Genomic DNA, 72089 nt, shown 5'->3' on the forward strand with positions numbered 1-72089 from the left:
AGGCACTTAGGGAATTTAGGTACTTACAGAGTTAAGCAGCAGCTGAGCAGGGGTTTTCCAGATCAAAGTTGTGCTTAAATGTTGGCCTTACCTGCTTATGACCTATCGTTTATCTAGCCCTTTGACTACTTGTTTGCATAAAAATTAACAAGATGTACAGAGAACTGACACTTTTACAGAGGAAAAGCATTCTGAGTAGAGTTAATTCAAACACATGAAAACCTTCCACAAGTGTTCTTAAAGCATCTTTTCATCCACATTCAACAGCTAGTGAAGGAAATGAATCCTCCAAATTGAACTTCATCAACAGAACAGTTAATAGCATGTCATTAAAAACAACAGCCATTCTTGTCAGGAAGCTTTTCCAGCTTTTAAAAACACAGAAACTCAGAACATAAGGCAACAACCATTTTAATGCAGAGTATACAAGGACTCCAAAAAACTAATTAAGATACATTAAAGTAAGCTTGCATTACCCAATGGTTTTACTCAAGTAAACAGAGCTGATTAAAATACTTATAGTATGATATGGTCATTTTAACTTTTTTCCCTTTTACATTTCCTTATCAATCTCAAGCTCTTGATTTAATAAATTGATCAGCAAGCCTGCCAAGTTAGAAGGAAGATCAAAAATCCTTTAAAACCGATCTTCAAAAATCTATGGAAAGAACCACAGTATGTGGCAGTACATTATAAATAAGACTTGGTATCTGCAAATGAGATGTAGTAGGAGAAGAAATGAGAAATAGCACTTTCTCAGGGTGCTAGGCACTCAAATAATTTTGTTCCCTAAAGATAAATTCCATTGTATACATGCAATTGCTCCTTTAGAGGTGTAACCTACAAAGGGTGTGTGTGGGGAGGTAGGGTGGGGGGCAGGGAATGCAGAGAGCAGAACAAGGACAAAGGAAGCATTTCCCTTTACTAAGCATCCTGCAGAGAGAACTGACTGAACTTCATAATTCAATTTTCAATACAAAGTGGCAGGCTGAGGATACGAAAATTCTAATTAAATGGAGAAAACTGATGCTGCAAGAACCAACAAATATTTAAAACCTTGTGCAAATGGGCATAGTTGAGCGCCATCTATGGGTAAAGGTATTATCACAACCTGAGAAAGCAGGGAGAAGAAACTGATTTATAAAAAATTGAAGTAACCACAAGAAAAGTAACAAGTTACTAAGGGAGTGATATATTTGAAGTGGCAGCCAGCTTGTGGCTAGGAAAAGTTTACAGAAAACAGTACAGTTTATTACACTACTGAACAAATAAATAGCAGCTGAAAAACCCCAAGCTAAAATTGTTGCCAGTATAAAGAGAAGTATTTTTATAAGCATTATTGTAGTGCATCCTAAATTGTGACAGATTACTGATGATTAGTAAATTAAAGAAAGAAAACAAATCTATACATCTCAAGCAGTACTGTCTACATCCAAAGACCACAGACAAGTGACCTATCAGTATAAGTTTTTACATAAAGACTAGTGAGGAAACATGGGAGAAAGTACTGTATTTCCATACATAGGCATCAGAAGGACAGTTCCAAGAATTTCATAGAATCAGAACTGGAAAGGACCTCGAGAAGTCATCTAGTTCAGTCCCCTGCACTGAAGGCAGGACTAAGTATTATCTAGACAGTCCCAGACAGGTGTTTGTCCAACCTGCTCTTAAAAATCCCCAGTGATGGAGATTCCACAACCTCCCTAGGCAATTTAGTCCAGTGCTTAACTACCCTGACAGTTAGGAAGTTTTTCGTAATGTCCAACCTAAACCGCCCGTGCTACAATTTAAGCCCATTGCTTCTTGTCCTATCCTCAGAGGTTAAGAAGAACAATTTTTCTCCCTCCTCCTTGTTACAACCTTTTATGTACTGGAAAACTGTTATCCTGTCCCCTCTCAGTCTTCTCTTCTCCAGGACTAAACAAACCCAATGTTTTCAATCTTCCCTCATAGGTCATGTTTTCTAGACCTTTAATAAGTTTTGTTGCTCTTCTCTGGATTCTCTCCAATTTGTCCGCATCTATCCTGAAATGTGGTGCCCAGAATTTTCCAGTTGAGGCCTAATCAGCGCGAAGTAGAGCAGAAGAATTACTTCTCTTGTCTTGCTTACAATACTCTTGCTAATACATTCCAGAATGATATATGCTTTTTTTTGCAATAGTGTTACACTGTTGACTCATTTAGCTTGTGATCCACTATGACCCCCAGATCCCTTTCCACCATACTCCTTCCTAGGCAGTCATTTCCCATTTTGTGTGTGTGCGCGCAACTGATATTTCCTTCCTAAGTGGAGTACTTTGCATATTGAATTTCATCCTATTTACTTCAGACCATTTCTCTGGTTTGTCCAGATCATTTTGAATTTTAATCCTCTCCTCCAAAGCACCTGCAACCCCTCCCAGCTTCGTATCATCCGCAAACTTTATAAGTGTACTCTCTATGCCATTATCTAAATAACTGATGAAGTTATTGAACAGAACCGGACCCAGAACCGATACCTGTGGGACCCCACTTGTTATGCCCTTCCAGCATGATTGTGAACCACTGATGATTATTCTCTGGGAACAATTTTCCAACCAGTTATGCACCTACCTTACAGTAGCTCCATCTAGGTTGTATTTCCCTAGTTTGTTTATGAGAAGGTCATGCGAGACAGTAACAAAAACCTTACTAAAGTCAAGACATAGCACATCTACTACTTCCCCCCCATCCACAAGGCTTGTTACTCTGTCAAAAAAAGCTATCAGGTTTGTTTGATATGATTTATTCTTGACAAATCCATGCTGTTACTTATCACCTCTAATTTATTAATCTGGGGTTCAGTTGCCAAAAAGGTCTGTTAAAATGAAGAGATTTACAAAAATAAATTATGGCCAGTGAAAGATTTAATACAGAAAAATCAGCCTTATTCTAACCACAGTTCTCCTGTGGGCTCGGAATCTGTACATCTGATGGATGCTTTACCTGAGCTTAGGCAGCAATGGAGTGCTGATCACAGAAGCACTGCCCACACTGACAGAACACAACATGCGAAGTGAAAAGGGAAGCACAGTATGGAAACCATCTTCGGAAAATGAGTCGGTTGCTGGGATCCTACCCAACACTTTGGGATTGGAAGGGGAGTAAGAAACATCTCCATTTGTTCCCACAAATAAAAGAAGAAAGGAGGGAGTGAAGATATAATGTACCTGAGTCACAAAAAGCCACAAAATAGAGTAATTTCCTGACACTGGAGGATAACATTTGCAATGTAATACTGCATCACTGTGACTGAACATCATGGAACAATGAAGCATCACCACAAAAGCAGAAGCTTTTGCTTCTCCATGCAGTCATGGAGAAATTGTTCTCCAGTTCTTCTTGGTACAACAGTCATACAAACTTTCATCTGTTTTTGAGACTGGTTCCAAAAGGCATTTCCCATTTTAAACTATAGTCATCAACATATACCAGCAGAGTATTTTGAAATCCCACTTTATCATTAGTAGATATTTTGGATCTCTACACAGTATCTAAAAAAAAAAAAAAAAAAAAAAAAAAAAAAATTGGTTCATCCTGTAGACGAAGCCAACTTGCCCACCAGAATTTAGAAATAACCTGCCAGATTAATAAATTAGTTTGCTATCTTGAGAAACTACAAATCAAGTTTACTAACATATTGGTGACATGGTAATAAAACAAAATACATTAAAAAAAGGAGAGAGATATGTGCTATCTCCACATACATTACTCTTCCTCAAATATCTGTGCAAAAGGAAACTGCAAACACTTTGTAAAATGGCAGTCAGTGAGCCTTTTCAGCCTTCTTTTCCTCCTTCATATTTAACTGTAAATGCAGATGGTACAGAAAAAATTAAATGCAGTCTACAACTTGCTCAGATGGCTCATTTAGCAAAGGACTATAAACCATGAAGTGAAACTGAGTGAATCCTGGAACTTTATTGCAGGCAGCACCTGGGAAAGGAAAATAGAAACAAAAGTGACTTGCCTATTCCCTATAGGATTAGTATGTCTGTCATATTTCATCTTCTAAAGATTCAATTATTAATTCTGCTACAATGGTGTAATTTCCTTTTAAAATCTGTTTAACCCAACATTGAGATTTCTCAAAAGCATTTTACTTTTCAGGTGGAAACAGTGTTCTCATTACAAGTGTAGTGCACTTAATAAACTTAGTAATGTAAATTAGAAAAAAACATATTTTAATACTGATGAGCGTAATGTGTTCCTACAACTCTAATCTCTCAAACACAGAACTGTGGGAAGTAAGAGCAAAGATATACAACAACCAGTCTACCCAATAAGCCATATTGATCAGCAAATTTTACTTTCTACTGATCTAAGGGTTCACTAATGAGATGCCCATCATAATGGCTGATCTTGGATTCCTTCGAAGCTGTGTACACATTCTGACTGCCTTATGCCATGTCCCAAAGAAGTTTGGGCTTTTTTTTTTTTATACACAACCTTTTACAACAAATTGAGGCTGTAAATGGTTTCGAGTATTTACTAACTCCTCCAGGAAAGTTCTGTGCAAATCTTAGATATTAGGCTGAAGAGGGCCAACCTGATTCACCAATGGTATTTGGTAGGATACCATTTAATCATATACCTCTGGACCTAATAAAATGCCTGGTATTTGATAGTGAGAGTGAACAGTCCCCTTGCTCCCTCCAGCCCCCAACACTGGTTAAAGTTAAAAAAAGTTGCAGTCTGCTCCTTTAAAATCCACCTCTATGTTTCACTCGTTTGTGTCAAAGTTCTTTGTGTTGAACAAAATAAAACAGTAAGATATACCATAACTTCCAGTTGTGTTGGCACAGATAACAGCACCAAAGAAGTATGGAACATACTTCTGGATCCTGGAAATAACTTTCTGGCAAGCTGTAGTTGGATCTGTTCCTGTCCTCATATATTCCACTGCTTGATAGCTGATTTAGGAAACAAATCAGAAGTGTTATTCATTGTGACTCAATATAATCAGAATAGACATTCTAAAATACGATAGATCAGAACTCAATCAATTGCATGTCCGCTTAATATGAACACAGCAAAATAATTTACTTTGGAACAAAAATACAAAATTGGAGACTAAGCTACTGATCAACTCCTTCCTGCTTGAAGTCTCCAAGAACTGCTGAATTGTTGCTTTTCCTCATTAATGATTTTTTTTTTTTAAAGTTGTCTCAGATTTACTGGGGAGCCATCAAAGGCATTTTCTTTTTTAAAGGTGCTTTATTTTAAATGCAAACCAAACTTAAATACCTTCATATAAATAGTAACAATACATAACACATAATAATATCATTAGACTAACGATACTGCTGACCAGTTCTACATTTCCACAATGCAAAATCTCAGTCAACAATTTTGTGTAACAGTACAACATGGGCCTAAAAGAGTATTCTGTTTTGTTTTCAAGAAACATGAACATATCAAGCCACTATGTCTTGCTACAATAAGAAAAACTCAACTATGGAGTGAATGAGCTTCAAATCTGGCACTTTGGAGGAGAGTACTATCACATTTTGGGAAGTTCCTTATTTCTGGACTCCATATCTTCTGTCACAGAGATACAAGTTACCAAAAAAACCTATCTATTCACCTGAGCTATATCCATAGTTTGTTTCGTCATAAGTCAATCATTTTGAGACAGAGTCCTGTGGCAGCTTATAGACTAACAGAAGTATTGTAGCATAAGCTTTCGTGTGCGAATACCCACTTCGCATGCGTCTGATGAAGTGGGTATTCACCCACGAAAGCTTATGCTACAATACTTCTGTTAGTCTATAAGCTGCCACAGGACTCTTTGTCGCTTTTTACAGATCCAGACTAACACGACTACCCGTCTGATATTTTGAGACATTAACTTATACCATACATCAACATTTCAGAAGTGAAAAAACAAGGGGCAAAATAATTACTGTTTTCTGAACTTTTGACAATTCAGAGCTATTCCACTGTAGACTATATGCCCTTGTCAATCTGCACAAGAACAAGCACACTGACATAAACAGAAAGGACATAGACAGAGTCTTCTAGTCCAATCATTTATCAAAACTGGTATGTATAAGCACTGCTTTTTCAAGCTTTTGCAACCAGTTCTTCAGGCTGCCTAAAAGATGACTTAGCATCTTAACGATTAACTTGTGAGCTGAAATCAATGTAGCACTATAGCTAGCTTCTCAACATTCAAAATAACTCAATGAACTATGCCAATGTCCACTCTTATTTCAAGACTGATTTGGAGTAGCTCAAGATCCACTGAGGTCTACACCACTTACAAGGGAATACGAGGTGGCAGGCACTAATTTGTGTTGTCAGAGTTTTAGAGTAGGCAGTTCAGTTGCCTGAATAGTTTGGATCACTGCTGTGAATTCTATTGTAAATATGAATGTCTCTGTAACCTTCAGAATGGAGTACTGTAATGTATTCTATTTGAGGCTATCCATCAAGACCATTTGCAAAATTCAGACACCCAGATTTTTGGAAATGAAAAGGCGCAGGCAAATTAAGATGCTGACAATATACAATTCCAATGGTGAAGAAAACAGCCACTTCTGATACCACTTTCTCTTCTTCCTAACACTTAAGAAGTGTTTTGTTCCCACTACTGAAACTTGAGTGTAAGACACAAGGCATTTTTGCTGGAGTGCATTTACATCCAGAATCCACTCATTCCTTCTGTCAAAGCCCAGGTTTGGCAACATTCACAGGAATTGCAATGAGGTAACAGAAAACATGTTAAAGAATTGTTAAGTGATTTGTTGTCTGTAACAGAGGATGTGGGGCTAGTCTGGTTTTTATGGCCATGTTGATTGGCATGAATAAAAAAGCAAGAGATGGCCAAATATATTAAGCAACCAATAAAACTGATAATTTTATTAATTCAACACTTTATTTTTTTATTTGTTTCACAGGAATTCTCTGGCAAAAATGTAAGCAATCTTCCCTAAAGGGACAAACCTGGGCAAAAAGCGCATCATGATATCACCATTTCCGGTGGCTGCCGCTCCTCCAGTTGTACTATCAGCATAGGCTCCAGCTCCAGCTATTGGCGAGTCCCCTACACGACTAAAAAGAGGAAGGAAAAGAAACTCATCAAGTTAAAATGAAGACAGTTAGTTATAATGGGCCAAATTCTGGTCCCAGTTACACTACTGTGCAACCTGGCTGAAGCCAGTGGGGTTGCATCAGTGTACCAGAGCAGAGCTAGACCCAATATTTACAGGCAAATTCTTAGACAGGGTTCTTGTTTCGATAAATAAATATATAGCAGCAGTGAGAACGCACCAGGATTTTACAGTTTCATACTCCAGGAACTCCTAATCTTACATCATGGCAATGAGAGCACTCTACTCTCAGTAACAAGGATTGACACTTAGACACTCCAACACACTGCCAAGAAAAAAGCAAAACCACCTGATGAAATAATGACTGTTCCACAGTATTCTTCCTTCAAGATCCAGAAGGTTTCTGGTTCAACCTAGTCCACTTCCACGGTGGATTAGGCAAATTTGGAAAAAGGCACTCATTCTTGAATAAGAGAGTTCATACAGAGTTATTCAGGAATAGGTCCTGAATAGGTCCATGTGTAAACAAGCCCTCATTCCTTGATCCTGTTGTGACTCCTAAAGTTCTGGAGATATTTATTGGGTCAGACCAAATCAAACTTATCATTGACATGAGTTTTTTAAAGTTTCTTTAACTTTAAAGAGTGAAAATGTGTGTCACGTATCATATATTAAAAAAAAAAAAGCGTTTAAAGGCTATTACAAGCATAAAGCAACAAACTCAATTCAACATCAAATATACAGGGGGTAATCCTAGATCCACAAATTCTTTAGACAATGCTCATAAAGAACCTATTCTTGCTCCCATTTAAAAAATGAAAAAAGCAGGCCTAAAGTAACTTCTACTATATTTATACACAAAGTTTAACAAACAACCCACTAAAAATTGTAATTGCAGCAGCACTTTAAAGACCCACCAAAAAATGGGGCCCTGTTGTGCTAGTCCCTGTATAAACACGATCATTCAGATAAGCAAAATATCACCTCACCTACACAGATACTTACATGAAATCAAGGATTACAAATAACAGATGCCTTTTTCTCAAACTACAAATACTAACCCCTGGATTTTGTGGACTGCACCATTTGTAGATGTCCCCACTGCAACATTTCCGGAACCACCAATTACAATCATGCCTATAGATTTAAATAATGGTGAAGCTTAACAAGAATAATTTCTCATATATTTGTTAAAACATCAGTGTTACAATTCAGCAGCATGAAAACTGATCATATTTTTATAGCCCTTGTAAGGGCCCTATTTTTAAAATGAAGTTTTACACCTGAATTGTCATTTCCAGAGGGACCTAAATATTGGTATTTTAAAACATTTGAAAATTGGGCCATATATAATCATTCTTGGTAAAACAATTATAAGTATAATTTAAATTCTCTAGTGAGTGCTTATTTTATCCAAATTTCAAAGAGTCCAAAAAGCCTCTAGTACAAACATAAACACTCTAAAATACATTAATAAAGTTTAACTACCTTAACCAAGTACAAATGAAGAGGTGACATACCATTCAACATGTGACCCACCAATCTTGGCACCCCCTTACTTCAAGCAGTTATGTAATTCAGGCCTCAATTCAGAAAGATTCTTAAAGCAGTAAGTAGTCCCACTGAAGTCAATTAGACATGTTCTTAAGTACTTTGATGAATTTGTGTGCGTCTCAGCACTTAAGTGGTAATTCTTTGGTAATGAAAATTTTGAAGATTTTTTGCATGACAATCAATCACCAAGTTGGCAAAGATCCAGTCCAAAATGCAGAAGACAAAATTTAACTGACAAAATATAGATAAATAATCTGTACTGAGGAGTTTGGAAATGTATCTCTGAAGTCTGCAGTTCTGGAATGTCTGCTATGCCAACAACATGTGAAAAATTAATCATGAAATACAAGAAATAATTTAATAAACATTCAGAATTGCCTACGACCCAACAACAACAACAACAAAAAAGCTTTACCAGTAAAGTATGGAAGTCTTTACAAGAATATTACTCCTAACCTATTTTAAGCATACCAATTTGCAAACAATGCTGTTGCTCAAATCAGAGGTTAAAAAGTAGAGGAAAGATTAAAATAGATTCTTGACTTACAAATCCTAAATTGACTAAGGAGTTGCAATCAACTCCTTCAGAACATGTGTGTAAGTAGTACACACTTGAAAATGGTGCTGTACATCTGGTATACTACCAGTTTGAAATATTTTTTATTTGAACTCAGTAAGATTGAGTTGATCATGAAGCAAAAAAATGAATACATCTTTTAGCATAAAATAACCAAAGAGAGTTACCAATTGTATCATGATTATGAATATTTATTCTTTTCTGTGAGTTGATCCATTCTTCACTATTTAATTGTTTAGCCTGTTTGTATGGTCCACAGGATTTTGAAGCATCTGGTATTACATTCTGTAATCAATATTTTATTCACATGAGTCTTTAATGTTTCAATAAAGATGCATTTTAAACAAACGACTTCAACAAAAATCTAAATTCCACTATATAACTACCGCTGTACAATATTTTAAGATATCTAATGTACAGTTGTACTGAAGTTACAAAAGCTATGGCTATTATTATGAGATGCACTGATTGGCTTTCAATAATGTGTGATACAGGGTCTGTTAATCTGATAGTGCCTATTAGAGAAAAGTAGCAGAACAATCACAAGACTCATTCTTTGGTCAAAACAAGTTTGCATTCTTCAGCAAGATAAAGAACCCACAAAAACAAAGTTGCTGTTAGTACCACACTAAGAGATAAAGTAAGACTCCTGTACTTAGGATGACTAAAGTTGGTTAAAAAGTAATACTTTAGGCAGGACACTTTTTCAAGTAAATGAACAGGCAAGAGAGTATGTACCAAATTAAACTGTCTCAATTCCACCACATTTCAGATACAAAAAAGACAACACAATCTACAGATGCGTGGGCTCTGCAAGTATGTAACAGTCTGTGCACAGAGACAAACATGCTAACTTACGTTTGTCATCATCTACAGCTGCCAATTTAGGCTTCAATTTTGGAAAGACTTAAGCCTATGAATGGTCCCTATAATTTTAATGGGACTACTTCCATACGTAAAAGTCACTCATGTGCTTAAATACCTGCAAAACCAAGGCCTTAATTCCCAGTAAGGAATTTCATTTAGAGACTCAATTTTAAGTTTCTGCACTCATGCCTCACTGAGAAATCATCCTCTGTTGTTAAGGGTTAGGATTTTCTCCCAAATTCAGAAATGAAAAATCACTGTACTAACATCAACGTTAACATAATTCTACAAATCAGGCAGCAAACAGGCTTCCAATCCCCAAGTATATCAAGTGAGCAAGAATTCCAGGATTTTTTTTTAAATGTTTAATGGAACATTCTTTGTTCCTTTAATATGAAGTATTTCTTTCTTTAACAAGTCAATAGTAACAAGCAATGTTGTGTGATCTAATTTCTAAAATAAAACAATTATACTGTACCTTCCAGTAGTTTGGCTGACAGTTTTGATTAAGCCACTTTAAATATATTGAAAGAGAATTCTGAGTGGTTAAATCTTCACAGGGAAATCCCATGCTTTCTGCAAACAGTGAGGCTTTAACAGGCAAAAAGACAAATTCAACAATATTGTAGCATGAGTACATTAGATTTACCATACAATATATGTTATGATCAAGATGATATATTAGTTTATATATAGCTCATCCCCCTGAAACTACAGAATATAGTTCCTTAGACAAACGGTATATCAGGGTAATCTCTGATATATCATCAATCTCCAATTCCTCCTTTACTGAGGGCACTATATCCCACACTTCTAGTATGTCTTTTTGTCTCTTCATTTAAATACGTTCTCTATGACTATGATAAGAGAGCTTTCTCTTCAGACATGTTGCTGTACAAAAGGAGCAAAACTTTTCAAACAGGACAAATACCATTCAAATCCAAGGTTGTGCTATGTGTAACAGGAAAATTTTAATTTAAGCAAGCAAAAATTTGTAAATAGCAAATTAATTACAAAAACACTATCAATTTGATATCTAGACATTTTTAAAATATGAGGTAAGCAGAGAAAGACTCAGATATCAATACCTGCCCCTGAATACCTCTGACAATTTATGTGGCTTTACTATCACACTTTCCTAAAATATAAATTTGATTATTTATTTCTTAATTTTTTTTTTATAATTGTTACTGTGTGAAAAACAAACATCAATAGCAGGGGAAACTGACTGTCTATACAGGAGAAGAAATGAAAACAATTGCCACAAAGCACAACCAAATGCAAAGTAAATGAACTGAAAAAAAAATACAAAACAGAAAAAACTCTATTCATTCATCTTTTAGTTATAGTAATCTTTGGCATCATCAATCTGGAAGAAATCAAATTCAGATACAATTGTTTACAAATTTGTAAGTTACCAATACTTTCCATGCTTGAATCCTTAGATATTTATGTGAACATAATACATAGTTTTATAAGATTCTTAGGAGTTTCCGCTTATCCAAATATTACAAAAAAAACCTTTCAATTGATTTAGTAGTTAATTTTGTATTGCTTTTCTAAAGCTACACATGTATTGGGAGTTTGATGAGCGATAGTTAAGTTATTGAATGTTTACCAACATTTCAGTATCTAGAGTAACCTAGTAAGAGAGCAAGTGAGCTCAGAAAAGTCTGATTGTTCATGTTTATTGATCCTCCTTTTATGACTTCTGTAGCCTGTTTTTATTCCAGGAAATGGAGCTGTTGGGCAATGTGCACTAAGGTAGCATGGTTTCGTAAAAAAAAAAAAAAGCATCTTTCATACTCCCTAGCTGAGATAATTTGGAGTCACTTAAACTGAAAAGGACTCTGAGGACTGTTTAGGAAGTCAGAAATATAAGATTCAATTATTTTCAATAATGAAAACCAAAAGCAACACGAATTCCCATTAAAATTTTAGTGCCAGAAACAATATACTGTACTTTCCACACATTAAAATACCATCAATTACAGTACATTTTATATAATGCTTAACAGTTAAGGGCATGGTTGTGTTCTTTTTTCTGTCAATCATTCAAAAAACAAACAAACAAAAAAACCCCTGTGCAGACAGAAAAATTAAGGAGATTATCCTAGTTTCAAATGTTTTTATCTTTTACTCTCCAAACAAGAGCAGAAATATGTAGAATGCGGGTATCTGACTATATAGCTTGATAAAAAGCAGAAACAATCCTGTAGAACAACTCTTACAAGAAGTCATTCAATCTAAGCACATTTTAAGGACAATTTTTTTTTAAATTGTTTCGAATACTTTGTGTAGAACAGAAATTTGCCTTCCTCTCCTCCACTGATTTTAATGTTCAAGTCCACACTCTAGTGAGTCTGCTATCCTCTCCCATCAGTGTTTGCTTTACCAGTTCCCAGTGTAACTCCTCATATTGGCTTCCAACATTCCTGCTCTCATCCTGCTGAGCACTTCCAGAGAAAATTGTATGACCATTCCAACTTCCTTCACAAAGAATTTGTTTTTCCCCCCTTCCATCTTCTATACCCTTCTGACACATGGCACTGAAGTTTGTCACCCCCTCTGACTTGCTCTTCAAACCTACCTCCCTTATTCTCAGTCATTCTCAGACTTCATTCCTGGTATTCTAGCTTGCTCTGCTATTCCCAAACATCTTTTAGTTTACCCCATCCCAAACCTCTCTTTCGCCTTGAAGCACAAAGTCTACTATGACTTTCTTTACTTCCCACTCTACTCATTCCCTTCCTGGATCCCTTGTATGCTACTAGCAACAGAGGGTCCTGTGGCACCTTTGAGACTAACAGAAGTACTGGGAGCATAAGCTTTCGTGGGTAAGAACCTCACTTCTTCAGATGCAAGCCTGATACTTGTATGCTACTGATACTCCTCTTACCACAGCCACTAGTGACCGCCTCCTGGTCAAATCAAAAGGGTCTGTAAAGCATCTCAAACTCCAGCCCTCCCTTTCCAGACCTAGAGAAGTCTTCGCATCAACTACAGCAACTGTCATCTTTGTCTTGTCTCATTTTCTTTATTCCATCCAAAATGCTACTGCCAAATCCATCGTCCTCTCCTATCAATGACCACGTCACCTCTTTTTAAATATCATCTTTGCCTTCATGACTTCCTCCATGCAACCCCCTACACTTAAAAAACCCTTAAGCCAACTAATCTTCCATTCCCTATTCAAAGTCTTCCTAGAAACATTTCTTCCATAAAGTTTAAAGATATTAATCCACCAATAAAGTATTAAGTTACCTTAAGAAGATGAAACCTCCACTGTTTATAGAATTTATCACTAGGTGGTGTGTTGTGCCAAGCTGTACAGTACCTGATTTATTTAAAAGCTCTTTGAGGCAGAAAGTCTTCATATATGTTTTTAAATTGCAAAGTACAATGACTGTGCTCAATAAATATGAAAATGAATTCTGAAATAAAATTAGGTACAGGAGGACTTGTGGCACCTTAGAGACTAACAAATTTATTAGAGCATAAGCTTTCGTGGGCTACAGCCCACTTCTTCGGATGCATATAGAATGGAACATATATTGAGGAGATATATATACACGCATACAGAGAGCATAAACAGGTGGGAGTTGTCTTACCACCTCTGAGAGGCCAATTAATTAAGAGAAAACAAACTTTTGAAGTGATAATCAAGGTAGCTCAGTACAGACAGTTAGATAACAAGTGTGAGAATACTTACAAGGGGAGATGGATTCAATGTTTGTAATGGCTCAGCCATTCCCAGTCCTTATTTAAACCAGAGTTGATTGTGTCTAGTTTGCATATCAATTCTAGCTCAGCAGTTTCATGTGCCAGCAATGCCCCTCTGCCATGTACATTGGCCAAACCGGACAGTCTCTACGCAAAAGAATTAATGGACACAAATCTGACATCAGGAATCAAAACACTCAAAAACCAGTGGGAGAACACTTTAACCTGTCTGGTCATTCAGTGACAGACCTGCGGGTGGCTATATTACAACAGAAAAACTTCAAAAACAGACTCCAACGAGAAACTGCTGAGCTAGAATTGATATGCAAACTAGACACAATCAACTCCGGTTTAAATAAGGACTGGGAATGGCTGAGCCATTACAAACATTGAATCCATCTCCCCTTGTAAGTATTCTCACACTTGTTATCTAACTGTCTGTACTGAGCTACCTTGATTATCACTTCAAAAGTTTGTTTTCTCTTAATTAATTGGCCTCTCAGAGGTGGTAAGACAACTCCCACCTGTTTATGCTCTCTGTATGTGTGTATATATATCTCCTCAATATATGTTCCATTCTATATGCATCCGAAGAAGTGGGCTGTAGCCCACGAAAGCTTATGCTCTAATAAATTTGTTAGTCTCTAAGGTGCCACAAGTCCTCCTGTTCTTCTTTTTGCGGATACAGACTAACACGGCTGCTACTCTGAAAATTAGGTACCAAATTCTGCCATTAATTTTTTTAGTAAAGCTTCCCTTGTATTTTAAATGAAATATTGGCATATACCAGCTTCCATTTATATAGTGTCTTATGTCAAAACATCTTCACTTAGTATCTGTATTTTCAGTGATATTAAAACAGCTCTGGCATTAAAAGTTAATAGTTGCAGCTGGATCTGTAGAGGGAATACAAAACCCTTTGTTTTAGTTCAAGCAGAAATAGCAGAATAAAAAACCCTGATAATTGTAGATATTTAATAAACTTAAAGAAGGATAAATGCTTTTCAATTACTTAATATATATGTGGGGGATTCCTCTACCATCAAGATTTATCTATCGTAAGTCTCCTTATTGTATAGTGATAATTAAGACAAGGGTAAGAATTGGAAATAACTGAATAAAGTACATAATTACCTGACTCCCCCACTAATAATGTGTGCTTAGTATGCTTAATCACTTTCCGTGCTACACCAATAGCATTTTTTATACGTCTGAGATCTGCTACTGCCCCAACTTCCATGGTGTTGCTGAAACAAGAAGAATATGGAAGTGAGAAATATTTAAGGTGTGCATATATTAAACAGTAACAGAGGATAATAAAACAATTACATATTTTTTGCTATATACACTTTGTGCTTGTCTACAGTAAGAAGTTGTACCATTTTATCTATACTGGTATAGTTAAAGGAGTACAACATCCCTGAAAGCAGTTATATCAGTATAGAGGTACATTATACCGTACTGGTTGAAATCATCTTTGTACTGATATAAATGCATCCATATTCGAGTTTTACTAGTGTAAGTATTTCAGGTATAAATAATTGCACCCCTAAGCAAACCAGTAACTCTAGTAGGACTTTCAAGTGTAGGCCAGACCTAAACAATGAATAAGGTCTAAAAGACATAACACAGAATTGTCATGAAAGTAAAATTTGTATGGAAATTAAAGAGCAAATGGTCCTCTATTAAGATTATGCTTAAACCTTCAGATATCCCAATCCTGCAGAAGTAAGCCTTTCTCTGCCTCTTCAGGCAAACAGTCATATAGGTGCTGTGCATTATGCTTCATTTTCAGGGAGAATCTCTACTCTACTCCCAGGAACTCCATACGCATTCCTTAGCTCCCATATCTAGCAATCAAGCTATCGGAAATTAATGTCGGATTGCAACAAAAATGCTTAGTTAGCTTCCAAACATCCTGGTGCCATGGCAATCTAGTCCCTGCTTGATTGGATATTTCCCTCTTTCTACTGTACCCATGAACACATCAATATTAGAGTTTGAGTGCAATCTAATGTTTATTGAACACATCAACATGATGGCATCGGACATATAACAATGCTTACATCATATTGAACTGTACTAAAAATCCTTAGGATTATTCTCTTCTCCAAGTAACTTTCTTACCCATCCATAATCATGGCATCCAATGTTGTTTCTCCATGTTCATCTGGACTTCCTCCAAACCCCACACTTCCATCACACTGATCAGTCTCACACTGACCACAGCCTCTCTCTACTGCATCCAGCTCAGAGCCTCCTGACTGTAAGGTATACCATGCTGTAAGCAACACAAACACCTGGTAAGTTAAAATAATTACTGTTTAATATTTCATTTAAATTTATAAAAACAAATACACAAGAAACTACACCAAGTATGGCAGGTAAAAGTAAACTGTATAATATGTTGTTATTCTTAGGTGAAATCTAGAGAAAGTATTATTCAGAATATAAAGTCATCATTTTTTGTATAATTGGCTAATGTTTCTGAATGGGAAGTGATGGGATATTTGTGTGAATGAGGAGTTGTTGCTATAGTGTCCACAATTATAGCGTATTTCATATACTAAGTAAAAAAAAAACCAATAATTTACTGTTGTGTAATTAAAACACTCCTTCTCTCCAAGGCGTGAATGGCACTAAGGCCACACATACAAACTCTTTCACACAGGTATATCCAAACCCACATGGAGTCTAAATTAAGTCTCAGAGGGTCCTGTGGCACCTTTGAGACTAACAGAAGTATTGGGAGCATAAGCTTTCATGGGTAAGAACCTCACTTCTTCAGATGCAAGTAATGGAAATCTCCAGAGGCAGGTATAAATCAGTGTGGAGATAAGGAGGTTACTTCAATCAGGGAGGGTGAGGTGCTCTGCTAGCAGTTGAGGTGTGAACACCAAGGGAGGAGAAACTGCTTCTGTAGTTGGATAGCCATTCACAGTCTTTTTGCTGTAAAAAAACTTCAGGACCAGACTCCAAAGAGAAACTGCTGAGCTCCAGTTCATTTGCAAATTTGACACCATCAGAACGGGATTAAACAAAGACTGTGAATGGCTATCCAACTACAGAAGCAGTTTCTCCTCCCTTGGTGTTCACACCTCAACTGCTAGCAGAGCACCTCACCCTCCCTGATTGAACTAACCTCGTTATCTCCACACTGATTTATACCTGCCTCTGGAGATTTCCATTACTTGCATCTGAAGAAGTGACGTTCTTACCCACGAAAGCTTATGCTCCCAATACTTCTGTTAGTCTCAAAGGTGCCACAGGACCCTCTGTTGCTTTTTACAGATTCAGACTAACATGGCTACCCCTCTGATAAATTAAGTCTGTGTAGCTATGCAGGATCATGGCATATTTAAAGATTTTTTTTAATATACAATAGGAAAATGTTGTATTAAAAGCATTTCTTAAGAGCCATTTCAGAGAGAATTAACCATAGTTAAAATGTGCCAAGCACAAAATTAAACCTAACAGTGTTTAAAGTATATATATAAAAAACAAACTAACTTAAAACAATATTTATGCAGCACTAAAAATAACCATCTCTTTCCCTGCTCCCTCTCTGTCATCTATCCTTTGAGATCTAGTTTGTGGCTTGAAAAAAGCCTTTTATGTGAGTCAACACAAATGGCTCTGCTGAACTTGTCCCACAGACCTTGATCATGCAAACTGCTTCATGGGGTCAGAGCCCTGAGTGTATGTGAAGCCACAATGAAGTTAATGGATTCCCACATGGGTGCAGAGATCCTCCCCTCTGGAACAAATGGCAGGATTAGGAGATGGGCCCAGATCCTGCAAATATTTATGTGCATATGTGATGTTGTATAATGGGGAAGGGATCGACTACTCTAATATGGTCACCACCACTTTTGCAAAATTGTGATAAATCTTGTATAAAATATACCTTGTACGGTATCATTGAAAAACTTATAATCTGCTGTGTATTGTTATCTTGTTATAATGTGTGTATCAATACTGGATATGGAGTTTGACATTTTGCTATGTGTTTGTAACTCAAACTTCTTTGGTGCACCCACATGGCCCCACAACATGCCAACATTTTTATGGCTGACCTGGAACAACGCTTCCTCAGCTCTAGTCCACTCACACCCCTTCTCTACCTATGCTACATTGATGACATCTTCATCATCTGGACCCATGGGAAGAAGACCCTGAAAGAATTCCACCACGATTTCAACAGCTTTCACCCCACCATCAAACTCAGCCTGGAACAATCTACACGGTAGGTCCACTTCCTAGACACCACAGTCCAAATAAGCGACGGCCATGTTAACACCACCCTATACTGAAAACCCACCGACCACTACACCTACCTTCATGCCTCCAGCTTCCACCCTGGACACACCACACGATCCATCGTCTACAGCCAAGCGCTGAGGTACAACCGCATCTGCTCCAACCCTCAGACAGAGACCAACACCTACAAGATCTTCATCAAGCATTCTCAAAACTACGATACCCACACAAGGAAATAAGGAAACAAATCAACAGAGCCAGACGTGTACCCAGAAGCCTCCTGCTACAAGACAAGCCCAAAAAAGAAACCAACAGAACTCCACTGGCCATCACCTACAGTCCTCAGCTTAAACCTCTACAACGCATCATTAGTGATCTACAACCCATCCTGGACAATTATCCCTCACTTTCTCAGACCTTGGGAGGCAGGCCAGTCCTCGCCCACAGACAGCCTGCCAACCTTAACCATATTCTCACCAGCAACCACGCACCGCACTATAACAGCTCTAACTCAGGAACCAATCCATGCAACAAACCTCGATGCCAACTCTGCCCACATATCTACACCAGCAACACCATCACAGAACCTAACCAGATCAGCTACAACATCACCGGCTCATTCACCTGCACGTCCACCAATGTTATATATGCCATCATGTGCCAGCAATGCCCCTCTGCTATGTACATTGGCCAAACTGGACAGTCACTACGCAAGAGGATAAATGGACACAAGTCAGATATCAGGAATGGCAATATACAAAAACCTGTAGGAGAACACTTCAACTTCCCTGGCCACACAATAGCAGATATAAAGGTAGCCATCTTACAGCAAAAAAACTTCAGGACCAGACTCCAAAGAGAAACTGCTGAGCTCCAGTTCATTTGCAAATTTGACACCATCAGATCAGGATTAAACAAAGACTGTGAATGGCTATCCAACTACAGAAGCAGTTTCTCCTCCCTTGATGTTCAGACCTCAACTGCTAGCAGACCACCTCACCCTCCCTGATTGAACTAATCTCGTTATCTCCATACTGATTTATACCTGCCTCTGGAAATTTCCATTACTTGCATCTGATGAAGTGGGCATTCACCCACAAAAGCTTATGCTCCAATACTTCTGTTAGTCTTAAAGGTGCCACAGGACCCTCTGATGCTTTTCAAACTTCTTGTGAGTCTCAGAAGCACCCACAGGTTAGCCCTTCAGGAATAACAAAAGGAGCTGTGAAGACACCCTAGCAATAGCACACAAAAGGTGCAAGCAAAATTTACAGTTCATATGAAGAACGGCTGAGCCTGCACCTACGAAATGAAGCTAGGAAACAGCTAGAATTTTTCCAGAAGGGAGGTCAAGATATAAAAGGCAAGTACAAAAAGCACCTTTTACCTCTTTCTTCTTTCCTACTATACCTCTGGACTACTGAACTTTGACAACGGAAAATTTTGAACAAAGGATTGAGGTCCCTGATACTATTTGGGCAAACCAGAGAGACTTATAAAAAACTATCTGATATAACATACCTACTAGCATTTTGGATTTACACACTTTAATTCATCCGGAATTTAAATTTACCTGCTTTAAACCACTGCATAACTCATTTATTTTCTTAGTTAATAAATCTTTAGTTCGTTTACTAAAGGATTGGCTGCAGCGTTGTATTTGGGGAGATCTGAAGTGTACCTTGACCTGGTGGTAAGTGACTGGCTTTGGGGGCTGTAAAAACTCAGCGTGTGGTGATTTTTGGTTTTAATAACCTTTCAGCACAATAGTACAGTTTGTCTGGGTGGTAAATGTGACTGTGGCACTAAGAAGACTAGCTAAAGCAGAGGTGGGCAAACTACGACCCACGGGCCGCATCTGGCCCCTCAGATCTTTTAATCCGGACCTTGAGCTCTGGCTGGGGAGCAGAATTGGGTGCTTGCCCCACTCCGCACATACCGTGGCTCCATGCAGCTCCTGGAAGCAGTGGCTTGTTCCCCCTCTGGCTCCTACACATAGAGGCAGCCAGGGGGCTCCGCATGCTACCCCCGCCCCAAATGCAGGCTCTGCAGCTCCCACTGGTCAGGAACCATGGCCAATGGGAGCTGAAGGGGCAGTGCCTGTGGACGGGGCAGCCTGGCTGCGCCTCCGCATAGGAGCCGGAGCGGGGACATGCTGCTGCTTCCGGGAGCTGCTTGAGGTAAGCGCCGCCCAGATCCTGCACCCCTGATCTTCTCTTGTGCCCCAACCCCCTTCCCGCCCTCTGAACCCCTCAGCCCCAACCCAGAGCACCTTCCTGCATCCCCAACCCCAGCCCTGATCCCCCTCCCGCCCTCCAGGTCCCTCAGTCCCAGCCTAGAGCACCCTCCTGCACCCCAAATCCCTCATCCCCAGCCCCACCCCAGAGCCCACACCCCTGCCGGAGACCTCACCTGCCCCACATCCCAACCCCCTGCCCCAGCCCAGAGCCCCCTCCCACACTCCAAACCCCTCTGCTCCACTCCCAGCCGACAGCCCCTCCTGCACTCCTCATTTCTAGCCCTACCCCAGAGCCCACACCCCCAGGAGAGCCCTCACCCCAACCCTTAATTTTGTGAGCATTCATGGCCCACCATACAATTTCCATACCAAATGTGGCCCTCAGGCTAAAAAGTTTGCCCACCACTGAGCTAGACTGTCAGTGGTTTTATGGTGAGCTAGTAAGTGACCCAGGAGCATATTTACCTTGCTGGTTTGGCTAAATCTAACTATAGGATATACCACCAATTTGTAAGTGTTTGCCAAGTTTCGACAGTCTGACCTAATACTGGCATTTTCCCTTGTGACTAGGGTGACCAGACAGCAAGTGTGAAAAATCGGGACGGGTCTGGGGGCGGGGGGGGGTAATAGGAGCCTATATAAGAAAAAGACCCAAAAATCAGGACTGTCCCTTTAAAATCAGGACATCTGGTCACCCTAATTTTGATCTCCACTATACACGGCTGACAGCATACCCAAACTACTATTCTGAGTAATTCCCCCATTGTTTCTATGAGACTACTCAAAAGTAATCAATTTAAGCATATAGGTAAGTGTTGGCAGAAGCAGAGCCGTATATTGCAAGTGAGATCTTTCACTGCTGACAAAATTAGGTTTTAACTCTGTTAACTAACAAGAAAGAATTCATATCAAAACTACGGTAGTCTAGCTTAGGTGCATTTTCTAAATGTCTCTCTACAAGTTATTCCTATCTTTGTGGGTGACAGTAGGAGTCAACAATACACATCTTATCTGTAAATTGCCATATATGCCTTCTAAAAGAGGTAAAACAGAGTAAAGGAAAATTTGATAATGGTCAGAAATGCTGCTGTCTAAAGAATTAGGGGGGATGGATTCTGAAGAGACACTGAATTTTAATATATATATTTTAAGCACACTTTTTACTATCTATTCAGATTATTAGAAGTGAAAGTAATGTAAAAACTCAAGTTTGTGCCAATTTATGGTCCAAACTGAGAAAATGCAAAAAGGAAAATAAACAAATTACCTTTATGTGTAGGTTCCTAATCGTGTGCTATTGGGGGGAATGGTGGTTTTTTTTTTTATTATTATTATTATTATAGCTACAGCCAACAACATAGAAACACTCCTGTTACTCTTTGGTTTGCAAAGCTTTTAATAAAATTTAAACTTTGGGCCAGATGCCATAGGAAACCATCCCATCCCCTGTGTTTAACTGAGGCATTTATAAAAAGCAACAGAGGGTCCTGTGGCACCTTTAAGACTAACAGAAGTATTGGGAGCATAAGCTTTCGTGGGTAAGAACCTCACTTCTTCAGATGCAAGTAATGGAAATCTCCAGAAGCAGGTATAAATCAGTATGGAGATAACGAGGTTAGTTCAGTCAGGGAGGGTGAGGTGCTCTGCTAGCAGTTGAGGTGTTGCCCTCCCTGACTGAACTAACCTCGTTATCTCCATACTGATTTATACCTGCCTCTGGAGATTTCCATTACTTGCATCTGAAGAAGTGAGGTTCTTACCCACGAAAGCTTATGCTCCCAATACTTCTGTTAGTCTTAAAGGTGCCACAGGACCCTCTGTTGCTTTTTACAGATTCAGACTAACACAGCTACCCCTCTGATACTTGAGGCATTTATAATTTCACTTCCTATTGCTTGAACACTACCAGTACTAGTTTGGCCCCCGAAACGTGGAGACGTTGGCTTAGGGACTTCTTTGGGATAGTCTATCCACAGCAACTGTAACCATTTAGGTAAACCACCACTGGGAGGAAAAAACAAATCCCATCTCTAGCTCTATCAGTACACCGGCGTGCAGGACCAGGGCCAAATGTTTTCTAAATACCTGAACTACCCCCCAGAACAGCATCTCCCCCTGCTGCCCAGCCTCCCCTACGCGATCAAGGATAGCAGTGCAAGACTGAGTCACAGCCACGCCACACCACTGCACTCCAGGCGCTGCGGGGAGTGCCCCAGGCTGCACCGGTCCGGGCGCTGTACAGGGGCGAAGGAGAGCAAGAGCGGCAGCGCCCCCAACAACCACCCCCACCCCAGCTCCCGGCCAGCCCTGCCGGAGCAGCATGAGGCAAAGCCCGGAGCCAGCGACACCTGTTTCCGTTGCTTTCCTAAATGCCCAGGTGTTGACGACTAGCGGCAGCGCAGCCAGACCCGCGCCCGCCGCCCCGGACACAGGCGGCAGCAGCAGAAGAAGGAAGCGGAGAGCCTGACGCGCGCTGAACCCCATTGCCGCGCGCCGGCTGCACTCATACATCATCCGGGAAGCGCGCGCCTGAGCTCGTGACTAATCACGCGGCCACAATTTCACAATCCCACCCGGAAGACGCGCCCGACCGCCAGGGAGGGGAAGCAGCTGCCACGGCTGAGCGAATGGCTCCGCCCCCTCGCCGTTCCGTGCTCCCTCCCTCCGCTGTTACCATCCCCAACCCACTCCTCCCCCGGCAGAGCCCATGTGCTGCTGAGCTGTGGACTGGGCTCAGGTCCCTCGCGCCCAGCGCACTCAGTGTAGGCGGCTGGTGCCAACAGGGCAGAGGTGGGGCGGCCACAGGGCTGCCCCCCACCTGCACCAGGCTGAGATGTGAGCTGGACCACCCCTTGTTCTGTGCCCAGGTGCCAGCTCTGACTCACCCTGGGGTGGGCCTGCCCAGGGTCTCTCACCTGAGTTCTGTGAGTTAGAGCTGGTGCCATGGCACAGACGAGGGGGAGCTGGCCTCGAGGTGATGCCTTATGTCCCAGGCATTGGGACACGTGCTCTGAGGCTAAGGCAAGGTGTGGGCAGTCACCTCACCCTAACTCAGGGCAGGCACCGTTGCCACCCAGGAAAGCACCTGTGCCACTTTGATGACTCTTGCAATGCACAGAGCAGGCCACCCCCATCTGAGATGTGAATGTGTGTTGTTTATTTCATTATGTTTCAATTATTATTATTTGTCTTGGGGCACTGCTGTTGTTGCCACCTCTCCTAATATTTGATTTTTGTCTGAAAACCGCAACTCCAGGAGTTTTAATTACCAGGAGAATTTCAGGTGTCATTTAAAAAAAAGGATTTTAGCCATCATGGTTGCAGAGAAAAGCTTGAAAAGGGGAACTCTAAAGGCTCACAAACCAGAAGGCAAATAAAAAGTTTTTTTTTTTTAAATCTTATGATTTTTAAGCCAGTGTCATGATTTTGGGAGGCCTGACAATTAAACTGAAGTTTGTCAGTGATTAAGAATGAACACAATAAACCAGGTTCCCATGCTCTTGGGAAAAAAAAGTAGTCTTTTTCTATGTATGATCATAAGATTCATGCATCAGCTTCTAAGTGCCATTCTGCTCTTGTATGAGTGTATCTTCTAGAGGGGAGTGTTTCTGTGATGGGCTTTAACTAGTTTTCATGATCTTTCACTGTTGTGGCAAATCATTTATTGAAGCTGACTTTATAAAGTTTCTCTTTTTAAAAGAAAAACAATCACAATGTATATCGCATATTTTATAATCCTGCCAACTGTGCTAAAAATTTACTGATTAAAAAACACCTGCAACAAATAGTTTAAAAGTGTTTAACATGTTACTATAGCAGCTTGAATTATTTTAAAGCCCCAGGCTTACATGATGTTAGCACCTCAGACACAGTCAATACAAGACACTGATTGTGTTCAGAATAATTGCATACAAGCAACCAGTTAATACTTATGAACAACAAGAAAAACCAACTGCTGCTCTCAGAACTGGGATGTTATAAAGGTATTGCAGAAATACTTTTCCATTCAATATCATTGGTCTTCTGGAATACATCATGGGCCAAATTCAATGAAATTGTACCAAGAATGTATTTGGCCTCATATAGCTAGACAATTCATCAGAAAGAAGGAAGATGGGATGTCTGGGTCTTACATATGGCAAGGTCAAGTTTGTAGGCATGCATAAATTGTCAGTACACCCAAGTTGGTTTAAAAAGCCTGCAGCTATATTATTATTATTATGACAAAATAATCCACAAACTTTGGAAGGCTGCTGTAGTCACCAAGCAACAGTATTATCCTTTATTACAAAAGTCAACAACATAATAAAACACACTTAAAATATTGGGCCTGAACACAAGAATAACTCGACTTTAGCTTCCAAGATTTCCCAAGAGTAAAACTGCAAGAAACCTTATTCAGGTAAATACCCTGTTAGCTAATTCATTTCTGATATTAAAGTTCTTATTTCTGCTATATATCTCTTTATAAGACTTGCAGGGAAAAGATAAGGGCAAAAAAAGTATGAGTTACTGCTAGCTTAAGGGAATAAGGAGAAAGAATTACTACCAAGAAAATAGGCCTGTTAATAAATGAAAAGGAAGACAAAATTAACCACTATTCTAAATTAGCTATGTTACTGAACAGCTTGTATAGTTAATCTTTTAAGAAGATAAATAAAAAAGGAGTATGGACCATTATGAAGTAATGAAGAACTTGCCTTCATAGCTTTTGTGCACAGGAAAATACAGATCATGATGAAGGTATCTGCATCATGCAAGCCTAGAAGGCAGGACATTTAAGGAACCTGAATGTTTGGTAGGACACATGACAGCATGGCATTGGGACATGTTGCTTGTTTAAATGTAGATTTGGTTGGTTTTCTTTCTCTGACAGTTCTTTGTAAGTGGTAGTCAAAATTTAGTAGCACAAATGATTAAGTATCAGAGGAGTAGCCATGTTAGTCTGTATCAATGAGGTGTCCGGCGGTACCTTAAAGACTAACAGATTTATTTGGGCATAAACTTTCGTGGGTAAAAAAATCACTTCTTCCAATGCATGGAGTCAAATTATTAATCTATCTCATATAGAAGAATGTTATTATTTATTACTTGTATTGCAGAGCTCGTATGTGCTAGGCACTGTACAAACACATAGGGTCAAATTCTGGCCTAACTAATACCAGTGTAAAACTAATAGTAAAATCAGTAGAGTTACTCTGGATTTACACCAGTAAAACTGAAAGCAACATTTGGTTAGCATCACTCAAGGGCAACTATTGGTGCTACATCCATCTACTGTAAGTTATTGAACACTTGATTTTAATTCTGCCTTTGTTGTAAACTGTTTTAAAAAATATTGTTGCCTTTGAAAGTTGTTTGTACCTCCACAGATGTTGACTGTATTCTGATTCTGATTTTCTTTCTGGATTAATGGAACCTCATTGCAGTCTGCTACTATCTTGAGTGTTAATTGCACTCTACAGACAGGGCCGGCTCCAGTGTTTCTGCCGCCCCAAGCGGCCGGGGGTTGGGGGGAAGCTGTGATCGGCGGCACTTCGGTGGCAGCTCCACCGCGCCACTTCGTTCTAGTGCCGAATTGCCACCAAAGAGCCAGACGTGCCACCCCTTTCCGTTGGCCGCCGCAAGCACCTGCTTGCTGCGCTGGTGCCTGGAGCCGGCCCTGTCTACAGACCATAGCTAAATTAGAATGCTGGTAGAGGTAGGAGATGCCACATCTAGTGAATAAAGTGATGATCCAGAGATTGAATCCTGTTAGTAAATTATAAGAAGAGACAATATTCTAGAGAAAGACTTTCTTTGCAAAAATCCACAGTTCACTATAAGATGTGCACCAGACAGCTTCTTGGTTGATTGGTACTGAGTAAATAATAAAAACAGGGAGAAACTCACCTCTCCTACTAAGAGCATCTCTTCCTACAGTGGCCAGATTCTGCCACAAGTTACAACTGTGCAGTCTCATTTGGGACCATCTGTTCAAAAACTGCACGTCTAGCCATGCTTTGTTTGTCTAATGTTTCACATTTTGATGCCATGAAATCCAATTGATTTCTGTATTTGTAGTTTGTAACTTGTTGACGTTTTTAACCTTGATTAAGCTTTATGACTTTCTGAAATGAATACACCCATACAGAGACAAAAACACCAAACTAGAGAATATTTTCCTTGAGTGAACCAAAAGAGGTAATTATTATTTGATTAGCATTTGTTGTTGAAATTTGCATAGCTGTACATTTTTGCTAACACTGAAGATTTGTGATACATAAGCCATTTTTAAATTAAATCCATCTTGCTACTAATTGAATAGATTTTTTATTACCTTATTATATTATCTTGATCTATTTAGAGTAGTTTTGTGGAAGTAGATGTCCTCCATTAGTCTGTAATAAAATCTATTGGAGGAAATCATGTTTTCCTTCCTTCCTGTTACTGTTGTAAATATTCTGTTTCATTTTTAAAAAAAATAAAAAGTTGTACCAGATTCCCAGATTATGATGGCTCACTTTCTTGTTTTTGTAGCTGTTCAAAGTAATTATTGTGTCTTATATGTTCTTACAGTAATAAGTTGGCCTGTTGTGCTCTTTTGTCTCAAAAGAAGCTACAGTACGTGTAATATATATCCCATTTGTATTTGCAATACTGGTCCACTGCAGTAATAAAGTTGTCATACTGAACATGTAATGGACCACTTTACATTGTTAGCACTGCCTTTTTTATTACAACTGTTTGTAACTTTATGTCTTCATTAATGTGATCCATTGCAATAATAAAGTTGTCGGACATCTCCTGCAACTTACTGTTTTCTACCCCCAACCCTGAAAGTTACTTTGGCTTTGGCAGTTCAGTTTACTTTCTATTTCAATGTTCATATTGAGGTAACCAGAAATATGGCTACTATAATCATATTATTGAATAAATGTGGCAGTTTATGAGATCTACATCCATTTTATATAACTTTGTTATGATTTGGTATCAGTAAATTTAAATGTGGACTTCACTGAATTAGGAATGCATTCAACACTGAAAACAAACATACATCGGCTGATATGCTCCATTGACATTTTTGTGTACCTGGTATCCAAATGTAATATACAATTACCTTGGGGGTTAACATACAACATTTAGACCCTGATCTTGGAAATGTACGTGTGTTGAAATCAATGGGTTCTGCCCACATGCTTCTCTTTGCAGGATAGGGGCCTTGTTCTTATTGCAGACTAGTGCCTCTTTGTATTTTGGAAAAAAATGCTACTTTTGAACAAGTGCTTTTTTTAATTAAAAAATGTTCTTCTTAGACCCCCCAAAACTGTTCTGTGTAGGCTATTTGATTGAGGAAAAAGGCAAACAGTGCTATTTTCTTAGGATTCATTTCTCATGAATAGTAATACAAATATATTTTAGAGTTGTATTAACTAGTGAGTTTTAGCTTATTTGGAAAATGCTTTTGTAGCTGCCAAGAGATTTAGACCCAGATTTTAGCCATGGGTTGGTGGGCTGCAAAAGAGCCAATTACAGCTCCCTGATTCTGGAGCTGGTTCTATGACAACCCCAATATAATTTAGAGCAGCTGGGGTGTACTCTAATTGAACTCCCATTGGCTATAGCCTTCAAAGCCCATTAGCACAGCTGGAATGCAGTAGTGCTATAGATGTGCCTGCTCATGCCCACAAAATAGAACACTGTAGGAAATCATAGCAAAGTGACATTTTTGTTAATTTTATAGAATTATTTTCTGAAAATGTGTAGCAAAGAAATCAGCTATGCCGTCTACACACTACACACTGGCTGGGGATATCTGGCAGTGGGCAAGCTCCTTTGCACCATCAACAGTGTATAGTGGTCAGATCAAAGTATCTAATTCAGTAGTAATTTTCCATTCTAATTATTGCCCTGTGGAAGCTATGTAGAACTCCAGAGCTATGCAGCTGTGGAGGTTACCCTGATTCCAAATAGGGAAAAAATACATCCTTTTCTTTGGCTGCAGAATGGCAATTAGCCATTCTGTGCTGCTTCTTCCAAACCAAAGTTTCTGATTCCATCTAGACTGGGTGTGGCAAGATATATTTTAAATTGAGATGACAAACACAGAACATGGCAATCCTACTTTAAGGCTGCCACTACATCTTTAATTTACACTCTTGAACATACATATTTCCCACCAGTAAAATGATTAGAAAAAGTTTACAATGCTTGGACTAAATGGGATAAGTTAAGGATTAAATAGCAGCTGCAGATCTGAATTCCTTGCTTTGTGAAGATTTAGTCTGAGTCTTTGAACACATTCAGCTACATTCTGCTCAGTCAATCTGTGCAGCTTCACTGAAGTCAATGGGAATTGCCTGGGTGTAACAAAGCAGAATTCGGCTCAGTATTTTTGTGTGTTTTAATAACGTCTAATTTCTTCTGAAACTTTGGCAGCATTCAGACTATAAATGTAATTATTTTACACATTTGCTGATTATCTTTGATATTTATCCTATGAAATAATTTGTTGAATTAAAATCATTATAAGTCTCAGGCAGAATATTTTCCTCACCTCTGACTTTGATTTTAGAGTGCAACAACAGTGGGAGTTATGTTGCTTCAGTATCAGACACATGAATTCAGATTGCAAATGAACAATAATTGACCTGATTCAGCAAGCCCTTATTCCTGTGGTTGGTCCCATTGGCTTCATTTAGAGTATTCACAGAAATCTGTTACAGTACTGCCATCGGTAAGAATTAGCAGGATTAGGCACAACTTCTGAACACTTTCAGAATCCTAGTTGTCTGGAAATAATTTTTAGTTTCATTCTTCCATATATCAATATTTGTACACATTTTCAGAAAAGAATTCTATAAAATTAACAAAAATGTCACTTTGCCAAAGATACCTGTTTGGCATACAAAATACCTATTTGTCCAATAACCTATTTTCTCTTTGTTTAGAAAGAAATCCTGAACCTGAGTGCAATAACTTTGTCAATTCCTTTTGAAATGTAGCATTGGTATGCTTATTAAAAGCACACTGTGATGGCTTTTTCACTTATTTTTTATTTAAAAGGGTTGCCTCTCATTCTTGATATTTCCTGTTTATTTTTTTATTTGTTTATAATCTAAGTGTATTTTTATTATATACTTATTGCCCTAAATATTGTCTGTATGTTTTACATTGACCCTTGCTTCCTCCACATAGTTTGATTCTTCATTCTGTTATCCCTGCTTTATACCATCTTAACTTCACTAATTGAGGTGATTTACACTGGTGTAAAACTGGTGCAATGGACTGGAGAATCAGATCTTTGTTCTCTAGTTTTCATGTGTTTGGCAATTAAAAAGAGGTTTTCCTAGATATGCTTAGAGAATTTGCACACAATTGCTGAGAGTTTGTTTATCAGGTTTCAGTAGCTTCATAAAAATTGTGAATAGAAAATGCACTGCTATTTACTATTTTACTAGTTGTAGCGCTGCACACAACACAATTAACCATCTGCCCATTAGAAATATGGCAAATGTTTTATTTGTGTCTGAAGGAAAATACAAACAGATTTTGCCTTGTAGAAATTGCATTTTATATGTTTTTTGAGATCATATTACAGAAAAGCCAGGAATCTATTAAACACTTTGTTTAGTTTAGCATAACAGTAGGAATATTCTGAGACTTGATTTAAAAATGAATAATATCACACCGGAACTGCTGAAGTTACTATAATGCCTCCTTCCAAATGACTCTTAATTTCCTGCTGGTCTGGTAGAAAAATCTATTCATTATGACTCATTTTTAACATGATCCAGCTTCAAAATAGAAACTGTGTTGTTCTTATTCTTATATAAAGGAAAACCTACTGTGATGATTACCCAAAGCAGCTATTAGAAACAGGAAGATGTACAATGTGACTGACACTAGATACGGTCCATATGTTAACCTGCATTTTGCAGCCAAAGCCAATAAACACAAATATTAGTATTTAGAATCAGTAGCTTATACTACATATTTATTATTGAGAAGGACTATATAATTCAGTCTTCACTACACTGAATGTCCAACCAGATTTTCTATATTACATATTTTTATCATTTAAATATTTGTCATTCAAATATGGAAGAGCAGCTGTGCAGCTCGGGGCACATATGTTGGGTGATAGTGGAGATACACATCTGGTGCCTGGTTCTCATTGATTGAATTCCAGCTGGAGATTTAAATTCATATCCAGCAGTGACACCAGAAATTGAGGGGTGCATATTATTCCACAGGAATTTTCCCATTGGGGTGTTTCATTGAGATGCATTTTAACAAGAATAGATTGTGCAATGATGCTTGGATTAATGCTTTCACCAAAAGATGTTCATTGATAGAACATCATGAATCTGCCTTCTCTAGTCATTGCACATATTGGCACCAATGCATCACTTGTGTGACTCTGCTCAAGTTAGTGATACAGGTATGAATTTGATCCTATTTAAAACACATTTTAAATTCAGGGAGAGTAAAACCTGATACTAAGGCTCAAACATTCTAGAGATACTCAAATGACAAATCCCTATAATCAGTTTGCAGTTGGCTCAGTATTTTAACACCACAACACAACAACATATCCTTTGGAAAGGAGAACCAGCAGGTGATTATTTTAAGATAATTGAACATATCACGCTTTATAAACTTGTGAGAACCGATTACTCATTTCTATTTATTCTGAGATTTCTAAAAGTCACCCATCATGGGAACAAATGTTAGAACACACCATCACAACAACAACATGGAGGTAAATGTCAAATCAAATGAACTCCCTCTAAAACTTCATGTCTGTTCCTCCTAGATTTACCAACACCAAAAGCCAGTACAAATGACTATGGTTTATACTTTTCCTAGAAGGTCAACAAATTAGGGCTTTCTCTGGTCAACAGGGGGTGTGAATTCCAGACTAAGGGTACATCTACACTGCAATAAAAAATCCATGGCACAGAGTCTTAGCCTCTGGTCAATAAATTCAGGCTCACAGGGTCTCAGAGCCCAGGGTCCATCCAGCCGGATCCCAAATGTCTACACTGCAGTTTCCAGCCCCACTAGCTCCAGTCAGCTGACCCGGGCCAATGCAGAGGTACCCTGAAAGGCCTTGTATCAAGAACAGCTTGGGCCAGATTCTCAGTTACACTAGACTAAAGCTGAGAAATATGTTTCATAATTATTAAGATAATTAAGATAAGATTCAAAATTATTTTTCAGTGAAAAAGGCAGATTCAGCAACACCAAAATGTTTCATGAATTCATCAGGATTTCAACAAATTTTTCCAGTAAAAAAAACCAAAAAACCTAAAAAAATTTGCCCCACCAAAATTTTGTTTTAATATTTTTGAACTACTTTTCATGTCAAAATTACTTTTAATTTATTTTTTTTAAATGTTTAAAAATACTCAGAGTTGAAACAAAGTATCTCCTTTTGGGTCAAACAAAATGTTTCTTTTTCCCTAAAATGATTTTTTTAAAATTTTCAATTAATCAAAACTTCTGAAAAAGTTAATTTTTTATTCAATGTGATTTTTTTTTTTTACCAATTTTTTGGATTTTCTAGTGAACCAAAAAAAATCCATTCTTCACCCAGCTCTATGTTAGACCATTCTGTCAGAGTAAAAGCTGCCTTAGGCTACATCTACACTACAAGCTAGGGGTGTGACTCACTGATTTCAGGGGCAAACAGCATTTGTGAAACAGTAAATACACATACACTTAGTACAGGCTAACATCTTTATGCTCTTTATATTTAATCATATAAAGCACAGGAGAGTACAGATCATACAAATCAATAATACATCCTAAACACAATCTACCTAACTAGCTCATTCTTTCCTCGCGGGATCATCTCCTATTCATTCCATCAGTTAGGCAAGGTCCTTCTCCCTCTTCCCTACCCTGCCCTTGCAGCAGCTCCTATCATATTAATTTGGTGCAAAATGTCTCTCCACCCAGTTACACACCCACCCCTGTGAATCCTTTTATAGACTCCTGCTGGATCGCATGCTTCTTTTGTTGTTTGCAGTGTTCTTGTAGCCATTATTGGTCCCAGGATAAGAGAAAGAAAAGTTGGGTGAGGTAGTATCTTTTATTGGACCAACTTCTGTTGGTGAAAGAGACAAGCTTTTGAGCTCTACAGAGCTCTCTTCAGGTCTCCTTCTGGTAACTTTCCAATATGCTCAAAAAAACCTCCTCCCTTCAGATAAGAGAAGGAAGTGTTTTCTCCCAGCTTGAGCAAATCTGTTGTCTCAAGGTGTTTTATTTTGAATAGATGATTTTTGAGTGATGATCACTCATCATTGTCTCTGGCCTTAAAGAGACATAATACTATCCCGTTAACTCATTGTGGATTCACATACCTATAGCTTTCTATGACCCAGTAGGTTCATGATACACTTTCATAAAATCATCCACAATTTGGAACACCCAAATCACCATACCTATCTCTCCTCATTAATGTATAGGAGACTAGGTGCCTAACTCAATGCTGTGATTTTCTAGCTGCCTAAAAGTTAGATATCATAACACATGGAATTACAATGCATAAATCCTTGATTCTGCAACATTCAGAGTAATTCTTTCGAAGTGTACAGAACCTTCAGTTTATAGGGTTGAGGGTGCTAAAGGACTGGGCCGTCTATTTCTTGATTATGTTATACTGTATTTGGAAGAGCTTCAACAATGAGCATATTTATACTGCTATTGCTATTTCTGAAGAGTAGAATGTGGCATTGGTAGTGCTAGGTCCAAATAATTCTTTTCCTTCAGAATTTCCCTTCCAGGTTTGTTTGTTTCAAGAACATACAAAATCCATGAATATCACATAGAAGGCAGTTAAAAAAGTTCACTAGGTGACTTATTCTTTGGAATAAAAGATTTAATGCATAGTAGATGGGGGAAATAAGAATAAAAGGACTAACATGTAAGTATCTAAAGAAGACACACCATTTCTTTCCTATTCATGCCCCTGTTAAGAATGTGATGGAATTACAGTTAATTATGGAGAGGCAGCCATCAGCTCTCTCTCTCTATTATTGTCCATAGTTTGTAGTTTAATCTTCAATATTCATGTTTATTCTTTGTATTTTCCCCATCCTTCTTAGTGAAAAAATGCATTCAGAAGATCTTTTTAGTTTAATGGCCTAGGCTAAATTTTAGCCCTGGCAGATTTCATGAAGATGATTTAATAACTAGTGAGAAACATATTTTCAGATTGAGCTTTGGGGAAGGGAGGGATAAAATATCAAAATAAGGGGTAAAAAATTGTCTGAAACAAATACTGGGATAAATGTGGTAGAAATTCATTTGTTTTAAATAAACTCCCCTTTTCCCTTACTGCATCTTAAGCATTTTTTAAGTATATCTTCAGACTTTCTAATCAAAATCAAGATTATTCTTTCAGTTTATTGTAAATTCTCTCCTTTTCCTGAATTCTGAGTATTTTCCCACTAAAAGGGGAAAATATTTTTCATATAAAACATTTAAAAATGCTTGACAAATTGTAATGTTATTAATTATTACTATTACTATTGTCATGTATTACTTGTTGACCACCAGTAGTGAACTTGTTGCTTTACAATACATACAAAGAAGACACAGCCACTGCATCAATGGCTGTATATTGGTCAGATTTAGCCACCTACTCATATAAAGTAGCATGTTACTACTGTGGAGTAAGTCTAGAGGCTTGCAGACTTCTATGGGCCAAAGTTAGTGGGAATTTTGTCTAAGAACTTCAGGAATGGGCCTATACTACGTCAAGAGCACTTTTGGTACCACAACACTGATCCCTGATATCATAAGCTTAGTACCCTTTCTTTCCTCCTACAGAAACCATCTTAAAATTAATTGCTTTCCAAAATTCTTCCTTCCCTTTTGTCCACATCAATAATATCTTCATACCTTTCCTTACTTGCTCTGTGTTTTATGGTGGGTCTTTGTTTGATTTATATTAGACTTCTTCAAGGCAGGAAGTGTTGCGTAACTCCATGTTTCATAAATTGCCATGTATATTTATAATGCTACACAAATTATAATAGCAATAATAATTGGTAATATCATAATGAAATTTCAAAAACCCATAACAAGTACCTTTTTGAGATAAAATTTCATATGATAGAATTCAGGAGATTAGAATCAAGATGGATGTTATGATGTTGTTTAGAAGGATATTGTATTGTCTAGAGATCTTATGTAACCACTGCTAGTCAGTTCTAATCAACCTTAACCTGGAGGCCGTAGGACGCTCATGGTAATATTGAGGACTGATTAGCGGCTACTTACGTGATAAAACTCCTTAGAGAACATATATGGTTGCCAAGATTTCAAATATTACCTGACAATAGATTAAAGCCCAACTAAGTGTCAAATTTAAGTCAAATCTACAGCACTGAAAATGTGCTAATATTCCCTGTTGATTTTGAGAGAAAGGAAAAAGGAAACTGTAGCCAAGACTTGAGTCCGTAGGTGTTCTGAAACAGTGTTTCATTTTTTTCTTCTAGATGATCAGCTACACTATGAGGTTTTATGAAGTGTTCAGCATCCTCCAAGGGATTTTCCTATGTTAACTTGCTAAAATATACATGTTGATAAATCTTCACACAAGATCTCCCCCGCGTTCGCCCCCGCCCAGGTGTTAGAATTAGGCCCTGCACATGTAACAACTTTATGCAGTGCTTCTGACTGATTGGACATGGATTTTAACCATCCCTTTAATCCCCATTCTGTAGGTAGTTATATGCACCATTATTTTGTTTTGTGGACAGGCACCTCAACTGTTCCACTGTAACTTTCACTGTGGCAGTTCATGGATACAAAGTTAAACCTCACTATTTGCTTTTTTCTTTTCTTCAGGCATCTCCTTTTGTGTGCTTTAACATTTCTGCTCTGTTTATAATCTGCAGTTTCCAGAAGCTGGAGGATGAATGTTTCTGCAGCAACAGGCTGTTAACAAATAGCCACAATTGTAAGCACCTTGGGACTGCCTTTTTCTTAATGTATGTACAGCACTTAATACCTTGGAACCCATTCCATGACTGAGGCTGAAGTTGTATGAAATTTTCTGAATTTTGATGTTTACAACAAAAAAGGAATAATCTTTTGCAAAAATATTTGCAATTCCCTTCCTTCCCCTCCCCCCACCCTCTGATTTTTCAACCAATTCTAACTGGAAATTTTCAGTGCTACCACAATACAAAAATAATAATAATTAAAGGGACGTTTATTATTCTACACATAAAAATAATATATGAATAGATGTGAGGGTTTTTCTCACCCATATTTTAGACAGTGAGGAAAAAAAGGCAAATGAAGTTTTCATTTTGGATTAACCCACATATTGTGTGATTCCCACCATTATTTTAGGAGTGTACATATTTTGTGGTGTAATTAAGGGAAATTATGATGGCAATTCTTTCCAAAAAGAAAAATTGTAAAATATGTTACTGTACATTTAAGAAACAGAGATCTTGCCTAAGTTACATAATGTACATGGAAATCTCAGCTATATGTTCCATGAGAGTGATTCAGGAGTGAGATCTTCATGTATAATTTGTATCATTGTTTTTAGAAGACATTTGGTAACAACAGATGCTAGGTTTTACTTTGACTCTAAGGACAGAAATTCCACTGAAGTAAGTTAGAGAATGGGTAGATGGCATGCATAACAGAAGGCAAATAAAATGCAAAATCCAAATCATGGTAGGGAAAATTATACTATCTGGAAAATAACATAGTAGTGTTTCAGTAAACTAGGAAGTTTTGTAAACAGTGTAAAAATGGAAATTATTTTGATTGTGCTAGAAAAGTCATTATATTTTAAATAAGTTAAAGAATTGTTTTTGAAGTTTGGTATGCCCATTTTTTATCCATTTTTTTTCTGTAGCAAAAAAGTTATTCCAGCAAAGGTGTCTTCTGTGATAGGGTTATAACCCTAGAAATATGCAGGGACTGATTATAAGTAATACTTCTGCTTATGTCAATGAACTTGAATTCATTAACTTTGCATATTTTTGTTTATTTTTGGAGTAGTAGTACAGAGTCTATGCCAGGCTATTAAAATGATCAAATTATGAACCCATCTACAGTACATAAGGATTGGCAAATGAAATAGCATATGTTTCAGTGTGTAACTCACTAAAATAGGTTCCAGTAGGGGAAATAGGAGGTTACAACTTAATACATGCAATAAACATAATCTTCAGAAGCTAAAAAAAAGGCAGCTAAGAGAAGTAATCAAATTCACTTGAAAACCAGACGGGATGTGGAACTTCCTTCACATTTCACATTAGAAGATGTGTGTAGATTCTTAAGTAGAGTTTGTCATTATTTGAACTTGTGGAACAGAAGGAGCAGCTGGTGCAATACACCATATACATTCAATTGTAGTGCTTCTCTGACAATTTTCAGACCAATAAGAATCTACTCAACCATGGAATTACACCATTCAGAATGATCACTGATCAACAGATAACTTAGTAACAATATGCCCAAGTGAAAGACCTGCCTTTGGCTCTGCTGTCCACTACTATTCTTGAGATTTAAAATATGCATAGATTCCATAAACTAAAACTGAATTTAAAAGAGAATTGAATTTAATTAAGGTTGGTTAAGTGTAGTGTTCCCCAATTCTAAACTCTAAAGAACAAGAAAATAAGTTATGTGACACCTCTTAACCATATCCTACTGCATATACAGTATGTTTCCACCAACAGTGACAGACTCCACATCATCACAGGGAACTTTTCCCACACAGTATAATGCACAGCTCTAATTACAACCTCAGCAACAGTAGAACTGAAAGTATATCATACAACTGCAGTGAGTTGTACTTGAGTACAAACTGAAGGCTAGATTGTGGCTGGCTTTCATGTGACTATGTGAGGAGTGGAAAGGAGTGAGGGGGGAAAGAGGGGTATGCTCAAGGAGACTCCTTCTGAGCAGTCCCCTGCACTTACCTGAGTGCTGGTATTGCAACTGTGAGTGGCCTTTGTGCCAAGGGCAGGAAAAAGCAGAGGTCAGGGCCATCTAGGGGAGCAGGCAGCAACATCTTCGGGGATGGTGCTCTCACAAACTACCCCTAGATACTAGGCCACTTGTGGAGGAATTCTGCCTTGGGGAGGCACAGTCCCATCTAAAGGTCCTCCTGAGATGATGGAACTCTGCCCCACCCCCAATGGCTAAATGCAACAGTTGGGATTTAAATAAGGACTTCAGCATCTGGCGCACAGTAATTAACATTATTTTTCAACCCTTACCACTTTAGTGGGATACTTGCTTGTGTGAATATCACTCCTGTAATAGTTTCAGAATTGGGTCAATATAAATATTACTGGCATATGTAGATATATAGATAGATATAGTATAACCATGGAGCCTGGAAACCTTTTGCATGTATGTCTCATTCTTAAAATATAGCTGCACAGCCTCTAATTTTATCTTCCAAGTTTGGTCAGTAGGTGGCACAAAACCATATAATTTGTAGTGGGGAAGTTCTGGTTAGAGAATTCTGTAATTGCCACATTTAAATAAATATATTTTACATACTTTCTGTGCCAGTGTTGGTGGATAAAGAAGAACCCGGTCTCTTTCAGTTCTCTGTCTTTTTTACTGGGTTGCTAGCCTGGTTCCGTTTCTATAACCAGTGAGTTTTTTTTTTTTTTTACAAGGGTAGGGGCTAGACTTGTGCTCAACCTTACCCATGTTATCTGGGTTTGGGACAGGCAGCCACATCAAGATACTGCATTGTAATGAAGAAATGATGATTAATCCATTATCGTATTTTTTGCTTTGAAACCCACTTGGTCAAACAACACTAACAGGGACTCATGCTGTATTTAAATGCTAACCTCAAAAAGGAAAGCTTAATTTTTTCCCATGAACAAAAAAAAGTATATAGGGTAAATTTCCACTCCTATCATAAGGTTTATAAACTGACAAACGGTTGCTGACAAACTGACAAATGGATAGAGGAAACCTCAACTATATCTATTCCTTATATAATTTGATCATTTGAATATTAAACCCATCTTTAATGAATATCACATTTTTATAGAGTGGAAAGATAGATATCACATTTTATATGGCCAAACTGTTCTTTTTCTAATTTGCTTTGTATACAAGTTAAATGTTCGGGATAGATAGATGCAATATTCCTGCTTTTTTAGAGTGATCTCAAGTGAGGCTAAATGCCTGTTCATTTCTTTGTGAGCAGCCTTCTGCTTTCTTAAGTTTCACTATATAAATTTCATTGGTTAATTTGCTGTGTTTTAAATTGTTCATTGTATTACTCTCAGACAATATACAATGTTTATGTTTAGAAGCCAGTTTGGTGCTTCAAATAATACTGGTGTTATATTCTGCCTGACCTTGTGTCAGCTTGGATTGAGCACATTCTGTCAAATTGCCTCCATTATTCCTCTATTACTTTGGTGGATTGTGCCTCTGCTGTAATTGTCAGATGGATTCCTAATTCCTTAGTGACCCTAATATATCAGGTACATTAATTATGGGAAGACTCAGTCTGTAGTACATGTTCAAGTTTCTACTGTTTGTTATTTGGTTTGTGTTGGCTTGGAACTACCTATAGATAATCCTTAAAATGTATATTATAACTCAGCAGAATTTGCTGAGTGTTTTGTGCTTTCATTCTCTTTAGATTTTACTGTTATATACTAAAAGTTAAAAAAAATCACTTTAAAAGACTCTTACAACATATACAAAGCAGTGTTTTGACATTCTTATTTGAGTCCTTGTTAATATGACACATTATCCTATCCAAATCTCTTCAAAGGGGTTGAGCTACTGACACAGAAGAGCGCACATTGTTACAAAACGCCATCTTTCTTGCAATATGCCAGTTACTATGATAACATCTCAAATCATGCCAGTATTTTGTGCAAAATTCTCCTGGCCTTAGTTTTGGTGTAAATTAGCTGAGAGTTTCTATGAGTTGCCCAATAAAATAATTACAAAACAATTTGTACATATGGTCAAAACTAAAGGTAGGATGTCATGTAACTATTCTTGGTAGTCTTATGCTCAGTATCACATCAAATTTCAATCACATAATCAAAACTAGCTCATTTGGAAAACTGATTAGAAGCATGAACTATTAATCTGGGTGATTATGTAGCTAACATTTCATAGTCTGAATCTTCTGGGTGGATTTATAATTATATATTAATTTAATAATAATAATAATAATAATAATTATTATTATTATTATTTATAACTTGATCTCTAAGGGCCAGATTGTGACCACCTTATTGCTAAAATCATATGTGTAATCCCATTAACACAGTGAGACCACTTGCTCTCCAGTATGAGTAAAAGGTTTGCACTCTGATCTTAAAGAAATTTCTTTTGTGGTATAGTGCTTCTTTGCATGGCTTGTAGATATATAAATGAATTAATCTTGTATAAATTGAAGCCACAAAGTAATAACTGGAGTTCTGTAGTGTTAACTGTTGATTTTATATTTGTAATTAAAAGTGAAGAACCTTTTGTTCAGGAAGAATAAGAAGTTTGCTCAAAGCTTTTCTTGCTTAGTAGATGGTGAACAATTTCTATCGGTCGTGACACGATGTTCCAAGGAAGTCTTGGCAGGACGAACCCAAAGTTTCATGGTAAGGCACCCTGTTTATATAGTGATTTTCCTTCATTGGGACCAATGAGTTTTGCACCGTCATGCTGTAATTAATTGTTGTTTGAACGCTTGTTTTCTTAAATTGTCCTTTTTATTCTTTATCTTGTTCTTTCATTAAGTCTCTCAGGGAGTTACCCCATGCTGGTTTTGATCTCAGCTATCTTGTCCCCACTGATAGGTGCCTGTCTCATCTTTAGAGTCATCAATTTGCTCTCCTCTGACATTTCAATAGGGGTGTGTTGCAATCTCCTGGTGCCCTTGCATCTGTCTTAGGTTCCTCCCTAGAACATCTAGTTCGATGATGGCCTTCACACTTATCTCTTAACACACACATTCCTCATTCACACACAGAACAGAATTGATTTACACAGAACATTTGAACAGGAACATCAAATTGCAATGCAACAGAAAAACAATCATTGCATTCTTTTACTTATTTTAAAATGTTAAACCTACAACAAAGTGGTGACCCTAAAAGGTCTGTTACTGCCTTGAAATCAGCCCACACACAGATTCTGGCTGATTCATCTCTACCATGGCCCCTTAGGCCATTCCTTTCTGGTATTCAAAAAGGATGGCTGGCAGGATATGGTCAAATTATACATCAATACATTTAATACATGCTATATTATTATTCTTTATCCTTTATTCTAAATTATACAAAATACAAACATAAAATCCTACTCCTACACATGTGGCAGCAGAGACCTGGAAGTAGGGAAAGGGGAGATGGGGAAGGGAGAATTTGGCCCTGGAGGGGTGAAGGAATGGGGAAGGGTCGGGGTGGGCATATAGAGACCCGAGCATGGGGGAGGGGGCCAATGGGACACCCTACCATGTGTGGGGAAGGGTACATGAAAGACCTACAGAGCCCCTGACACAAGACAAGGGGTGCATGGACTTGTGGGCAGTCACTGAAATAGAGGAGCAAGGGAGGGTGGCAGACAGAGGTTGTGTGTGTGTGTGTGTCTGTGATGAATGGAAGATTGCAAGGTGCCCCTAGTGGGTGCCAAATGCTCTGCCTACAGAACCACGAAGTGTGCGACCCTTTCATAATAATATTCAAAAAACAGAGTTGTGATTTGCTGTAACTACTTGACTAGTACATCAACATTTTGAAAATTAAAATACAGATGAGTTGAGAATTGCATATCCTTTAGGATGCCTGCAATCCCCTATTTTTATCTAATGACTACATGTGACATATATGAGGTCTACTATCTATTGACATCTTTGCTTTACATGACTGTGATGGGTACTAAGAAACGTGAGTCCAGATATATAAAATGAACCAACTATGGCGCCAGCCCTTCAAAAATACATGCATGTGCTTAATTTTTAACAGTGTTGCCAGCTGTCATGATTTTATCATGAGTATCAGGATATTTGGTGGTGTTCCTAAAGCTCCGGCTCATGGAGTCATGTGATCATGAAATAATCTCTGCTTTCATTTCAAGAAAAATGTAACTTTCTAGCCCTCATGGTTGTAGAGAAAAAGCTTGAAAATGTGACTTGAGTATAACCTAAAGGTTCAAAAGCCAAACAGCAAGTAAAAACAACCCCAAATCTATTATTTTTAAAGCTTCATGATTTTTAAGCTAATCTAATGATTTTTTGGGCTGGCTGATTTATGAATTTGGAATGCTTGGAGTTGACAATGTTGTTTATGAGTAGTTCTACTGAAGTAAGTGGGATTTCTTTTAGCATGTGCATATGTGTTTGCAGGATTGGGACCTTGTTCTTGTGTGAAAGATACAAGATGATAAAAGCAGCTAAAATTAGCAGTTTTTAATATATTTTACAAAGGTGCAATGGTGTTTGAATAAGAAATAATTCACGGTGTTTTAAGATTTTTTTTTAACTTTGTAAGTGTTCCTAAACATGCAACAAGCCCGCATTAAGGTTATATGGATATATTAAATTGAAAAAATTATAGTATATGATGAACCAAAAGCAAAAATGTATAAAGATTAAGAGAAATGAGAAGTGACATCTGGTCATTTTTAGCTATGATCTGAGGTGTGGTGACTCATGGTGACTATTGTTCTAAATATTTGTACTAACCCTTGTGATAGGGTACACAAACTCCATGTTGGCCACGAAAGGGTCAATAAGCCACTTTGAAGTCAATCAGCACCACCCTGCTCAATAGGTGTGAGACTTGGAGGGAGGTGTTAAGCAGAAGAGCCCAGCTCAGTGGGGGGCTGACTGGAAAGGAGAGCAGACCTCCAGCTTGCACTCGGTAACAGAAGCTTTACTGGGAAGGGATCCGGATCTCTTGGAGAAGCTGCTGCTTGTCATAGCCTCTCTGAGGGAAGATAGGCTGGATGTGAAAGTATTGTTTGCTAACTGTGCCTTGCTTGTTGCTTCTGGGTAAGACTAGCATGGGGTGCCCTACCTGAAGGCTAGCATGTAGTGCCCTATGTACAGTGTTGAGTACAATGGGGCCCTGACCTTGTTGGCTTCTAGGTGCTACTGCAATATCATGGCTGAAAAATAACATAGAAAGTCAAAATATGCCTTATACTACAGATAAACAGTAGTGAATGAAATATGCAACTGTTTAGGCCTTTGAACGTAGGGTATTTGCAACTTTTCCATGGGTGGTAGGTGGAGCCCCCCTTTGGGGAGACTAGCCCCCGGCTTCGCCCCTTCTGCCCATGACCCACCTCCCCGCCATGGCCAGAACCCTGACATCCCCTGTCCCCCCACAGCCAGAGCAACAAGCCCTCCCCCTGCCCAGAGGAGCCCTGAGTGCCTCCCCTTTGGCCAGAAGAGCCACAGGCTGGTCAAAGCCCTGAGTCCCCCTCCCCACCTTCCTGAAGGAGCCACAAACCCTCCCCACCTGCCCGAAGGAGTCCCGAGCCCTGCCACTTGCCTGGATGAGCCCTGAGCCAGCTGCAGCCACACCTCTCTTCCCCAGATTCCAAGCCACCCGGGAAAAGCCGCAGCATCTCTTCCTGAAGACAAACCTGAGCTATTGTCATTCCCTATGCAGGCTCCAGGGCGGCTAAGGAGGTGGTATCTGCTATTCAGCTTCCTGGATTCATGGAGTCCAGAGAGATTTCTGAGAACCTGGGAAGCTGAATAGCCCATACTGCCTCCTCAGCCACCCCAGAACCTGCATAGGGCATAATAAAGCAAAAACTTCCTCCGCCAAACCCACAATCGGGCGTTCAGTGGCAGTGGAGGCAGATTTCAGAGTAGCAACCGTGTTAGTCTGTATCCTCAAAAAGAACAGGAGTACTTGTGGCACCTTAGAGACTAACACATTTATTTGAGCATAAGCTTTCGTGGGCTACAGCCACTTCTTCAGATGCATAGAATGGAACATATATTGAGGAGATATATATACACATACAGAGAGCATGAAAAGGTGGGAGTTGTCTTACCAACTCTGAGAGGCCAATTAAGTAAGAGGAAAAAAACCTTTTGAAGTGATAATCAAGATAGCCCAGTACAGACAGTTTGATCAGAAGTGTGAGAGTACTTACATGGGGAGATAGATTCAATGTTTGTAATGGCTCAGCCATTCCCAGTCTCTATTTAAGCCTAAATTGATTGTATCTAATTTGCATAGCAATTCAAGCTCAGCAGTTTCTCGTTGGAGTCTGTTTTTGAAGCTTTTTTGTTGCAAAATTGCCACCCGCAGGTCTGTCATTGAATGACCAGACAGGTTAAAGTGTTCTCCTACTGGTTTTTGAATGTTATGATTTCTGATGTCAGATTTGTGTCCATTAATTCTTTTGCGTAGAGACTGTCTGGTTTGGCCAATGTACATGGCAGAGGGGCATTGCTGGCACATGATGGCATATATCATATTGGTAGATGTGCAGGTGAACGAGCCCCTGATGGCATGGTTGATGTGATTAGGTCCTATGACGATGTCACTTGAATAGATATGTGGTCAGAGTTGGCATTGGGCTTTGTTGCAAGGATAGGTTCCTGGGTCAGTGTTTTTGTTCAGTGATGTGTAGTTGCTGGTGAATATTTGCTTCAGATTGGGGGGTTGTCTGTAAGCGAGGACAGGTCTGTCTCCCAAGACAGTGAGAGTGAGGGATCATTTTTCAGGATAGGTTGAAGATCTTTGATGATGCTCAGGAGAGGTTTTAGTAGGGGTCTGAAGGTGACAGCTAGTGGTGTTCTGTTATTTTCTTTGTTGGGCCTGTCTTGTAGGAGGTGACTTCTGGGTACTCGTCTGGCTCTGTCAATCTCTTTTTTCACTTCAGCAGGTGGGTATTGTAGTTTTAAGAATGCTTGATAGAGATCTTGTAGGTGCTTGTCTCTGTCTGAGGGATTGGAGCAAATGAGGTTGTATCTTAGAGCTTGGCTGTAGACAATGGACTGTGTGGTATGTCCTGGATGGAAGCTGGAGGCATGTAGGTAAGTATAGCCCTGACCTATTATACCTGCCGCTGATAAACTTTTCCCTTTCCTGCAAGTCCTAATAAAATAACCTTTTCCTTAGCCATGTGTCTGAGTTGTTGTGGGGACCTACCAAGGTCTAGCTGCAGAAGCAGCAACAGTGCTTGCCTCCAGGTTGCAGTATACCTGACACACAGTGGGAACCTTATGGGTTTGTGGTACTCTAGAAATGAGGTGCCCCAATAATGTCAGGCCCTCTCCTGACCACGAGGTTACTGTTTTCTAGAAACTGTTGAAATTCAAATCACCTCAAAGGTGGGAGGACACAGTGCCATGCCTTCCTTCCACACTGATGAGCAAACTATATGGGTTGCGGATGGTTTCCTACCTAGCACACTGTGGAGCTCTCTGAGATGACTGCAGGCCTCTGTCTTAATGGCACAATTTAGCCCCAAATTAGGAAGTGGTAAACCCCACCTACTAAGGGCAATAATGAGTCAGATTTTCAAAAGAGTTCAGCAAACTGGGAGGCGGGTTCATTTAAAATCCGGCCATAAGTGTCTCAGTCAGATGCTGAGATTTTGCCTGGAAAACTGGAGTAATGACTTCAGGATTGGACATTACCCATCCAGATCACTGTCTAGCCTTTCTTATGAAATTTAGCTGTCACTCATTCCTGTTGTAAAAATGTATAGGTGATGAGGCCATCTTTTTGGGAAGGTTTTAGCAGATTAAATTGCATGTCGCTGAGCACTATGGACAGAACAGATAAGATCCAGGGAAAGATAAGGGCAATAGAATTGAGAAGTTAGCACAACTCTTAGAGATGATGTTTGGATTATTTCACTACAAACTCAACAGGAGCTTCCGGTCCCTTTTTCTTGTGCAGTCTAGCTATGGATGCCTCAAAATTGCCTAAAACATAAAGATGAGACCACTGTGCTTAATAATGGTGTTAACACTGTGCCTGAAGATTTGTTCCTTCCCCATACCTCACATAAATACTGCTTGGTCTTCATCTGTGCAAAATGTAGAGGTGAACTTTAATTGAGGGCTTTTCTTTGGGGATCACATGCCTTCTGGGGACACACAATTCCTATTATCAGCTTAAAAATATAGCAAGTTTGAGAGTGTTACATAGAGATACTGAAATGTTAATTCATGCTTTTGTGACACCCAAGCTGGATTGCTATAATTCCCTGCTTCCTTCCTTTCACAAAACATAACTTGTACAATAATTCAACCACTGAGATTTTAAACATGCACAGTAGCTGGGCATCATACGTCTTTGTTCTGAGATCTCAGCACTGGCTGCCATTTAGGTACTGGATCGATTTTTAAGATCCTGGTGATTGTGTTTTAAAACACCGCATGTACCCAAATGAGTTTTTGGTTCCCTATTGTCCAGGCCCAATTTTACTCAAGTGTAAAAATGTTGGGCTTCCATTTGTTCAGAGCTATGATTATAAATCACAGTGTCCCATAGCTTTTTTTCATGCAGCTATGAAATACACTTTGCCAACAGAGATACAGAATGTCAGTCCTATCATTGACTTGAGGTCAAGACTAAAGTAGGTTGTTTAACTTTGCTTTCTCTCAACCCCAGCTCTTTGCCTCTGTCAGGACACATTTAATGAAATGTTCGAAGGTTTTTTTTTAACCTTTTCAGTATTATAGCCCCCCAATACTTCAAAAGGGACTTTCAATGCTAGCAATAAGGCTATGTGAACTCTTTACTTGGCATCCCAGGGTATCTGAGAATCCTGGGGTAATAAGACTACATGGTATACAAATGGACATTTTAAAGAGAGACAAATATTATACACCAGTTTCTTAATATGTCAAAGGTGTGTAGGAGGAAGTTGTGTCCAATTTTCATGTGCAGTTGCATATTATTAAGGAAGCTTACAGTGATTCAGGGGAATTTGTAAGTTGTGCTCCCATGCAGTGCTGGGTGCAGTCTGACTCTCACTATGCACATGGTGCACTCTGTGGCAATGGCTGTATAATTTTCAGTGCAAATGTAAGTGGACATCTGTTAAGTTAAAACACGTAATTAAACTTTTTTTTTTGCAAAATTAAAACTCATTAAACTCTTTACTCTTGCATGATTACAATTGAAGACCTGATTCAGTCCCAGGTTTTTGTGGCAGTCTCTTTCCCCATTCCTTTTTAGTTTCAATATTCCTCACTACATTTCTTGATTCAACACTTCGCAAATTAATGGAGATACTTGTGGATGCATTGCTTAGTGACCTGAGGTACTTGGTGTATCACCATAATGGTAACCCATAGTAGTTTTATTTCAGAATGGTATCTCGGAAATCTATTGTTCTAATAGGTTTTGAAAACATGAAATCCAAGTGCATGTGATGTGCACTTGCATTAGTTTTTAGCCTGATTAGGGACACTATATTTCTTTGTTGCTGTTCTCTGCCATTTTACTTTGGATATACAGCTGTTGGCATTTGACAACAGTTGATATTCAGTTAAACATATATAATGACTTTTTCCAGGCAGAGATTATGCCATGTATCTGTCATTTAATCCACTTTCTAGTTACTTCTGGGCAGTTGCAATTCTGGAGTATTATTTGCAATAGAGAGAAATTGTCATTCTGTCATTTGACTTCAGTTCCTGTATTTGATGTATGATAGAAGGTAAACAAAGATATATACACAGGTACAGGTTTAATACTGTTATTAACTGAGCTGAAGCAACATGCTACTTGTGCATTCTAAATACTAGTACTAGGAGTGGCTGGGCATCTCAAAACTGCAGATTGGTCTTAAGGGAGCCTACCAATATATCCCTTCCCCAATGTCTTACAAGTGTACTAAAGGCTAAGAAACCTAGTTCTGTAGACCTCTTCTCATAAAAAATCAATGTCACCATTAGCTTTGTCAACTTTCTTCAACATCTCACTGCTCCTTGTCCTCTTTTCTGCACTTGTGTTAAGAAGGTCTGCGTTTCAAAGGTTTTTAGTGGCTTGCTGTGATTTGGAGGCACTTTATGGAAGAAATCCAATAGGACCGTTGATGATAAAGAGCTTAATGTTTTTTTCTTATATAGTGTGACCCTGAATGCAAGGTAGGATGGATTATCTTCTTGGTTCTGCTTCTTCTCTTTTTTGTACTGTCAATACATATCCAGAGTTCTTCCACTTTGTCCTCTACTGCATTGGATCTATGGTCTGATATATAAGGTGTTACAACCAATTCCACAAACTTAGAGCCCAGTACACTGCCCCCCTTATACTCAGACTCTGTTAGATCCACTTAGACCATCTTTATTAATGTGTAAGGGAGTCTATCAATGTAACTTACATACCAAGGAATGGGCAGAAGGTGTAAGTTAAGAAGCCCCATGTTATTTTTAGTTTACACCTTTCCACAGCTCATGATATATAAGTGACATCAATGCAGACTCCCTTATGCTTTGATGAACATAGGGCAGATGCTTCCAAAGGAAGAAGAAAAGAGTGTCCCACTTTAGTCTTGGCAAGATTTAGCATGAGTCTGGATGAAACAGGTGCTGATCACTAGGACAAATAGAACTTCTTGTTGTAATTTTAAAGCTGTGATTTTAGGGGAAAAGAAGGATATCTTGTTTCCTTGACTATGGTGGCATTGCTCCAGAAGAAGTCTTTATGTGGTGTGAAGATACAGTGGATTTTGTGCCATCTCCATTCCATTCTTCTGTCTATCTGATGTAGCTTATGGACTCTGAAGATCTCTATGATTTCTAATGTGAAGGAAGCAGAAGGCTTGGGGTCAAGGTGTCACTGTATGTGGTGACAAGTGTTACAGTCCTGATCCAGCTTGTCAGCAATGAATCCTTGTAGCTGGAGAATTTGCTGTTCCAGGGTATGCTGAAAGCTAGATGAATTCAAAAGTCTCTGCATGTGAACCAGCCTTTTCTACTTTTGGGGATGAAGGTTAGGCCATGATCACTTAGATAAGGTAAAGGTTGGATCAGAGGAGTGAAGCATATGTTACATTCCTAATGTCCACTCCTTAGCTAAAGTTAGGATGCGGCATGGAGCCACAGGTTTGCTTGGACACAGTGTTAGTCCTGGTAAAAGCTCAATGGCTTCCATGTGGGATGGAAGATGAGGTGCTCTGATTTCCCTGGCATTGTGAACATGGATGTTGAAATTTCCAAGAAAGATAAACTGGCAGGATTCTATCTGCATGCTGAGCAACAGATTTGTTCATTTGTCTAAGTCTTTGTGGTCCTCGATGAGATTCCTGTAGACCAATAGGAGTCCTATGTTCTTTCTTCTCTTCATCTCACAGAACATGTGGATTTGTTCAAATCGCTTCCTTCTGGGATAAGACACCTTTTTGCACTGGAGATAGGAGCGGAATAGGATTTATATCTATTTCCCTTTTTTTTTTAATTTTTGACTAGTTCTTGGATTCTTCTTAGCTTGTATTGTATGGAATAGCCTCTGGAGATCAGGTCTAGAATGGCATTGGAAATTGCAGAAATCTAGTATAATCAAAGTCTGACCATAAGTGGTGCTGGTTTTATTAATGGCTGACTTTGCATTCTTCAGCAAGAACTTACCTGAAATTGTTATGTTGCACCACTCTTTGTTGTCCTGGGAGTGGACTTTTATAGTAGCACAGACAATACATATGGCTATGAGTATGGTGATGACTTCTCTTCCATGTTATGACAAATCAGTGATGACTTAGGTTCCTCTCATTTCCCTGGACACATTTCAGCAAGACCTAGAATTATTTCTTAGTTGCTACTATCACGCTGTCTGGAGTGACTCGTGACTGTGAATGCCAACCTCAGAGCAAACTGTTAAGAAACAGGGCAAAAACCCCAAACTGGGTTGTATGTTCTGTAATTAGATTTCACCAACCCAGTAACAAGTGTGAACTCCTAAAGCACTATGACAGTCTTACAATGGAGTCACTGAAAATCCCGTGGCTGAAAATCGAGTCTATCTTGCCACTCAGGCAAGCTTGAATTTGTGATAGATGGTTGCTTTATGCCAAAAATCACAATATTCAGGTTACTTCCAATCCCAAAGGACCAGTCTCCTACCCCATGTCACTTGTATTCAGATCTCAAACCAAAGACAATGCTTGTAGCCAATCCTGTAACAAACTAACTACATTTTATTAACTAGGAAAAGGAAATGAATTATTTACAAGGTTAAAGCAGATAAGCATATGCACACAAATGAGTTAGTTAGGTTTCAAAAGGTATTAGAAACTTCTGTAGTAAGCAGACTATATATCCTTTAGAGCTAACCCAGGCAAAACAGCTGGGGACTCCTTGCTTATGCTTGGAAATCCTCATCCCTCATCCTCATCCCACAGCCTAGGAATAATTTCTCCTTAGCAGGCATTTTTATTTCCTTTCTTCAGCATTCAACCTGTGATGGGACAAGGATTTGGGCTATTACCCTTTTCAGGGCTGTGGGGGAAGCAATCAACAAAGTATTTTGTCCACAAAGGCTTGTTGGATATCTGTAGACCTTCTCTTGTTGGGGTGAACTAGTATATCATACTTGGTAATGCTCCCCCTGCCCTCCACTGTGGGGGATTTACAGTCTTAGCAAACATTTATAATTACAGAGCAAATATTTAAACATTACCCTATAACACTGGATACAGATATTATAAGTTGGATGAATACATGCAGCATCCTAGAAGCATTCAAGCCTAAACACAGTCTTTTAACTCTAATATCTATTTTAACTGTACTAACACACAGGCACGCTAGACTGGTTTCCAGCTATGCATTTTTCAGGGTTCAGTGAGGCCTGGGGGCCCTGGCAAGTGCTGACATCTGGTCTGCCAGCATCACAGCTGCTCTAGGGAAAGTAAATTCTTCTCTGATGAAACCTGAGAATTCCGTGCAGACCCACAGCTGGGTCCTGGGAGACGCAGGACTATGATTGGGTTAAAAAGCTCTAGGGAACAAGACCAGGGTTCTCTGTGGGGTCATAGAGTTAATAAATGAGGCCATGAAACAAGAAGCACCAATTAGTCTCCCTGAATGCTGACCTGAAGCACATAAATAGAAGTGCCAGCTAACAGCAAAGGGCTAGGAATGGCTGACTCCATCATTGATAGGGGTGTCGGGAAAACATTTCTATTCCACAAAATATGGTGAGACTTCAGAAATGGCTTTGTTCTGATGCAGAATGAAAATGAGATCTTTGGAAATATTTCAAAAGTGGTCCATTCTGGAATAGCCGCTAGCCTGGCACTTGCCTGGGATGTGGGAGACCCAAGTTCAAGTCACTGTTCTGACTAGACTCTGAGGAGAAATTAAAAAGACTGGGACTGTTCAGCTTGGAAAAGAGACAACTGAGGTCTAAAAATCATGAATCATATGGCGAAAGGGAAAAGGGAAGTGTTATTTATCCCCATTCAAATTAATGGGCAGCAGGTTTAAAACAAGCATAAGGAAGTAGTTCTTCACACAATGCACAGTCAACCTGTGGAACTTGTTGCCAGGGATGTTGTGAAGGGAAAAAGTAGAACTGGGTTAAAAAAAATTAGATAAGTTCATGGAGATAGGTCCATCAATGGCTATTAGTCAAGATGTTCAGAGATGCAACCCTATGCTTTGGCTGTCCCTAAACCTCTAACCTCCAGAAGCTGGGACTGGATGGACGAGAAGCTGGATATGAGTCAACAGTGTGCTCTTGTTGCCAAGAAGGCTAACGGCATTTTGGGCTGTATAAGTAGGGGCATTGCCAGCAGATCGAGGAACGTGATCGTTCCCCTTTATTCGACATTGGTGAGGCCTCATCTGGAATACTGTGTCCAGTTTTGGGCCCCACACTACAAGAAGGATGTGGAAAAATTGGAAAGAGTCCAGTGGAGGGCAACAAAAATGATTAGGGGTCTGGAGCACATGACTTATGAGGAGAGACTGAGGGAACTGGGATTGTTTAGTCTCCAGAAGAGAAGAATGAGGGGGGATTTGATAGCAGCCTTCAACTACCTGAAGGGGGGTTCCAAAGAGGATGGAGCTTGGCTGTTCTCAGTGGTGGCAGATGACAGAACAAGGAGCAATGGTCTCAAGTTGCAGTGGGGGAGGTCCAGGTTGGATATCAGGAAAAACTATTTCACTAGGAGGGTGGTGAAACACTGGAATGCGTTACCTAGGGAGGTGGTGGAGTCTCCTTCCTTGGAGGTTTTTAAGGCCCGGCTTGACAAAGCCCTGGCTGGGATGATTTAGCTGGGAATTGGTCCTGCTTTGAGCAGGGTGTTGGACTAGATGACCTCTTGAGGTCCCTTCCAACTCTGATATTCTATGATTCTATGATATGGGGTGGATCACTGGAAAAATTGTCCTCTTCCATTTGCTTTCTCTGAAACATCTGGCACTAGCCACTGTTAGAAGACAGAATACTGGGCTAGATGGACCATTGGTCTTGATTTCTGACAAAGTTTATTCAAATATTCTAACTTCAGTATAAGCCTGCTTTGTTTAAAGACTGTTTTGAGACCTTTTTTACCAGCTTTTTAAAAGGCTTGACTTTTTCTATGCTCTTAAAAGGAAAGGGATCCAAAACCTCTGCTTCCCATGAGTCTGGAAACGTTTTATTATCTCCTTGGTCAGAGGAGAAGAACTTTAAAGAACTTTTTGCAGCCTATTTTAAGGCTTTTGTGCTTCCTTGTTCTGAAGTGGAAAAGGTTCCAGAAAATGTTTTTTAGTCTAATGGGAGTTTTCTACCTCCCCCAGCCCCTGCCTTTGTTCTACCCCAAAGAGATGAAAAGAAGAAGAGACATAGTTTTACCTGAGTGGGAGGATGGAGTTTCCTTCTTCCCTGAGCACTGTTGGGAGACCACCCTGTGACACCAACCAACCCACCCACCTACCTTTGTGTTATGGTCTTCATCTTTCCTTCTGAGCAGAACCCAGTGAGCCTCCAGCTAAGCTTTCCCCAGTTCTCCTAGTTGTAATTAACATGTAAGTACAGTAGATTCTGCTTACTGGCAACTCCTGAGTGGACAGCAAAATGTCATTACCTGACAGTTGCCAATAAGTGAAATGCAGATTTTGGGGCTGCAGCCAGGAATAGAAGTTCTGGAACATGCTGATCCTGAACCTTAGGGTAGGCTGCAGCCCCAAGCAGGGCAACAGCCACAAGGAAGGCTGCTGCCCAAGTGCTGTGGCTTTCAACAAGGACCGTGGGCACTGGGGGTCTGTGGTGCTGCACAGTACCTCTCTCCAGGCTGTGTCCTGCCCTGGCACTGTTGGCTTGGGCTGGGCATGTCCCAGTGGCTTGCTCTCCTTGGAAGGTGTGGCCACAGGTAGGTTTGCGAGGCTGCAGACAGGGAAAGAGGAGCTGGGACGTACCAAGCCTGGGCCCCAATGCCATGGCAGGGTACAGCCTCGAGAGTGCAGGGAGAGGTACCGTGCAGCCCGAGCACTTTCTTCACTTGCTGTGGTCCCACAAACCTGCCTGCAGCTGCTTCTCAACACATCCCAGAGCTTCCTTCCTGGTTGTAGCCCTGCATGCCTGCCTTTGGCTGGGGTTTTCAATAAAAAAGTTGTGAATATCCAGACCAATTACAATTAAAATCAGTAGAACATTATAGGTTCCATGCAAAATTGGATTAACCAATTTTCTATTAACCAAAAGTTATTATCCAGCATCTACAGTAATTCGTTACCAGGCTAATTGAACATTGCAACAGCAGTTTTGCTGCAATTCATTAAACAATGAACCCTGTGAATTTATTAAATCCATGTCATATAAGAGAAACTGAAATTGTGAGTCTGTCTCCTTTGAGTTATGTTGGTGTAAATCACCTATGTAAAAACTGGTTTGTGTGAAGTAAGCCCTCAATATCTTCCTAAGTGAGTCAGAGCCCAGTCCTAAGTCTGGTGACTCCTGCAATGTGCTATGCCCCCTCAACTCCCATTGACTTTGATGGGAGTTGAAAACAATCACCACCTCACAGGATTTTGGCTCCTTAATTTGTGGGAGTGGGTGGATGAGGTTCTGTGGCCTGAAATGTGCAGGAGGTCAGACTAGATGATTATGATGGACCATTCTGACTTTAAAGTCTATGAATCTATTAAAAGAAAACATTTTACCACTGAAGAGACTAACAACAAAACTAAAAGGGATAAGCACACCATGTCAATAACTGCACAAGAGTAGCTACAAGACACAGATCCACAGAGGTAAATATAGCAAAGGCCTTAGCTTTCACCACCAACATTCAAAACCAAAATCAAATTATCCATAAAATTCCATGAAAACAAATGTCAAACTAATCCACACAAGTAGCTTAGACTATCTGTTTGAAGAACACTAATGAACAGAACTATGTTTATATGGACAATTAGCAAATAAAGATTGCTCCCAATAATTAAGGGTTGGGGGTCTTAATGTATTCCTGGAACTAAACCTCTTAAGTAACTTTCTGATTTCCAGACCACTGAATCCTTGAAAAGTTAATTTGTTATCTGAAAATACAGGAGGTTTAGCATAACAATGGCAGTTCAAAGCCTCCCAAGTAAAGAGCCTTCAAAGTGAAATGTGTGATACAAATGCATGAAAGTCAACAATGCATGAAAGAGTACTCAATTGCTTTTAAGATTTTCATCAAACCCATCACAGCAGTTGAAACTTACCACAGAAGCTTCCAACTGATTTAAAATAGTAAAACTTTGCTAATGCTATCTTTGTCTTACTGCCTGGAAGCTTACAGAGAAAGATAGCAACTAAATTGTGCAACAGTTTTATGTCCTCACATATTTAAAACTGACTAAAAATAAGCATATCAATTATATCTTTAGTTCCTAGAAATATTACTTATAACATATGATTCCAAAAAAATACTATCTTCATTTGGATTGCTCAAAGAATGTGTATGTTTTTCTATATGTATTAGTCAAGTATGAGTATACTAAATAAACAATCACGTGTTCCCAAGGTTCTACTTTCTGGGATAATAAAGATACAATGGACTTTAAATATTCTGAGACCAAGAACATTTTTAGAAGGCTTTCAGCACTTATGCAGACTCCAGACTTCCGTACAAAGAAAAATGCCTCAGTAGACAATGTGTCTGGTATAATTTCTCAGTAAATTGTGGCATACATTGACCAGTAAATGCTACAAAATTGCAGATTAGTTTTAATATGGGCTTTTTTCTGGCTTAATTAGAAATTAACTATTAATAAGGAAGTAACATTAATTACTTTGTTGCTGGAATCTCTTGTACATATCTGAAAGAAAGATGTACAAAACTGAGGTCTTTGAATTGAGATCCTTATTTGGTCATTAAAGATATAAGACTTCTCACAGGAACTTCTAGACCTGGCCCAATTCTCCCCACTTTTTTTTTTAAATAAGTTCCCTGCAATATCAGATTGATATTGTACTCATCACCATATTGTAAAATGTTGTGAAATGTGTTTGTGTTCCAGCCTTAAGTGGCTTTATTTTAGTGTGTGCCTGAACAAGACTTCTAAAACTGGGATCATTTGGGATGAAAGGTGCTATAGAAACATTTATTATACTGGTCTACAATTTTTGAGAAGTCATCTGCTTCAGAGATAAAATGTGCTATTTATTATGTATTTTGATGTGCTGAATTCAAATATGACAATTAAAACAACTGATTGGCTACTGTTTCTAAGATATTTAAGCTTTTACATTTTATGTCTATGTATATTGTGTAGATAGTAGAGTTGTAATCATAAATTGTAAACCTAGGTCTTTTCATGTGTTTATGGTAGCTTTACATGATAATATTTCACCTGTCCTGTTTATGTAACACTTTAAAAATCAGCAAAAGGGTTATATACATAAAATTTATTATGAAACAAAAGGCAAAAAACTATTATGTACATAGTTTAGTCCTATTCAGTGTCTACTCGGTGCTTCTTGGCTTGTCTCTTGTATTCATTAAATGGAGCATCTCTTGTCACTGTCCAGCAATAGTCTGCAAGCACTGATGGACTCCATTTGCCCTGATAGCGTTTCTCCATTGTTGCAATGTCCTGGTGAAATCACTCGCCGTGCTCGTCGCTCACTGCTCCGCAGTTCGGTGGAAAAAAATCTAGATGAGAGTGCAAAAAATGTATCTTTAGTGACATGTTGCAACCAAGGCTTTTGTATGGCTTGAGGAGGTTTTCCACCAACAACCTGTAGTTGTCTGCCTTGTTGTTACCGAGAAAATTTATTGCCACTAACTGGAAGGCTTTCCATGCCGTCTTTTCCTTGCTATGCAGTGCATGGTCAAATGCATCATCTGGAAGAAGTTCACGAATCTGAGGACCAACAAAGATACCTTCCTTTATCTTAGCTTCACTTAACCTTGGAAATTTTCCACGGAGGTCCTTGAAAGCTGCTTGTGTTTTGTCAATGACCTTGACAAAGTTCTTCATCAGACCCAGCTTGATGTGTAAGGGTGGTAACAAAATCTTCCTTGATTCAATAAGTGGTGGATGCTGAACACTTTTCCTCCCAGGCTCCAATCTTTCTTGATGTAGTGGAAATCTCTTGCAAGACTATCCCATTCGCAGATACAACAGCAGTACTTTGTGTATCCAGTCTGCAGACCAAGCAAGAGAGCAACAACCTTCAAATCGCCACAAAGCTGCCACTGATGTTGGTCATAGTTTATGCACCTCAAAAGTTGTTCATGTTGTCATAGGTTTCCTTCATATGGACTGCATGACCAACTGGAATTGATGGCAAAACATGGCCATTATGCAGTAAAACAGCTTTAAGACTCGTCTTCGATGAATCAATGAACAGTCTCCACTCATAGAATATCAGAGTTGGAAGGGACCTCAAGAGGTCATCTAGTCCAACCCCCTGCTCAAAGCAGGACCAATTCCCAGCTAAATCATCCCAGCCAGGGCTTTGTCAAGCCGGGCCTTAAAAACCTCCAAGGAAGGAGACTCCACCACCTCCCTAGGTAACGCATTCCAGTGTTTCACCACCCTCCTAGTGAAATAGTTTTTCCTGATATCCAACCTGGACCTCCCCCACTACAACTTGAGACCATTGCTCCTTGTTCTGTCATCTGCCACCACTGAGAACAGCCGAGCTCCATCCTCTTTGGAACCCCCCTTCAGGTAGTTGAAGGCTGCTATCAAATCCCCCCTCATTCTTCTCTTCTGGAGACTAAACAATCCCAGTTCCCTCAGCCTCTCCTCATAAGTCATGTGCTCCAGACCCCTAATCATTTTTGTTGCCCTCCGCTGGACTCTTTCCAATTTTTCCACATCCTTCTTGTAGTGTGGGGCCCAAAACTGGACACAGTATTCCAGATGAGGCCTCACCAATGTCGAATAAAGGGGAACGATCACGTCCCTTGATCTGCTGGCAATGCCCCTACTTATATAGCCCAAAATGCCGTTAGCCTTCTTGGCAACAAGAGCACACTGTTGACTCATATCCAGCTTCTCGTCCACTGTGACCCCTAGGTCCTTTTCTGCAGAACTGCTACCTAGCCATTCGGTCCCTAGTCTGTAGCAGTGCATGGGATTCTTCCGTCCTAAGTGCAGGACTCTGCACTTGTCCTTGTTGAACCTCATCAGGTTTTTTTCGGCCCAATCCTCTAATTTGTCTAGGTCCCTCTGTATCCGATCCCTACCCTCTAGTGTATCTACCACGCCTCCTAGTTTAGTGTCATCTGCAAACTTGCTGAGAGTGCAGTCCACTCCATCCTCCAGATCATTAATAAAGATATTAAACAAAACTCATCTGGATCGTGAACGATTTTGAGGGCTGCCATCACACCATCGATGTTGTTGCAGGCTACAAGATCACCTTCCATGAAGAAGAATGGGACAAGATCTTTTTTTAACGGTCACGGAACATGGAAACCCTAACATCACCTGCCAGGAGATTCCACTGCTGTAGTCTGGAGCCCAACAGCTCTGCCTTACTCTTGGGTAGTTCCAAATCCCTGACAAGATCATTCAGTTCACCTTGTGTTATGAGGTATGGTTCAGAGGAGGAGGAGGGGAGAAAATGTGGGTTCTGTGACATAGATGTTTCAGGACCAGAAGTTTCATCCTCTTCCTCGTCTGACTCAAGTGAGAATGATTCTGGTGCATCAGGAACCAGCAGTCCTTCTCCGTGGGGTACAGGGCATATAGCTGATGGAATGTTTGGATAATGCACAGTCCACTTTTTCTTCTTTGACACACCTTTCCCAACTGGAGGCACCATGCAGAAGTAACAATTGCTGGTATGATCTGTTGGCTCTCTCCAAATCATTGGCACTGCAAAAGGCATAGATTTCCTTTTCCTGTTCAACCACTGGCAAAGATTTGTTGCACAAGTGTTGCAGCATATGTGTGGGGCCCACCTCTTGTCCTGATCTCCAATTTTGCAGCCAAAATAAAAGTGATAGACTTTCTTAACCATAGTGGTTATACTGTGCTTTTGTGATGCAAAAGTCACTTCACCACAAACATAGCAGAAGTTATCTGCACTGTTCACACAAGTACGAGGCATCTCTGCTCACTTTGGCTAAACAGAAATGTGTCCCTTTGCAAAATCAAACACTGACAAATAAGAGAGCATGGCACTGTATGATTTCTAGAGCTGATATAGGGCAATTTGTTCAACAGAGTGATGTAAGCTTCGTTATGATTACATCATCCATGACTTCTAGGAATAACATGATTCAATTCATATCATGTATGATGCAATACCAGCTTCAGATTGCATCATTCATTGTTTTGCCTAAAAAGCAAGTACTGTCCAAACCCAGTCATAGATTTATTCATAGATCCAGTCAAAGATGTATTTTAGTCATTTCTGGTTTAAATTGAGATCCCTTCCCTTTATAACTTACTTATCCTCCGCCATTCCCAAGTCAAGGGTCGTATATACTGACCCAATAGCATATCTTGAAAACTAGAGCCAATCAACAATTTTAAGCATAATTTTCGTTCTCAGTGACCCAGAATTAGTAAAGTTTGACTACATTTATTTCAGAAGCATTTTGGCTGTAGAGCAGTGTTATTACAATATATTTAAGTACTGCTGTTTCAAACATACCAGTATTATACTGATCTCAGTAAGGTCCAATCTATTCTATATAGGGTTTTATACTGTGTTTATCAGCATACTATCTGAGCGCCTTCCAGTGCTGCATTCAGCAACGTGACTGACCCTCTGTCACATGTTTGTTTTCTCAGCCTCTCCCCAGAGGCAGAAATGTGTGGAGTGGAGTACTGTATCATCTTGTTTTTTTACTGGTTTTTTGTTTGTTTGTTAGCTAAATATACCTGTTGCTATGTGTTCATGTTAGAGGGCTAGGTCAAAGAAATATGCCTTGTTCTTGGAGTGGAAAGAGGTGAGGTTTGTGATACTTAGTTCCTGGGGGAGTTCGTTCCATATTCTCAAACAACCCCTGAAAGCCCTGTGTCATATTGTATTTTTATTTATTCCCTCCCCCCACCATAGTTTGCAGCTTACACTTTGAGGTCTGGCTGAAACCCAGAAAAAGAGCAATACATTGAAAGGAAGAATAATGGGGAAATGTTTAACAATCACTCAAAGGTTTAGTTCAGTTCCAGTTTTAGATAAAGTTCAGGGAAGCAGAGGATTCTTTTATGTGACCTAATTCATCCATAGCAAGACCAAATATCCCTCCAATATCCATACACATGAGGAACCCTCTGCATTTGGATCTCTACCCAAAAAAGGGGGACTAAGCTGCTTCTGTGGCATGGCTATCCCCCCTCACAAGATGGCATTCTATGGGCCCAGTCTGTGCTGTGGAAGGATTGCCCTGCTCTTGAAGAAATATGGAGGGTAATCATTGACTCCTTATGGTGTATGGAAGACCTTGTGTACCCTCTAAAGCTCTAGATATACCAACCTTAGGCAAGTGTTATAGGCACTCAACTGGTAAGGTTATATGTGCTCTAACATCTGTTACATGCCAATATGCACTCCCCAACTGCCTTCAGCACAGTGCTCCTCCCAGGAGAACAGGGTTAAAAATAACAAGCCTATATGCATATCATCTCACCTAAAATTAGCCTTTCCTTGGCAGTTGAAATAGGTTCTACTTGACCAGGTACCCTTCAAAATCCCGACTTTAGGATATCCTGGGGTTTGGAACAAGGTACCCATCTGACCAGATTGGCTTATGCATTCTGCAGTGGGGTTGGGGGTAAGTTTCATATGGTGGATTCCTGGTAATGTCCAATTGAGCACCAGCCTGTTAAAGTTGTCTACAATCATTAACTTGATTCTTGCAACCTAAAAAGTAACTAGATCTCACTTTAATACTTAACAAACATTATTAATCAAACCCATGTATAATCACATAATCATAAAATTAATGCAGATAATTCCTACATTCTTCACAGGCATATCTCCCAGTCTTAAAACTACAGCAATGTAGGGTTGGAAGGGACCTTGAGAGGTCATGGTCCAGCCCCCTTTGCTGAGCTAGGACCAAGTAAGCCTAAACCATGACGCGTGATTGTCCAACCTGTTCTTAAAAACCTCCAATGATGGGGATTCCACAATATCCCTTGGAGACCTATTCCAGTACTTAACTTTCTAGCTGTAAGGATAGTTTTTTTTTAATATCAAACCTAAATCTCCTTGCTGGAGATTAAGCCCATTGTTTCTTGTCCTCCCTTGAGTGGACACGGAGAACATAGAAGCATAAAATCATAGAATATCAGGATTGGAAGGGACCTCAGGAGGTCATCTAGTCCAACTCCCTGCTCAAAGCAGGACCAATCCCTAACTAAATCATCCCAGCCAGGGCTTTGTCAAGCCTGACCTTAAAAACCTCTAAGGAAGGAGATTCCACCACCTCCCTAGGTAACCCATTCCAGTGCTTCACTACCCTCCTAGTGAAAAAGTTTTTCCTAATATCCAACCTAAACCTCCCCCACTGCAACTTGAGATCCTTACTCCTTGTTCTGTCATCTGGTACCATTGAGAACAGTCTAGATCCATCCACTTTGGAACCCCCTTTCAGGTAGCTGAAAGCAGCTATCAAATCCCCCCTCATTCTTCTCTTCTGCAGACTAAACAATCCCAGTTCCCTCAGCTTCTTTTCATACGTCATGTGCTCCAGCCCCCTAATAATTTTTGTTGGCCTCCACTGGACTCTTTCAAATTTTTCCACATCCTTCTTGTAGTGTGGGGCCCAAAACTGGACACAGTACTCCAGATGAGGGCTCACCAATGCAGAATAGAGGGAAATGATCACATCCCTCGATCTGTTGGCAATGCCCCTACTTATACAGCCCCAAATGCCATTAGCCTTCTTGGCAACAAGGGCTCACTGTTGACAGCTTCTCGTCCACTGTAACCCCTAGGTCCTTTTCTAAAGAACTGCTACCTAGCCATTTGGTCCCTAGGCTGTAGCAGTGCCTGGGATTCTTCCGTCCTAAGTGCAGGACTGTGCACGTGTCCTTATTGAACCTCATCAGATTTCTTTTGGCCCAATCTTCTAATTTGTCTAGGTCCCCCTGTATCCTATCTCTACCCTCCAGCGTATCTACCACTCCTCTCAGTTTAGTGTCATCTGCAAACTTGCTGAGGGTGCAGTCCATGCCATCCTCCAGATCATTAATGAAGATATTGAACAAAACCGGCCCCAGGACCGACCCTTGGGCACTCTGCTTGATACCAGCTGCCAACTAGACATGGAGCCAGCTTTCTATCCACCTTATAGTCCATTCATCCAGCTCATACTTCTTTAACTTGCTGGCAAGAATACTGTGGGAGCCCATATTAAAAGCTTTGCTAAAGTCAAGGAATAACACATCCACTGCTTTCCCCTCATCCACAGAGGGAGTTATCTCATCATAGAAGGCAATTAGGTTAGTCAGGCATGACTTGTCCTTGGTGAATCCATCCTGACTGTTCCTGATCACTTTCCTCTCCTCTAAGTGCTTCAGAATTGATTTCTTGAGGATCTGCTCCATGATTTTTCCAGGGACTGAGGTGAGGCTGACTGGCCTGTAGTTCCCCGGATCCTCCTTTTTCCCTTTTTTAAAGATGGGCACTACATTAACCTTTTCCCAGTCATCCAGGACCTCCCCTGATCACCATGAGTTTTCAAAGATAACGGCCAATGGCTCTGCAATCACATCTGCCAACTCCTTTAGCACGCTCGGATGCAGTGCATCTGGCCCCATGGACTTGTGCTTGTCCAGCTTTTTTAAATAGTCCTGAACCACTTCTTTCTCCACAGAGGGCTTGTTTGTGAAGACAGAGGCAAAAAAAGCATTGAGTACATTAGCTTTTTCCACATCCTCGGTCACTAGGTTGCCTCCCTCATTCAGTAAGGGCCCCACACTTTCCTTGACTTTCTTCTTGTTGCTAACATATCAGAAAAAACCCTTCTTGTTACTCTTAACATCTCTTGCTAGCTGCAATTCCAAGTGTGATTTGGCCTTCCTGATTTCACTCCTGCATGCCTGAGCAATATTTTTATACTCCTCCCTGGTCATTTGTCCAATCTTCCACTTCTTTTAAGTGGAAGATTGTGTTTTTTGTGTGTGTTTAAGATCAGCAAGGATTTCACTGTTTCGCCTGCCATATTTACTATTCTTTCTACACATTGGGATGGTTTGTTCCTGCAACCTCAATAAGGATTCTTTAAAATACAGCCAGCTCTCCTGGACTCCTTTCCCCCTCATGTTATTCTCCCAGGGGATCCTGCCCATCAGTTCCCTGAGGGAGTCAAAGTCTGCTTTTCTGAAGTCCAGGGTCTGTATTCTGCTGCTCTCCTTTCTTCCTTGTGTCAGGATCCTGAACTTGACCATCTCATGGTCACTGCCTCCTAGGTTCCCATCCACTTTTGCTTCCCCTACTAATTCTTCCTGGTTCGTGAGCAGCAGGTCAAGAAGAGCTCTGCCCTTAGTTGGTTCCTCTAGCACTCGCACCAGGGAATTGTCCCCTACATTTTCCAAAAACTTCCTGGATTGTCTGTGCACCACTGTATTGCTCTCCCAGCAGATATTGGGGTGATTGAAGTCCCCCATGAGAACCAGGGCTTGTGATCTAGTAACTTCTGTTAGTTGTTGGAAGAAAGCCTTGTCCACCTCATCCCCCTGGTCTGGTGGTCTATAGCAGACTCCCACCATGACATCACCCTTTTTGCTCACACTTCTAAACTTAATCCAGAGATTCTCAGGTTTTTCTGAAGTTTCATACCGGAGCTCTGAGCAGTCATACTCCTCTCTTACATACAACGCAACTCCCCAACCTTTTCTGCCCTGCCTGTCCTTCCTGAACAGTTTATCATCCATCCATGACAGTACTCCAGTCATGTGAGTTATCCCACCAAGTCTCTGTTATTCCAATCACATCATAATTCCTTGACTGTGCCAGGACTTCCAGTTTTCCCTGCTTGTTTCCCAGGCTTCTTGCATTTGTGTATAGGCACTTAAGATAGTTCGCTGATCGTCTTGCTTTCTCAGTATGAGGCAGGAGTCCTCCCCTCTTGCGCTCTCCTGCTCATGCGTCCTCCCGGTATCCCACTTCCCACTTACCTCAGTGCTTTGGTCTCCTTTCCCCGGTGAACCTAGTTTAAAGCCCTCCTCACTAGGTTAGCCAGCCTGCTTGTGAAGATGCTCTTCCCTCTCTTCGTTAGGGGGAGCCCATCTCTGCCTAGCACTCCTTCTTTTTTGGAACACTATCCCATGGTCAAAGAATCCAAAACAGTTGGTCACAGTCCTCTTTAAAACAGTCCTTAACATATCTGAAGACTGTTATCAGGTCCCTCCTCAGTCTTTTCTCAAGACTAAACATGCCCAATTTTTTAACCTTTCTTCATAGGTCAAGTTTTCTAAACCTTTGGTCATTTTTGTTGCTCTCCTCTGGACTCCCTTCAGTTTATCCACAGCTTTCCTAAAGCATGGCACCCAGTATTGGACACAGTATTCCAGCTGGTCAGTGCTGCTAAAATGAGCTATCACTCACAGATTGTGCAGATATTCATAATAAAATCCTCCCTCTCCTTTCTCACATGCTTTGAACAGTGAAATAGTTGATACCCAATGACACTGTTATCATTTAAAGTATCTGAGCTTTGGTTCCCATTGAGATTAATGGGACAGCTAACACCTCTGAGTTACTGAGTTACTATCTGAGATTCAAGGCTCTCTCTGCAACCATAGACTTTTTTAATGAAAGCTTAGATTCTGGAGAATAAGAAGGCAGCATGAAGGAGGTACTGGTATGCTGTAACTGGTGCATACTGGCTGAATACAAGCCCTGCAGTAGCATTCTTTACCGTACGCTCTATACACTCAGCAAGCTGGATTCAAATTCTGCTGCACAAGGCTCTTAGATGCTGTTGCATTCTGGTAGAAATTTTGGAAGTTATGCACCAGCTTCAGATAAATGTTCTTAAATGAGGTGGTTGAATGAAATATGAAAATGAATAGTGCAATCAATACAATAGCCACCATATAACTTATTGTTACATTAAAGTTTATTTAACAGGATCCTACATGTTTTAGTTTTCATATTGCCCCATATTGTCATTGTAAGGCTTGAGTCAATAGCCCGTTGGTATGAAAGAAATTGCTATTGTTTCATGCTGTCAGCAAACCTCTAAAGAAACCATTACATCTGTTTATGCTTGGTTTGTGTCACCAGGCTTTTTCTTGCAACAGCAAGGGCTAGAAATATATATATATATATTAATGAAAGCTGAGATTTTGGAGCACAATTCTGCAGCAAGGGATGAATTCTATAGCAAATTCTGCAACTGTGGAATACTTAGGGTACTAGCTCAAACAAGGGGATCAAACAAGGAATCAAAAATGCCTAATTGTAGGCTAAATGTGGTGATAATGAACAGTTGCGATAAATAGACCTTTGAGGCCTTATCCATGGAAAATCTTCTATTAATTTCAATGGAGGTTGGATCAGTTCCTTGCCCAGTAGCACTAAAAGCAAGAGACTATCCAGGCAGAAAGCCAGCACAGTAGGATAAAGTTGTGGAACGGCCATTTGTCTTGGGATACTGGGTAGAAATGAGACTTGAAAGACAGACCAGTGCAAAGGACTGACCTTGGGGTATTGTTTTTGGATAATTGGCCTCATGGCAGCAGTTGGGTGTCTTGGGGAATAGCAGGGAGAGTTCAGCTTGTAGGAACTTTGCATGTGAAGCTACCAAATGTAAGGAATAAAAAAAAAGGAAATAAAACATTCTTAAAGGAACTGGCCTTTCAGAATCGCTATAAGCCAGAGGTAGGCAAACTATGGCCTGTGGGCCACATCCGGCCTGCGGGACCGTCCTGACCGGCCCCTGAGCTCCTGGACCCTCCCCTGCTGCCCCCCCCACCCCCACAGCCTCAGCTCACCGTGCCAGCAGTGAGATGGTGTGGCTGGCTCCAGCCAGGCAGCGTGGCTCAGGGGTGAACACAGGGTGCCCTGGCACCCCCCCCCCCGCAACAACAGGGGGCCTCAGGGCCGGGCATTCGGGCAGCTCAGCACTGTCACATCCCCCGCAGGGGGGGAGGGGCTGCACTGCAGGGGCAGGGGAGCAGGCGGAGTCAGGGCCGGCTCCAGGCACCAGCCCACCAAGCTTGTGCTTGGGGCGGCACCTGGAGGGAGGCGGCGCGGTGCTCCGGCTGCTGGGGAGAGCAGAGCCGCAGTGGGCTCGCCGCCCTCCCCCCGGTGCTCTGGCCACCGGGGAGAGCGGAGCCCCGGCCAGGCTCGCCACCCTCCTCCTGGGGTCGCTGCCCTCCCCCCCCGGCACTCCGGCCGGTCGGGGAGAGTGGCCCGTGGCCGGGCTCGGCGCCCTCCCCGCCGCGCTCCGGGGAGGCGGGGGGGGCGGGGGCAGCGGGAAGCTTTTTTGCCTTTGGCGGCAAAAAAGCCAGAGCCGGCGCTGGGCGGAGGTGCGGGTGGCGAGAGCGTGGCCAGAGGACTGAGGAGGAGCACCGGGCGTCTGTGCAGCCAGCCGGAGAGAAGCTGCACTTTGAAGGGGAAACCGCCGCTTCTCTCCGACTGCGCAGCTGTCCCTGCTCCTCCTGAGTCCTCCGCCCATGTTTGCAGGGCCACATTTTGAAAGGAGAGAGGGGGTGGATGGGGGGGGGGTCCCAGGGTGATGGTTAGGGCCAGGGCTAGGGTTACCATATTTCAACATTCAAAAAAGAGGACACTCCATGGGGGTGGGGGGAGTAACCTTTGTGTTGCAGCTGTCCTCCTGGACATTTTTAGATATTTAAATAGGGTTACCATACGTCCTTATTTTCCCGTCCAGGAAAATACGGACGTATGGTAACCCTACCTAAAGTTCTTTTTTAAAAAGATGGGCCTGAACTAGAAATGAGCTCCGTTTCACATGTGTGGGTCCCAGCTGCTCCCTGCCCCCCTCATTGAAGCAGGTGTGCAGGATTACTGCCCTGGGAGCTGCAGGGCACCAGTGGATGTGGGGCCAGCTGCAGACAGGGGCATGGGGCAGGGCTAGCTGCAGGCAGGGGGTGCAGGGCTGGCTGGAGATGGGGTGCGGGGTTGGCTGGAGGCAGGGCCGGGAGTGCAGAGCTGGCTGGAGACAGGGCGGGGGGTGCGGCAGGGGCTGGAGACAGGGGCTGGCTGCAGGCAGGGCAGAGGGTGCGGGGCTGGTGCGGGCAGGGCAGGAGATGCGGAAGGGGCTGGCTTGCGGCAGGGGATGCAGGGATGGGTGGAGGCAGGGGCTGGATGCAGGCAGGGGGTGTGGATCGCTCCCAGACAGCGATTTGAGAACCAAAAAGCCAGACGTGTCTGGGAAAATACAGATGTATGGTAACCCTAGTCAGGGGGTCCCAGGAGGGGGCGGTTAGGGGACAGGGAAGGGGTGTTGGATGGGGGTGGCGTCCCAGGGGCAGTCAGGAGTGAGGGGTCCCAGGAGGGGGCGGTCAGGGGACAAGGAGCAGGGGGGGTTGGATGGGTTGGAGGTTATGAAGGTGGCAGCCAGGGGGAGGGAAGTGGGAGGGGGCAGATGGGGCGGGGGGCAGGCTGTTTGGGGAGACACAGCATTCTCTACCCGTCCCTCCATACCGTTTCGCAACCCCGATGTGGCTCTCAGCCAAAAAGTTTGCCCACCCCTGCTATAAGCAAACAAAATAAAACCTGCATCAGATGCTCAATTCAAGAGGGATAGCCTGCTACCCTATAAATGAAAAAAAAAACCACTCAGAGGCAGGCTCTGATATTAATTAAACTTCGTGGCAGGGGCTTGGTACTAAAATTATAGCTGAAGAGACACTTTCATTATAAGACACAGCTTTCTGGACTCTCACACAAAACCTCCCAACCGCCTTCCTTTTTTCCTTTTGTAAATATGCATGTTTCTCAGAGGACTGCTTTGTTGGCTGTCTAGTCTCAATTAACAGTACATTTGGCAATATTTTCCCCACTCTACAATGCTGTCCTTGGAAGCCAAACATTTTACATGTACTAGTCAGGTGCATACAAGATCATGGACGCAATTGGAAGTGAAGATCCAAAACAAGAATACAAGTTTAACAATAGTGTAAAAAGTTTTAAATGATATTGGATTAATTTCATCAGCATGAATAATGTTATTGCTTCCAATTAATTTGGAGTCAGGGCACCATAGCTTTATATAAGGGATAATCTCTAAATGAAGAACTGGATAAAGGAGTAGGGTGATGGATAATTTCTGTCTCTTGTAAATATTACATAGGAGCAAGACTGTTTGGTATGGCAGGAGGATCTTTCATAGACACACTCCTACCTTTCAATTAGTCTCTTCATCCCATAGTACTTTTCCTTCCACTAGCATAAATATTTTGCCTTTTATATCCTATTATATTATCTACACTATGTGGAAGAAATGTTCCTCATGCTCTTTTGTGCTTATTCTTTTTTAGCTTAATTTCTGAGGCCATGTTTTGGGGATTTTTTTTTTTGTATTTGCACTAGCAAAATGAGTATTTCTTCCCCCCACCCCTTTCATCGATTTATTATAGACACATAGTGAAATTTCTTCTTAACTGCCATTTTCTTATGGAACACAGATCTGCTCTAGTAGCATTTCTTACTTCTGATGAACTAAAATCTTTGAATTCCTGTATCACTGCATTCACTTATATTCTACAGCATAATCTACTTCTGTTGCATTAAGGTCAGGTGGACATATTTTTCTTTTTTTGCCACATGGTAAGCAAAGGTTAGATTTCTAGTTGTCTCAAATCAGCTTATACTTCCTTAGGGCAGGAAAAGCTGACTTACAAACACTGCCACAGTTTTACATTTTTGCCTCCCACCAGCATTCAAACATGGGTGAATGTCTTTCTCTGTCAAAGCAGCAGTGGGAGTTGAAAATGAAAGTCCTTTTTTCTTTCTCTGAGCTGTCAGTTTAAAAATGACATAGTGGCACCACATTTCTTTAAGGTGGCTCCTTTCATTTTTGACTCTTGCTGCCTCTCTGACAGCTGAAATGGCAGCAGGAGGCAAAAACTACTGGCATTTGCCCTCAGGCACAGAATTAATAATGAAAGAAACAGGCGGACATCCAAAAACACCTAGTGTCCGATGTCAGCCAATGGGGTTTGTCCACCTCTATAAATAAGGTGACCAGAACTCTGCCCATTAGTCAAAATATGACCTTATTTACACTAGAGCTGTTTTCTCCAGTTTATATTTGATTTCTTGGCTTATGTATGATATATTTTCAAATCTATTAAGCTCCGTACCAGTGGTTTTAGGGGTTTTGCCCTAGATCACTGACTATCTTCTTGCTTTTTACCTCAGTCTTTTTACATTAGTGAGTTAACTTGCAAATTACTGCATGATATATCATCCTGTGCCATGGGGCTCTGTGCATAGTCAGATCCTGTTAAATCAGTGGCCCTTAGCGTAAACAGCCATATGTTCAAAAGGCTGAAATGTTATAATTCTTGAAGCTGTAAGCTGAAAATCTCATGTCCTCAATAAGAAAAGGGCCATTATTGGATGGACTAGGGAAGGGAGAAAAATTAGCATCCTCTTGGGTAGGGAATGAGTCTCTCCCTTCTTAAATGACCATCATGGTGTTCTATATTTGAAAACTGGAGCAAAATTAATGTAAGAAGCAACCACGTAAGGTATGTCTACACTGCAATTAGACACCCTGTGGCTGGCCTATGCCAGCTGACTGGGGCTTGGGGTAACGGGCTGTTTAATTGCAGTGTAGACATTCAGGCTTGGTCTAGAGCCCAGGTTCTGGGACCCTCCAACCTTGCAGGGCAGACTTTTCTCCTCATTCCCTAAACCATCCAGTTCAGGCCTTTCTTGAGTTTATCGACATTTTTTCAGTGGCATTAGCTTTCTCACTTCCAACTTTTCACAAATGACAACTTTTCAGTTTTATGGCTGGTGACTTAGTGGGATCTGACCATCTTACATCTAAGTGATGTCATGATATTTCACTCAGTAACTTCATGGTGCTCAATTGGAGGATAACTTGTATTTACTCTGTGCCTAACTTTCTCAGCATATATCATTTAAACTTCTCTACATTATGCATTTTGCCTGCTACCTCTTCAGTTTCATCTTTGCTGATGCTATTGTTGATAAATACCTTTTTTGCAGAGCCCGGGGAAGAGTGTTTACTGTTAAGAAATCAGTGAACTGGATTATTCAAGTGCTGTCCAATGCACAAAGTAAACAAATGAAAAAGTAGGAAAATATTTTCTTTTCTTTTTGTGCCATTACATTTTAACTGTTCCTACCTCAGAACTACTTAGCTCACACCCTAGAAAAATCCTTCTCTTTCTATCTGTGTGGGGTAATGAGTCACCTGCTGCAGAGTCAGAAAAACCCACTGAATCCTTTCTCATCAGGCTCAACACCTGGAACAGGGCGGGGCATAATAAGCAAACATTGTCAGCCTGTTATTAACTTTAAAAGGCTTTGTGTTAACCTTTTGTGTGGTCTTCTTTTTATTCTCATCTTCTGACTCTCCCTGTGTGCGCACGCGTGCTCTCAGTTTAACTCTATAATCTTTCCAGACCTCCCTACTGCCATTTCCTTACTCTTGATTACTTTTGTGCTTCCTTGTTCATCAGCTAGTCTATTTTAGCTTGTAGTTTATTCATTGCTAGATGAGCCACATAACTCTTGGGCATATATTAATTATCCTTGAGTACTTCTCATTTCCCTTCTGTATCCTTTCCCTTCATTGCTTTATCCCATCCAGTTCCACCCAGCATTTTCTCTATTCCTACAAAATTTGCTCTGCTCAGTTTAGTCCCTTTATTTCCACCTATTTAATGTAATTTTGGTCCTAATTACAAACATTACTTGTTTATGGTTTCTGTTGCTTAACTACTCCTCCACCTCCAGTGTACTCTCCAAGCATGTCTTCTGTGTTACTCAAAATTAAACCAAGCCTTGCTCCTTTTCCAATTTTCCTTTCACATTCTGTGTAAGGTATATTACTGCCTGATTTATTCCTTCCACTTAATGTTTCTCACTTCACTGCATGGGTAGCTACTTGAAATCTATCATTGCCTTGAGGGGATTTTTCTTTTTCACAACCCTCTTACATGTATTTTATATCTTAACATTTTATTGCTTGTCTAATATTCTGTTCCCTTTATAATACTGCATTTCAGACCCTGCTTTTGTTCTCCCTCACTTGAACTTCTCCCAGAAGATCATTTCAATTACTCATGGAAGGCTCCAATCCCACTTCTAATGAAACCCCGCTGAATACAATGGGAGGAAGATCAGGCCAACATTGTGGATCAAATCCTGCTTACTTCATTTATTCACAATTTCCATTCAATCTATAGGAGTTTTATTTGAGTGAGGTGAGCAGGACTTGGCTCTCTGTCATTACATACAACTACTCCCTGTTTATTTTCTCCCATCTAAATTGCTCAGTATTTCTCCCCCATTAATTCTGTCTCATCAAGCTTGGCCTAGCCCATTACCTCAACATTCCATCTTCCTACAGATTATGGTTCTATCTTTTAAATGCTTTTTGAATTTGTATACAGATCTCTTAATCGCCTTCTGAAATTCCTTATTAATTTCAGTATGATGGACTACAGGAAACCCACACCCGCTAAGAAGGGTAAAGCTGCTGTAGGCTCAATCAACCCTGCCCAGCTATGCTGGCAAGACTGAAGACGGGGCAGAGTCTAACTGTGGGAGGATAGACCTGACATAAATTGCTAGTTTGCTTTATTACCAGGCACATGTTGGTGGGCATTAAGGCAGCTGGGGTCCACCAGAAAGAAGGGAGGAGAGCTGCTGCAGTGGATTACCATGCCAGGAGGGGGTGCTTCTGCCACACTAGGGTTTGAGTTTTTTTGAGAGATCAGTGGCATTTTAAAAGTTACCATTGTCAGTTTTTGAAGAGTTTGTGAAAATGTTAAGTCTGGCAACATTCTATCCAACATGAACAGGAGTTAATTTTTCTGTGAAAATTCTGGCTGGCACAAGTAGCTCCCAGAGCAAATATCTCCCACACCTCTTCTCCATCAAGGTGTGGTTTTTTTACATTTTAAAAAAATCCACATTTTAGAGATCAGTCTGTCTTGAATATGCTGATGCATTTTGCACATACTGTATCCAGAATGCAATAGTGGATTATCCCAGATATGCCTATTGACATGGCTGAACTGTTTATTGTCTAGAGCCTATTTAGATGGTAAATCCTAATCCTCCTTCCTCTGGTGTGAAGGACTATCCTGCAGCAGAACTGCTGTGGTTCCAAGTCTGCATGGGATGGGGAAGGAGCAGGATTTGGGAAGCTTGTGTGGGTACTGTGCAGTTCTGTGCCACATGGAACCCAGTTTCTTGGGGGCTCTTTATGGGCTGACTCTACCCTCACCAACCCTTCAGCCCCCAAAAGAAAAGTAGTCCAAGCTCCCTTTGGACCTGAGGGAGTATGTGTAGGGGGAACACACTGTCAACACCGCATCACAGCATTCTGCGGCAGTCACCTCCATCCTCAAGGAAGAGCAACAGGTCTCTCTGCTACAACACCAGGACCGTGTTCAGCCTCTGGTCCTGTAGAACGTGCCAGGCTGGGCACAGCACTACCTGCTCAAGTAGTTTTGCCTCTAATGAATGAAATGCTGGTGTCTTGCACTAACTTAGGTGCTTAGGCAGAAGCTCAGCAAAGGATAAAGAACAGATGGTACTCGCAGAATTGGTAAACTGGGCCTGGATGTGTACAGAACATCAGTGTAGTGTGGTTGGCTTCTGTAGTGGAGACCCTGACAAGTTACCTGAGGGAGTCTGCAAATCAGCTGGCTCTTCACCTAGTCTCTAGATGCATGCAGGCTACCTGGAAAACCATTCATGCATGAGTAGTTCAGTGACCACCTCTGGTGGTGGCACCACAACCCCTAATTCAGCTGCCCCAGTGACCCAGATGTTTGTCTTTGTGTTTCTTGCACTAACCCTTTTCCTTCCTCAGCAGATACTTTCTAATGTTCCCATAAGCAGTATCACTTGTAGGGCAGGAACGTGAACCAGTGCCTGCCCATATAGACATATACTAGATTGATCTAATTTCAGTGCCTAACTCTGGCAAAGTGCCCTTTCCCTACTCCTCCTGCACCCAATACACCTACCTATTCTGAAAATCCCAGTTGGGTGCTTAACCACTTGACCAGGCACACAATACACAAATACTAAGGGAACCTATGCCACTTACATCACATGCACCTTATTAGGTTAAAATTTCCAAAGTGACTAGTAATGCTGAATGCCTCAATTCTGAAGTAGAGAGACAAGATGGGTGAGGTAATATCTTTTATTGGCCCAAGTTCTGTTGATGAGAGAGACAAGCTTTTGAGCCACACATCTTGTCTCTCACCAACAGAAGTTGG

The 72089-nt window shown here is 40.4% G+C and overlaps 1 protein-coding gene and 2 long non-coding RNA genes across 5 annotated transcripts; 2 read left to right on the forward strand and 1 right to left on the reverse strand.

The window, feature by feature from the left end:
* Positions 1 to 395: 395 nt before the first annotated feature.
* AGA (aspartylglucosaminidase) lies at positions 396 to 22855 on the reverse strand. Of its 3 annotated transcripts, none has more exons than XM_005304167.5 (9): positions 22642 to 22855; positions 15922 to 16075; positions 14929 to 15041; positions 10550 to 10662; positions 9372 to 9489; positions 8135 to 8210; positions 6967 to 7074; positions 4798 to 4931; positions 396 to 3954 (listed from the first exon to the last, which is right to left on the reverse strand). In XM_005304167.5, exons 1-9 carry the CDS (start codon positions 22805 to 22807, stop codon positions 3854 to 3856), a joined length of 1083 nt encoding a protein of 360 aa, XP_005304224.1. In that variant the 5' UTR covers positions 22808 to 22855; the 3' UTR covers positions 396 to 3853. The 3 variants fall into 3 exon arrangements, with proteins under 3 accessions (XP_005304224.1, XP_042698017.1, XP_065452763.1); XM_042842083.2 differs by lacking the exon at positions 22642 to 22855 and adding an exon at positions 19628 to 20293; XM_065596691.1 differs by lacking the exon at positions 22642 to 22855 and adding an exon at positions 18132 to 19064 and having other exon boundaries at positions 15922 to 16094.
* On the forward strand, positions 13330 to 18348 carry LOC135983691 (uncharacterized). The gene is made up of 2 exons (XR_010601438.1): positions 13330 to 13520; positions 14512 to 18348. It is a non-coding gene; the product is annotated as an uncharacterized LOC135983691 (long non-coding RNA).
* Positions 20187 to 24872, forward strand: LOC122172345 (uncharacterized). Its single transcript, XR_006172577.2, has 2 exons — positions 20187 to 20234; positions 22395 to 24872. It is a non-coding gene; the product is annotated as an uncharacterized LOC122172345 (long non-coding RNA).
* The last annotated feature ends 47217 nt before the right edge of the window (positions 24873 to 72089 follow it).

This window comes from Chrysemys picta, chromosome 5 (assembly GCF_011386835.1).
Source record: "Chrysemys picta bellii isolate R12L10 chromosome 5, ASM1138683v2, whole genome shotgun sequence".
Lineage (NCBI taxonomy): Eukaryota > Metazoa > Chordata > Testudines > Emydidae > Chrysemys > Chrysemys picta.

Coding starts and splice junctions, on each gene's coding strand:
- AGA (XM_005304167.5), bottom strand. CDS start 22,807: ATGATGTATGAGTGCAGCCGGCGCGCGGCAATGGGGTTCAGCGCGCGT. Junction 8,211..9,371: donor TCATAATCATGATACAATTG/GTAACTCTCTTT, acceptor TTAAATCTATAG/GCATGATTGTAATTGGTGGT. Junction 3,955..4,797: donor CAACACAACTGGAAGTTATG/GTATATCTTACT, acceptor TTCCTTTCCCAG/GTGCTGCCTGCAATAAAGTT.